This window comes from Spermophilus citellus (assembly GCF_964194105.1).
Source record: "Spermophilus citellus genome assembly, chromosome: 2".
NCBI classification, from domain to species: Eukaryota; Metazoa; Chordata; class Mammalia; order Rodentia; family Sciuridae; genus Spermophilus; species Spermophilus citellus.
This window is the reverse complement of record NC_138183.1, coordinates 197816986-197888776: the sequence shown is the minus strand read 5'-3', so window position 1 is coordinate 197888776 and position 71791 is coordinate 197816986. Positions and strand designations below refer to the sequence as shown.

The 71791-nt window shown below is 39.8% G+C and overlaps 2 protein-coding genes and 1 pseudogene across 6 annotated transcripts; 2 read left to right on the top strand and 1 right to left on the bottom strand.

Moving 5' to 3' along the window:
• Positions 1-2336: 2336 nt before the first annotated feature.
• TRIM5 (tripartite motif containing 5) lies at positions 2337-15376 on the top strand. Its single transcript, XM_081280614.1, has 7 exons — positions 2337-2810; positions 3746-3841; positions 8050-8280; positions 12641-12663; positions 13970-14070; positions 14326-14352; positions 14762-15376. Exons 1-7 carry the CDS (start codon positions 2391-2393, stop codon positions 15367-15369), a joined length of 1506 nt encoding a protein of 501 aa, XP_081136740.1. The 5' UTR covers positions 2337-2390; the 3' UTR covers positions 15370-15376.
• LOC308634603 (ATP-dependent RNA helicase DHX15-like) lies at positions 4113-7190 on the top strand (annotated as a pseudogene). Its single transcript has 5 exons — positions 4113-4189; positions 4386-4901; positions 5128-5407; positions 5577-5777; positions 6120-7190. The product of its transcript is annotated as an ATP-dependent RNA helicase DHX15-like (transcript).
• Positions 15377-20401: 5025 nt separating the features above from the next.
• LOC308642021 (tripartite motif-containing protein 6-like) lies at positions 20402-70295 on the bottom strand. 4 transcript variants are annotated; one of them, XM_081280619.1, is made up of 8 exons: positions 70226-70295; positions 62670-63156; positions 62077-62172; positions 61215-61445; positions 58693-58715; positions 56599-56699; positions 56298-56324; positions 55052-56081 (listed from the first exon to the last, which is right to left on the bottom strand). In XM_081280619.1, the coding sequence occupies exons 2-8, from the start codon at positions 63090-63092 to the stop codon at positions 55516-55518; spliced, it is 1467 nt and encodes a 488-aa protein (XP_081136745.1). In that variant the 5' UTR covers positions 63093-63156; positions 70226-70295; the 3' UTR covers positions 55052-55515. The 4 variants fall into 4 exon arrangements, with proteins under 4 accessions (XP_081136744.1, XP_081136742.1, XP_081136743.1 ...); XM_081280618.1 differs by lacking the exons at positions 55052-56081; positions 56298-56324; positions 56599-56699; ... (3 more) ...; positions 62670-63156; positions 70226-70295 and adding exons at positions 20402-22086; positions 22331-22357; positions 22652-22752; ... (2 more) ...; positions 27662-28150; positions 38454-38562; XM_081280616.1 differs by lacking the exons at positions 55052-56081; positions 56298-56324; positions 56599-56699; ... (3 more) ...; positions 62670-63156; positions 70226-70295 and adding exons at positions 20402-22086; positions 22331-22357; positions 22652-22752; ... (2 more) ...; positions 27662-28150; positions 36776-37002.
• Positions 70296-71791: the final 1496 nt, after the last annotated feature.

The window sequence follows — 71791 nt, the reverse complement described above, 5'->3', positions numbered from 1 at the left end:
GGGTGGAATGGGGCAAACCCTCGAATCTATGCTAAAATTTACATGTTGTAAACTTAATCCCCAATGCTGTTGACAGGTGGGCCCTCTAAGTGATGAGGTCATGATGCTTCTGTCCTCATTAATGGATTAATGCTGTTATTACAGGAGAGAGTTAGCATGGGAGTGAGGTGCTGATGAGTTTGGCTTCCTTCCCACTTGTCTCATATTCTGTCTCTTTCATATATGCGCTTTACTTCTTTTTGCCCCAAGATGATGCCCAAGAAAGCTTCAGCAGACATAGATCTCTAATCTTGGACTTTCTAGCCCTTACAACCTAAGAAATAAATGTTTTTGTTGTTGTTGTTTTTAAAGAATTACATAGTCTCAGGTATTTTTTTGTAGCAGCACAAATATGGACCAAGACATTAGGATTCTGAGGAAGCCCAGGCTCTGGGGGCCATGGTGCAGCAGCAGCAAAGACCTAGGAATGTGGGCCACAGCTGTGGCTTAGGCCTTGCATTTCCCATCTCAGGAACAGTGCAGTGATAACACCTTGTCCTGAGAAGATGGGGCACCACAGCAGTTCAGGCCTCAAAGATGGTATGGCACAGAGATGACTCTACTCCCAGGAGGCTGGGTGCCACAGCAGCTCTGATTCCAGAGTGCAAATTTGGTTCTGAGGAAGAAGGGCACCTCTGCTCTTTGGCCTGAAGAGCAGGATGGACTAGCTCAATGGGAGCTCTGCTTCCCTGAGAGGTAGGCACACTGTCAGATTGGCCCCAGTACACACAGTTGCATGATTCAGGCAAAGCTCTGTTTAGGGTGACACAGGAACTTTTTTAGACTGATATTTTTCTCCTTATTATTAGAAAATAGTCCTTAAGTGTTATATAATTGAGAAGTATCACATTTTCTGTTTCCTGCAGACTTATATGATACCAAAGCCCTACAACTCACTGTACATCAGGCATTCTGGCAATTTGTTCATTTGTTTATTTACTTAGGTACTGGTAATTGGACCATGGTGTGCTTAACTACTAAGCCACATCTGTAGCCCTTTTATTAATTTTTTATTGTGAGAAAGGGTCTCAACAAGTTGCTTAAGTCTGCACCAAGTTGCTGAGACTATCCTCAAACTTGCGATCATCCTGCCTTGACTTCCCAAGGTGCTGGGATTACAGGCACATGCCACCACACCAGCCTATGCTAGCAATTTCAAAAACATTGAAGAGCTTGTGTCATACATGAGTAGGCTCTTCATAAGGGTGATTTATTTTACCTAACATGTTTGTCCCCTTTTTCATCCCATATTCCCCTTCATGCTTTTTAGGTTTGTTAAACCTTTGTTTTCACCTTGGAATTCTTGGAAAATCTTCTATTTGCCCCTTTTATTTAGTCTTGCAGCAACTTGCCCATCTCTCTAGTAGTGTTTCTCATGTCTGCTCCTTCTGGCTATTTAATTTACTATGCCTGTCCAGTTGATTAATCCCTAGTTGTTTATACTGTGCTTGGGCTCATCTTACGTTTTTGATATTTAATCTAGTTGCTAACACAAAGTCAGTGACATTTTGTAGAATGATTGCAAGACCAATAGGTAACTATGCAGTTAGCTCTTTTGTCTTGGATTAACTGTAATGTAGAGAGGGGACATCTAAATGGACCCTAAATGGAATAAGTTCATCTCACCTCAATGTATTGAAGATAAATCACATTGAAAATAGTAAGTCACTTAGTATCTCTATGTGTATTTCACACATCTAGTGAAAGTATTATAACTTATGAGGTTCAGACACACTCCCAGGAGCACACACTCATTTTTATTTATTATGTGCTTTTGATAAGAAAAAAATAGCATTGCATAAGTATCAGAGATGATGGTGTTTGAACTCTTGGTAAGGTAGTCAGAGCAGCTCTTTGTGATAAGATAACAGGTAAGGAGTCATACTAATATCAGGGAGCTTTCTATACTGGGAAAGAGCAAGGGTGAAATGCCTGAGGCATGAGTTGTTTGGTGCTTTTAACACTGAGGATGTGTTTTTGGCCAGGGGAAAAACAGGCAAGGATAGATGGTAGGTTACACAAAATTCTTGCTAGAACAGGCCTCTATTTCTCTGCCTTTCCAGTAATAGTAAAGGGAAATAATAGTCGTTACATATATGAAATTTATCATGTGACGTGACCTACTTGATATTTATTATGAAAAGATCTTACACAATGTTACCAAACTCTGTTCTTTGTTTCTCCTCTTTTTTAAAAATTTTGGTCTGGGTCTATTATCATTTCTACATAGTCAGTATCCATTCTATTTCAACCTTTCTTACTCTGCCCACTTTTGATCTTCCAATCATGTAGGAATCTGAGTAGGAGGAATCTCAGAAGTCAGGACAGGCAGGAGCAGGAAAACAGATGCTATGGCTTCAGCAATCCTGGGGAATGTAAAGGAGGAGGTGACCTGCCCCATCTGCCTGGATCTCCTGACACAGCCTCTGAGCCTTGACTGTGGACACAGCTTCTGCCAGGCCTGCATCACATCAAACTATGAGTCCATGATGAGTCAAAAAGGGGAGAGCAGCTGCCCTGTGTGCAGAATCAGTTACCAGTTTGAGAACCTGCGGCCTAATCGGCATGTGGCCAACATAGTGGAGAGGCTCAGGGGCGTCAAGCTAAACCCAGAGGAGGAACAGAAGGTGTATCACTGTGCACGCCATGGAGAGAAACTCCTACTCTTCTGTAAGAAGGATAAGCAGGTCATTTGCTGGCTTTGTGAGCGTTCTCAGGAGCACCGTGGACACTCCACGTTCCTCTTGGAGGAGGTTGTCGAGGAGTACCAGGTAAGAGATCAGGTGGGGGGAGGACAGAGACGATATCTATTCTTTACACTCTAATTACGTTTTGTCGGGGCTGGGGATGTGGCTCAAGCGGTAGCGCGCTCGCCTGGCATGCGTGCGGCCCGGGTTCGATCCTCAGCACCACATACCAACAAAGATGTTGTGTCCACCGATAACTATAAAATAAATATCAAAATTCTCTCTCTCTCTCTCCCTCACTCTTTCTTTTTTTTTTTTTTAAAGAGAGAGTGAGAGAGGAGAGAGAGAGAGAGAGAGAGAATTTTTAATATTTATTTTTTAGTTCTCAGCGGACACAACATCTTTGTTGGTATGTGGTGCTGAGGATCGAACCCGGGCCGCACGCATGCCAGGCGAGCGCGCTACCGCTTGAGCCACATCCCCAGCCCTCCCTCACTCTTTCTTTAAAAAAAAAAATTACGTTGTGTCATGGAACCGATGCCTGTGATTTGTTTCTATGCTATGCTATGCTTACCTTCTGAGACCTAAAGGATGAATTTTTACCTTCACTTAATTGCTAAGCCTGGAGTAGAAACTCTTGGACAGGGAGCATAAAAATACTGCGGCCTTGTGCTAGATGGGTAGAGATTTCGAGTCCAAGAAAAGCTCTTTCAGCAGAAGAGTGAATGAGAAGGGTTGATATATAAGTTCTTTCCTTGCTGCAAAATCAAGTTCCTCTTCTAGTGCAAAAATATTTAGACTACTGTTGGTGAGAGGTTGGTAACATTATTACCAGAGACTTAGAGAAGACACCTTCCACCACAGGATTTCTTCCAGTTCATAGATTACCATTGTCTGTTCACACAGTTTCTGAAAGCTCTAGTTTCTTCTGAGAGCAACCTGATTTCTTCCAGGTTTATCCTCTCTCTAGGTGCTAAGAAAATTCTTCCCTTGACTCTGGTGTGGTTCTTTTCTCACAGGAGAAGTTTCAGGAAATGTTGCAAAACCTGAAGAGATCCAAGGAAGAAGCTGAGAAGTGGAAAGTTGACATCCAAACTGAGAGAACTTTCTGGAAGGTAGGAGGAAATACTTTCTGAGGGAATTAGCTAGAACTCTGGGCAGGATCTTCTTCTTTATTTCATGGCAGTCTATAAGGTGGAAAGCATTTGAATAATCCTCTTTGCCCTTTTCCCTTTTGGAGTGGAGGCTGGAGAGTGGGTACAACACAAAGGAATACAGCTGTTTGGAGAGAGCTGTTCACAGGGAGGCACTCCAGTGAGGTTGGCTTGCATCCTGTTGCTGTGGTGCTTTTTGAGACTCTGATTCTACTGAAGGAATACTTTGGCAATGGGTCATGGCTCTGTCTTCAATGTTCAGCTTTTGGCAGAGGTTCAAGAGTGGAATGAGGAAGTTGTAGCTGGAGCGTGGGCATCCCCAAGAGTTAAGTGGTTCTTCTCCACTGTGCAATACAGTCGCCACATTTTTTCTTTTTAATTCCTTCCAAACCACTTGCTCAAAGAATAAGATGCCCAAATAGCGCTGGTTAGACCTACAGGAGGATAACTCCTCCAACCAGAAGCCTGCAGGAAACATGAGAAAGAAGGACTGAGAATGTGATAGAGGGCTTAGAGAGCAAGAGAGGGAGAAAAAAAGCCAGAAGGAATTGTGAGCTTCGACCAATTGTTATGCTTATCAGTGCTGTATTACGACCTTTAAAAGTTTCTCATTTATCTCATTCAACACATTCTGCTCATTCAGAGCACACACTGGACATGCAGGACACAAATCACTTCTGCATTATATTAATCCACTCACCAGTTTACCCCATACACCTTGATGATTATGATATTCTAAAGAAATGACTTCAGCTCTTTGTTTGAATAGGTTTACAGATATGCTGGTTATTTGTTATTTGTTCTGGTTGGTGAGACTGGGTCTGGTAAGACAACAGTTGTGTGTGGAGTATGTGCGATCTTCACCAGGACCCAAGAGAGGAGTTGCCTGTACCCAGCCCAGGAGAGTGGCTGCAGTGAGCGTGGCTCAGAGAGTTGCTGATGAAATAGAGGTGACGTTGGGCCAGGAAGTTTGTTATTCCATTTGATTTGAAGACTGCAGTAGTGCAAAAACTATACTTAAGTATATGACTGGGCTGGGGATGTGGCTCAAGTGGTAGCGCGCTCACCTGGCATGCGTGCGGCCCGGGTTCGATCCTCAGCACCACATACAAACAAAGATGTTGTGCCCGCCAAAAACTAAAAAATAAAGATTAAAAAATTCTCTCTCTCTCTCTCTCTCTCTCTCTCTCTCTCTCTCTCTCTCTCTCTGTCTCTCTTTAAAAAAAAAAAAAAGAATTAAAAAAAAAGTATATGACTGATGAGATGTCACTTCATGAAGCCATTAACGATCCCCTCCTGGAGCAATATGGTGTAATAATCGTTAATGAGGCTCATGAAAGAACACTGGCTACATATATTCTCATGGGTGTTTCAATGCAAGTTGTAAGACATCGATTCGATTTAAAGGTTATAGTTACGAATACTACTACATGAGGGAAAATTCAGATTTACTTTGATCACTGTCCACTATTAATTATGCCTAGCCTCATACATCCTGTTGAGATCTTTTATACTCCAGAACCAGAGAGAAACTATCTTTTTTTTTTTAAAGAGAGAGAGAGAGAGAGAGAGAAATTTTTAATATTTATTTTTTAGTTCTCGGCGGACACAACATCTTTGTTTGTATGTGGTGCTGAGGATCGAACCCGGGCCAGGCAAGCGCGCTACCGCTTGAGCCACATCCCCAGCCCAAGAGAGAAACTATCTTGAAGCAGCAATTCAAACAGTGATCCAGATACATATGTAGGAAGAGGAGGAGGGAGATCGTCTACTTTTCTTTACCAATCAAGAAGAAATTGATAAAGCCTATAAAAGAATAAAGCATGAGGTTGATGTTATGTGTTCTGAAGTTGGTGACATTAAAATTATTCCACTGGACTGGGGTCATGGCTCAGTGGTAGAGCACTCATCTAGCAACTGTGAAGCACTGGGTTCGATCCTCAGCACCATGTAAAAATGAAATAAAGATATTGTGTATCCACCTACAACTAAAAAATACTTTAAAAAAGTTATTCCAAAAAATATGAATTGTAATGCATTCTGCTATCATATATAACAAATTAGAATAAAAACCAAAATTTTTAAAAAATCAAGATAAGGTATTTCTAAAACAGTGTACAGAATTGAGAAAGCCATAGACTTGTCTAAATTTTCTTCTCAGTTTATCTAAGTGTTATCCTCAAGAATATATTAAAAAAAAAATCATTCCACCCTTCTCTGCAGTCCACTCCAGCAGTAGCACCCTCCACCTCCCAATAAATAAAATGCAGTAATTAGAAGAATGGTGGTCGTGTCAACTAACATTGCAGGACATCACTGACATCACTGTCACTCTTTTGGTGACAGCTATTAGAGCAGCTTCAGATCAGCTTCAGAGCTGGTTGACTAGACATACCAGACCTAGGAAATGCTTCAGGATTTACACAGAGAAACTTATAAAACAGGAATGCAGGATAATATCCTGAGATTGTGCATTCTAATTTAGCATCAGTGGTGTTACAGTTGAAGAAACCTGGTTTTGATGAATTGGTGCATTTTGATTTTATGGATCCACCAGCTCCTGAAACTCTGATGAGAACCCTAGAAATTTTGCATTATCTGGGTGCTTTAAGTGATGATGGAGCTCTGACTGAATTGGGATCCATGATGGCAGTTTCCTCTAGATCCACAGCTTGCTAAAATAGTTATTGCAAGTTGCAACTACAATTGTTCTATTGAGGTCCTATCTATTACTGCTATGTTGTCAGTCCCACAGTGTTTTGTTTGCCCCATGGAGGCCAAGAAAGCTGCAGACGAGGCCAAGATGAGATTTGCCCACATAGATGGAGATCATCTGACCCTGCTGAATGTCTATCATGGTTTTAAACAAAATCATGGGTCGGTTCAGTGGTGTTATGGCAACTTCATCAACTACCAGTCCCCGATATCCACAGACAATGTACGCCAGAGCTATCTCGAATTATGGACAGACTTTATCAGCAGGGACCATTATAGTAACATAAGAAAAGCTTTGGTTACTGGGTATTTTATGCAGGTGGCACATTTAGAAGGAACAGGCCATTACTTAACTGTGAAAGGTAACCAGGTCATTCAGTTGCATCCTTCTAGAGTTCTTGACCACAAGGCTGAATGGGTATTTTATAATGAGTTAGTTCTAACAACAAAGAATTACATCTGGACATGTACAGATATCAAGCCAGAATGGCTGCTGAAAATTGCCCCTCAATATTATGACATGAGCAGTTTCCCACAGTGTGAAGTAAGGAGGCAGTTGGACTACATTATTGCCAAACTTCAATCCAAGGAATAGTCGCAGTACTGAATTCCATGCTTAGAACTGAAGTTATTCAGAGGAGAGCTTTAAAAGATGAATGAATTCAAAAGTACAAGTTGTGCTCTTCATGTAGGTTCAATAATGGCCTTTAGGCCGGCTGTGGTGATGCACGCCTGTAATCCTAGTGACTCAGGAGGCTGAGACGGGAGGTTGGCAAGTTCAATGTGAACTGCATTAAGGCGAGGCATTAAGCAATTCAATTAGACCCTGTGTCTAAATAAGATATAAAATAGGGCTGGGGTTATGGCTCAGTGTCAAGTGCTTCTGAGTTCATTCCCTAGTACCAAAATAATAATAATAATAATGGCCTTTATTCGAAAGCTTTTTAATTTTTCTTTACAATAAGTATTCCAATTTGATTTCATAGATTTAAACATTTATGCCTCCCCTTTGTGTTGACATGCAAGGTCATTGTAATTGTTGAGATTGATTTTAGAAGTTGTAAAATGTTACCTCTTCTGCTTATGTAAATACCATCTTCTGTCTCAGTACATAGGCAGTGACTTAAAAAAAGTCTATTATACTAAAAAAAAAAAAAAAAGAAAGAAAAGAAAGTGAAATGAGGAGCAGGTATGAGTGTCCTGAATAGCTGAAGCTGAGGCACACCCAGGTATCCCACTACAGCTCAGGTTGAGTCTGGACAATGCTGACTTCAGGTCATTGTTTTGGAATGTCATGAAGGAAGGGAAAGGGAAAGATCAGAATCTCTCCCTTGGTTCCAAGACTACCCTGTGAGAACTCACCAGGTAAAATAGTTCTTTTTATGGTTCCTATACCCAGTCTCTCTCTCTCTTTCTCTCTCTCTCTCTCTCTCTCTCTCTCTCTCATCCCAAAGAACAAAATACAGAGTGAGGTGGAAAATGTCCAGATAGAGTTTGGAAAACTGAGAGACATCCTCCAATCCGAGGAGGAGCAGGAGATCCAAAAGCTGAAGAACGAGGAGGAAGTTATTATGAACAGCCTGACAGAGTCTGAAAGTGAGCTGATCCGGCAGAGCCAGTTGGTGAAAGATTTCATCTCAGATCTGGAACATCGGTTGGAAGGGTCAACAGTTGAGATGCTGCAGGTAAGATTTCAACTTCTCTGGGCCCTGAAGTGCCTCATTCCCAAATCAATTATGAAGCTTATGGAATAAGTAAATGTGTAAATAGCAAGGAAAAAATCCCATTTTTATTATTTTATCGAGTGCATTTCAAATTTTTAAACTTTTTTATTGGTGTCTGGCTGTTTTAGATTTATACTTCCTGAGTCTGTTTTTGGTCATTGATATCCTATAGGAATTTGTTAATTTCATCTGATTTTCAAATATGTAATCCTAATTAATCATAAGAATTCTTTGTAATCCTTTTAATGTCTATGTGTCTATGTATTGACTATTTTAATTTACAGAAAATGTATATATTTATCATATATGTGCCCAATTCTCCCTGCCCTTTAGCTCCTGACTAGCCCCATTTTAACTCTCTACTTATATGCGATCATTTTCTGCCCATTCCTCATACTTAAATGAAATCATGCAGCATTTGTTCTTAGTGCTTGTTTCATTTAGTGTAATCTCCTGCAGGTTCATTTCATGTTGCTGCAAATGACAGATTTCTGTCTTTTTTAAAGCTGAATAGTATTCCATTGTGTGTGTGTGTGTGTGTGTGTGTGTGTGTGAGAGAGAGAGAGAGAGAAATTTTCTTTATCCATTCATCCTTTGATGGGTGCTTAGGTTGATTCCAAAACTTGGCTATTGTGAATAGTGTTTTAGTAAATCTGAGAGATATCTCATGAACATACTTATTCATATACTTTGGATATAGTCCCAGTTGCTGGGTGGCTGGATCATTTTTAAATTTTTGAGGAGCCTCCATATTATCTGTCATCATAGCTGTGCTCATTTACATTCCCCCCAACATTGTGCCAAGGTTTCCTTTTCTCCGTGTCCTTTCCAATGCTTGCCTTTCCTTTGTGATAATAGTCTTCTTACCAAGTGTGAAGTGGGATCTCTCAGTGTAGTTTTAAGTTGTGTTTCCTTGATGATTAGTGATTTTGAGCATTTTTTTCATATACCTACAGTTTGTTTGTCTTCTTTTGAGAAGTGTTTGTTCAAGTCCTTTGCCAGTGTTTAAATTGGACGTTTGTTTTTCTGCTATTCAATTATACGTGTATATGTGTTCTTTATATATTTTGGATATTAACCCCTTAAAAACATATGCTTTGCAGATGTTTTCTTCATTCTGTAGCCTGTCTTTTCATTTGGTTGATTATTTCCTTTTCTGTGCACAAGCTTTTCAGTTTGGTGTAATACCATTTTTCTAATTTTGTTTTTGTTGCCAGGGTTTGGGGTTCAGTCAAAATATCATTGCTCAGACCAATGACATGGAGTACTGCAGTATGTTTTCTTCAAGTAGTTTTATAGTTTCATGTGTTATGTTGAAGTTTTTTATCTACTTTGAAATGATTTTTGTATGTGGTATGATATGTTCTTTTTTTTTTTTTTAAAGAGAGAGTGAGAGAGGAGAGAGAGAGAGTGAGAGAGAGAGAGAATTTTTTAATATTTATTTTTTAGTTCTCGGCAGACACAACATCTTTGTTGGTATGTGGTGCTGAGGATCGAACCCGGGCCGCACGCATGCCAGGCGAGCGCGCTACCGCTTGAGCCACATCCCCAGGCCCAATATGTTCTTAATTATCATTCTTCTGCATATAATTATCCAGTTGTCCCAATGCAGTTTATTCAAGAGACAGTTTTTTCTTCTCCGTACTTAACCCCCAGCACTATGGGTTGACCCAAGGGGAACTCTAGCACTTAGGTACATCCCTAGCCCTTTTTATTTATTTATTTATTTTTTATTTTGAGACAGGATATTGCTGAGTTGTCTAAGCTGGCTTGAACATATGATCAAGTCACTGGTTTAGTGGGCATTGCCACTATGCCTGAACCTTCTGTGTACTCTTGGTACGCAGCGTATTAAAAATCAACTGACCATAAATACACCCACTCCCACCAACCTCCAGACTCCCTATTGTTTTCCATTGACAAGTGAATCTGTTTTGTGTCTTTATTAGCATAGTTTTGTTGGGGCTGGCACACTCGCCGGGCATATATGCGGCCCGGGTTGGATCCTCAGCACCACATACAAAGAAAGATGTTGTGTCTGCCGAAAACTAAAAAATAAATAAAAAATTTTTAAAAAAAGATTACAGATCAGGGCTGAGAATATAGCTTTGTCAGTAGGGTGCTTATTAAAAAAAAAAAAAAAAGCATAGTTTTGTTATAGATTTTAAACTCATTGTGATGCCTCCCGCTTTGCTCCTTTAGCTGAATTTGAAATATTTTAATGTTTCTCTCTTTCAGTTTTTTCAACCCATTAACACAAGATATCTTTCCACTTTTTTTGTCTGTTTCAATTTTTGTATCAACTTTTTTATAGGTTTCAGTATATAGATTTCTCACTTCCTTGTTAACTTTAAGTATTTTATTTTATTATAGCTATTATAAGTGGGGGTTTCTTCATTTCTTTTGGATAGTTGTTAGTATAGAAAATCAACTAACTTTTGTATATTGATTTTACATCCTAGAACTTTACTGAATTAGTTTTTTTATTCTAAGATTTCTGTGTGTGTGTTTGTGAAATCCGTAAGGTTTTCAATAAGATCATGTTGTCTGCAAAGAGGAAAAATTTAACTTCCATGTTGGATATCTGTTTCTTCTTTTACTTGCCTAATTGCTTGGGCTAAGACTTTCTGTACTATGTTGACAAAAGTGGTGAAAATGGGCTTTTTCCTGATCTTGGAAGAAGGGTTTTCACCATCTCACTGTTGATTATGATATTACCTCTGAGTTTGTCATGTATGGACTTTATTTTATTGTATATTCCTTGTGTAATTAATTTCTTGAGAGTTTTTATCATGAAAGGATATAGAACTTCATGATATGCTTTTTTTGTATCTTTTGAAATCATCATATGGTTTTAATATTACATTCTGTTAAAATTTGTATGTTGAAGCATCCTTGCATTATGAGTCAGGGTCTCACTAAGTTGCTTATGACCTCACTGAATTGCTGAGGCTGGCTTTGAACTTGTGATCCACTGTGCCACTGCACTTGGCCTTTCTTTTTCTTTCTTTAGTCAGTTTAGTTACATTTGATCACCTTTATTAATTCATCTATTGTTAGCCTTTTTATGTCATTTATTTTTGACAATCTCTATTGTGATAAGGATATGGAGACCATAGAATTCAGTGCAGTCACTGATATAATTGTGTTTATATTTGCTACTTTGTTATTTGTGTTCTATATTTCTTCTGAAGTTTCTTGGTATTTTTCTTAAGTGCCTTTTTTTGTTATTGTTGTTGAATAAATATATTCCAGGATAGAAATTTAGTCTTCCTGGTTTTCTAGCTGTATTTTTGTTGTCTTAGTGCTTGATCTGGTGATAACAAAATGCACCCTATTCTGTCTCAATCTACTTCACATCAATACTACCTTAATTCCTGCAAAATATAGAAACTTGGCACAAATACTTCATTTCCTTCCTCCTTCTTTGGGATCTTATTGTTATATACACACACAATATACATATATAAATTATCAAAGTAGTACTTAATTATTGTGTTAATATATTTCCAAATTATTAAGAAGTAATTTGGGAAATGAACTATAGAGTTTTTTATAGTTTATTTCTTTCTATGAATTTGACCCACGTGTTGAAGGAATTTTAGTTGCAACTGAACATCTTTAAATATTGTGCCACGCACCTTGGCACATGCCATAACCCCAATATTTTGGGAGGCTGAGGCAGGAGAATCGTAAGTTCCATCAAGGTCAGTCTCACTAACTGAGGGAGTGTCTGGGTTCAATCCCCAGTGGGCCCCCCGCGGCCCCCCCAAAAAAAATCCTAAAAAAGAAAAAAAATCATCAAGCTCATGTGCCAGCAACACACTCTAAATTCTCTTCTGGTATTACATCTATTTCCCTTCATTTTTGAAGAATTTTTTTTTGCCTTATGTGGATTTCTGGCATTTTCCTCTTTCTTTCAGTCTTTTACTCAACTTTGGTTATCCAGAGTCTGCTTATACTTGGCAAATAATAGTATATCAGTTTATGTAAATATTGAATAAGTGAACGAATTGTGCATTATTTAAATTATCTCATGGGGAGCCATGGAATGACTGGCTTGAACTTATCTTTTTGTGTGTGTGTGTGTGTGTGCGTATGTGGTGCTGAGGATTGAACCCAGGGCCTCGTGCATGTGAGGCAAGCACTCTACCAACTGAGCTATATCCCCAGCCCTTGAATTTATCTTTACTATTTTGTTCATCACACTGTGAGCATCTCTGTTCTCAGCAGAGCAGGGGCTGGTGACAATGTGATGAAGCTTGGTCAGTGAGGACAGTCTGTGATTTCTTAACTTGTGTTTTTCCCCCCTTCTTTCTAGGATATGAATGATGTCATGAGAAGGTACGTGTGCGATACCAGGGATGATCCTTTTGTGTAGTAAGAAGAGATTTGTAGTTAGTAGAATTATCTGGCATTCAGTTAGAATACAACATCTCCCAGGTCAGGTAAATTTAGATATAGTATTATCTTAAATTTATAGTCACAAATCACGATTTGAGTATTGTATAGACTAGACAGATTCTATGATGGGGACTTGGGTTGTGGAGGTCAGAGTTTGAAACAGTAGTTGTCCTGGGGATAAGATGTTCTAACATTAGACCCCCTGTGGCACCACCATTTCTTGCCCTCATGTGCCTACTTCTAGCTCTGGCTGCAGTTTTAATGGCTGCTTTATTTACTGTAGGCAAGATTTTTCTTCTTTGTCTGATAAGTACTAAGAATTACTCTTTGGGACAATTCCTGGATGTTTGTATGTTTCTTCTGGGAATAAAGGAGACCAAGGGCTTCTTTGTGATCTCTATTTAGATTTTCACAAACAAACTAGAATCTCTGGATAATTAAAAATCTTGACTGAAGTTGAAGTTGGTCTATCAGGGATAAAGTGTATGAAAGAGTTTCTGTATGTACAAGCATCTTCCAGTTGCATGATAAGGAGGCTGAACCGTCAGGAACTAAGTTGAAGGTGCCAGAAGGCACTGCCTTGGTGTGCAAGGATAGCAACACACCAGAATCAGTTGATCCATGTGCATCGAATACTTTGGGAAAGGTGCATATTTTCAGAAACATAGATTTCAGACTACTATGACTTTTGTGTTCATAGTATTGTCCTTGCCAAATATTTGACATTTTCCCCAGAGAATATGAAACCTCAGATGTCACCTGAGGGCTTCCTTATTAGTAATAAGCTTTGAACATTTCCAGGTATGATTCTTACATTTCTTATTTCTCAAATACCCAGGAGCCAGGACCTGCAGTCTTAGTTTCTGAACATTTTCTTGAGAACACACACTCATAGCACTGATATTCCTCATATTCTTTTTTCTTAGACACCAGAGTTTTGTAAAATCCAATATTTCACCATTGACCATGCATTCTAGGAGGTAGAGAGAGAGGGGCAACTTGATTCACTTTAGAAATTATGCTTCTGAGATGTTAAGACCCTCATAAGATCACAAAGAAAGTAAATAGGGAGGTGACCATGAAATATTTCTTACGAGTTCAGAGTTAGGAATCTTCCCTTCCCTTCTCAGGATCCTTGGTGAAGAAAGTTCAAGTGCATCAATGGGGTGAAATGATGGGAAGAAATCGTTGTTGTCGGGTGGGGACCACAAGGTCTGAAGTGTGGGTCAACTTTTTCCATCCCTAGGTGTAAGGACTTAATACTGAGGAAGCCAGAAACTTTCCCCAAGGAACATAGAAGAGTATTCCGAGCTCCTGATCTGAAGGGGATGCTGCAGGTGTCTCAAGGTGAGAAGAGCTAGGTTAAGTGTGTGATTCTAGTGGTGGCAGGTGACAGATGGGGAAGAAGGTGTGGTTTCTAGGTAAGGGAGAGTGGACTCTGTGTGTTCACCATGTGGTCATATTTAATGGGGAGTGGCCATTCATCCTCACTTGCCAGTTTACTGCCCTATGATATCCCTCCTCCTTTTCCTAATCTGGAAAGGGAATGGATTTCAGTGCTGACACCTTTGTATTTCACACTATGAATTTTTCTCATTTCAGAGCTGACAAATGTTCAACGCTACTGGGGTAAGCAGAAATTACTGTATCATAAGCCACAGTCTTCTCAACGTCTTTCAGAATTGATTTCTCTGATAGTTCTCATGTTTTAAGGTCCATGTTGCTCCTTCCAACAGTCACTCACATACCTTGTTTCTTCAGTGTTCTCTCTCTCTGACTTCTTTTTTTTTTTTTTTTGGTAGTTGTTCATGGGTACAATGCCTTTATTTTATTGGTTTATTTTTATGTGGTACTGAGGATTGATCCCAGTGCATCATGCATGCTATGCAAGCCCTCTACCACTGAGCTACAGTTCCAGCCCTCTCTATGACTTCTGATCAGAATTTATTCCACTTCTTAAATTCTTCTCAGGATTCCTTTAGTAAGATCACAAATAAAGCTAAATCGTAGCTGTCATGTAACTCTAATTTTTCTACAGTTCACCTGACACTGTCTCCAAGCAACAATCCAAATATTGTCATTTCTAAGGACCAGAGACAATTAAGATATGTAACTCACTACTCACGCAAGCCTGTATTTGAACACTCGCGCAAGCGTGGGAATTATCATGAAGGTGTTCTGGGCTACCCACCTATCACATCAGGAAAACATTACTGGATGGTAGATGTGTCCAAGAAGAAGGCCTGGTATCTGGGGTTGTGTGATAGAAGTTATTTTCAATCCTCAAATTTCCAAGGACAGAGTAAAAATTATCAACCTAAATGTGGCTATTGGGTTATAGGGCTTCACACATTTGAATATAATCCTTTTGTGGAGGATGCTAGGCTTCCCATATTTGAATATAAAGCTTTTGAGGAGGATGTTCACTATGATCCTTTGACCTTGGTCCTCTCTGTAACTGTTCCTCCACAACATATTGGGGTTTTCCTAGATTATGAGGCTCGTGAACTTTCTTTTTACAATGTTACAAACCATGGGTTTCTTATCTATAAATTCTCCAATTGTTCCTTTTCTAAGGAAGTTTTTCCTTATTTCAATCCTGTGACATGTCCAGAGCCCATGACACTACACTGGCCAAGCTCTTGAAACTTCTTACTCTCATCCCATCTGTGTAATGCCTCTGGCCCTTTTGTGTATCCCATGCTCCTGAGCTCACCTGCACCATTTTATCCACCTGTCCTTGCTGTCTTCAGCATTTCTGTTAGGAAGTCATTCAGTCATAGATGTGTATGAGGATTTATCCCTCCATCATCTCCCATGCTTCCAAGGCAAAATGACCATTAAATAATCCTCATTAAATAATCCCATTGTTGAGGTAACACCTCTGCCAAATCTTGAAAACTCTCTTCTTTTTTTGCTACTGACAGAAGATGAAGGAGAGTTTCTACCACCTTTCTATATTATTGAGGGCTATGCATAGGAGTACCTCTATAGAATGACCCCTTAACCCATGTCAGTTTACCCATGATGCTTCTTATTCATCAAGGAATCAAGGAGTTAAGAAGACGTGTCCTAAATGGTATATACTAACAGTAGTTGTTTTGTATATGGAGTATCTATGTTCAGATTCTGTCCCTTTACAGATCAGCTGTATAACCTTGAATAACAACAACAAAAATGGATGTGCCTTTTTTTTTTTTTTAATAATGATTTTGGCTTAAAGAATGTACCTGATACTTTGGATCGGTGTGAGAAAATAAATGAAGTACAAAGTATCTTCTGAAGTGTCTCAATGAGTATTTTTCTGTTAAATACCAGAAAGTATCAGTGGTATCAGTATCCCATGAAACAGGTTGTGTGAAAGGGAGCTAGGATTGACTTTTTACTGGAGTCTCATTTTTATGTCCTAGATACTAATACCAAGACCACCTATGTGCCAAGTATATATTATGTATTTTACTTTTTCAAAATTACAGGTGGTTTTTGTTTATTTGTTTTTTTTTTTTTTTCTAATTCTGGTGATGCCACATGTTGGTCTCTATCAAGTAAATGAAACTAAATTGTATGGGATTCAGATTACCATTTAAAAGAAATAGATAAATAATCCTTATGAAACTCACTCCATGTATTATTGTGAAAATTAACCAACAGGATATCTTTGGTAACCTATGTTGTTTTTGATAAGAAGTAATCCATTGGTAGGGAGTAGTTCAGTGATAGTCTTACCTAGCACGTGCAAAGCCCTGGAATTCAAACCTCAGCACCCCCCAAAAAAGTAAGAAAACGTAATACTGTAGCTTGGTGTCCATTCCATTCTTTTTTATCCTTCTCATAATGATTAAATAAATGATTTTTTTAATAACTAGATTAAAAGATCACAAATTTTTAAATTTTAAACAAATTGTAAATAAGTGTTTCTGTATAAAAATGTTAACTTCACACCTGTTTAGTCTTTTTTCTTCATACTTCTGTAGTAATTCTGTTTCATTGAAAGTCCTTATCTCTGTGTTTTAAAATAAATTTTCATGTATATTAATTACAATGATAGAGGAATTAGAAGCATATTTGAGGATTTCTCAATAGTAGTATGATGTTTTTTTGTTTGTTTGTTTGTTGTCCTTATTGTGATAAAGAAAAAATCCTGTTCTTCAGTGAGTCCTTAGGAGAATTGTTTCTGTGGTGAATGTTTATGTAGGGTCCCATGGGAGCCCTATATATTTTGACATTTTTTGTTTCTGTTTCTTCTCCAGTTGAACTCTAGGCTAACAAAAGTTGGAAAAAAAAAAAAAAAGAGGGAGGCTGTTTTGTCAAGTAGTATCTGTTCTCAGCCGTTCTTTGACATAGGAATCCCCAAGTTCTTCATCTTTGGGTGAATTTTGATGAGAGTCCAAGATAGGCAATGCCCAACTGCTGTGTGTGTGTGTGCGCTTATGTACACGGGCACACACGTCCACCTCAGTACTCATCCTTGGAAACTGGAGAAAATCACACCTATGAATTTTCCCTTAAATCTTGCCTTCCTGTCACCCCATTGCTCTGATGACTGAGGTGTTCAGTCACTGGAAACAATTGGTACTATCTTAAGTTCTTGATAAGTGACTCTCCAAGGATGTCCATGTCTTTCCATGTATTGAAATACCCAGTACCCCGGTTCAGAATGATGTTTACAGTTACAAGGAAATAAAACCCAGAAACTGTGTAAACAACAGGAGAGAGAGATGTACTCCAGGGTATCTATCTACTTTTTGACAGAGGCTCCTGGTCTCAGAAATGAAGACCTCTGCAGAAAAGAATAGGAAGCCTCTAAATGAACTCAGCTTCAGTCTTTCTTAGTAAGAGGCTGGAGGGGCATCCTGGCCTCACATAGTCCAGTGAAAAGCAACTGGACTGCTGTCCATCTGTGTATCCGTTCTAGGGTTTTCTCATTACCTCTGAATCTCTGAGTAGCATTCATGCTCTCTTGCATTTCTGATGTCTTAGGACTGTACTGTGCCAAGAATTAGGTCCCATGAGAGGACTAAATGAGCTCTTCAATTAGTAGAATTATCCATGGACAATGTGCAGGCTGTGTACCTTGAGCCGTCAACAAATAGAGATCAGAAGTTTGTCTACCTGGGGTTCTGAGGTCCTCATTGCAATAGACATTACACTCACCTGCACAGGATGCCAGTGACTTTCCAATTTTCCCAAACACAGTTCTGCACAGTCTCTGCATTCTGATTTAAAATATCCCCGTGTTTTCCAATGCCAGGTACATTTTTATTTTCAGTGCCTGCAGTCACTACACCCCTCTGTCATGACTCTACTAAATTGTATGTCCTCCTAGCCCAAGGTCTCAAGTCTTATTGGCAAAAGAAGTGGAACATTCTTTTTCTTCTCAGTATTGCTTTATTTCTGAGACTCTCTAGGTACATTCTTGATATCTCTGACTCTACTATTCTTCTATAATAGAGTCAAGAGATATTTGTTGTTAAGTAACTCTCTCACATATACGCAATAAGATAAGTCAAAAATCTGCAGAGTAGACTGGGAAGGATGGATGTTTCCACTCTAATAAAAGGCAGTCTGGAGACAAAACTGCCTCTTTTTGTGAAGAACCTCTATTTGCATGAGCCTACCACCCTATAGAGAGTAATCTGCTTTACTCAAAGACTACTGTTTGAACTGTCAATTTCATTTAAAAAACAAAAATCCTTCAAAGCAACATTTAGAGCATTTGACCCAATATTGGCACATCTCATGGCCCAGCTAGGATGACAAATAAAATTAAAATAGTCAATATAGATTCACATTATCAAGTTGAAAATTTAGGGTCAACCTCCAGCACATAGGCACAGGCAACTACTTTCTTAATAGGACCCCCAAATTTTTGGATATCACCTATGGAATGAGGAAAAATAGCTGCAAACCATGCATGTAACTCGGCAGGAAGAAAATAAGTTGATATAAAAATGGACTGAAAACTTGAATAGACATTCCTTAAAAGAAGACATTAAAATAGTTCAATATTACTAATCATTAGGGAAACACAAATCAAAATCATAATGAGAAGTCACCCACACCTATTAGACTGGCAATTACCAAAAAAAATGAAAGGTGAAAAGAATTGGTGGGGATGTGAAGGAAAGAGAAAGGTGTCACCAAGTTGCTTACTAGGACTGGCCTCTAACTTATCATCCTCCTGTCTCAGCCTTCTGAGTCACTGGTATTACAAGATGCACCACCACACCCAGCTCATGTAATTTACTGAATATTATACTGAAAGTAAAAAAAAAAAACAGAATTGAGAATTGTTGTATGGCTATACTTCTGCAGAATTATGAAATCAAAAATTATTAAGTTGAACCATCATAATTGGTGGACCATCTGGACTTTGGACTTCTCCTCTATCACTATAAGCTGTAAGGTGAACTGGCAACTTAAAAAAACAGGAATGAGGGGCTGGGATTGTGGCTCAGTGGTAGAGCACTGGCCAAGCTCGGGCGGGACCTGGGTTGGATCCTCAGCACCACATAAAAATAAAAAAGCATTGTGTTGTGTCCATCTACATCAAAAAATAAATATTAAAAAAAATAGGGATGAGGCAGAGTATATAGAGATTTCCAATGAAAGAGAATCACTGTGGAAATAGAAAAGGATGTCAAATCAGATAAGGGAAAATGGTGGAATGAACCTGACCTAAGTTTCCTATGTACATATATACCACAGTGAATCTCACCATCATGTACATCCACAAGACACTAATTTTAAAAAATACTGCGAGTAAATAGCAGAAAGATCAAAGTAGAGAAAAGGGATCAGGGGAGGGAAGAAGAAGCACAATGGAAAGTACTGGGGACTGATTTAAATTACATTCCATGCTTTTATAATTGTGTCAAAATGAATTTAATGTTATGTATAACTAATATGAGCCAATAAGAATGAAATAATCCCCATATGAAGATAAGAGCAGTTTGTATAATGAAAACATTTATGATGCAATGAAGAAATTTAAAATATTGGTGATTCTTAAGTTTTTCTGTTTCTTGAAACAAATCAACAACAGTAATACTTAAAGTACATTAATATTTATTTTCAACATTATTTCATCTCACATAGGAAATGGACATCTAGATCAAGGCATATGTGCTAGGAAACGTAGAAGTTATTGCAAACATATCATTAAATTACTACAATATCACAATGGGGTAAATCTCGGCAAATTTATTTCCAAAGAGAAACTGAGTCCAATTAATTTAGTTAACTTAGTTAAGGGGAAGAAGCAACACCACTATGATAATGAAATTCTGACTGAATTCAAAGCTCAGGGTCTTACCGATCCACAGCATAAACATCTGTCACCTGCAAGAGCACCCTGGCCTGAAGCAGTTCACCCTGACCTGCTCTTGCTTCATTAATGGCTACAGGGATTGAGCATTTCAACTTTTCTTGTACCTAAGGTTTTCCTATAATGCTGTAGGCTCCTTTGACCAGCATCTCCCCAGCTCTCCTTTCTACTCCACAGAAAGAAAACAAAAGAAGAAAAGAAAAGATGCATGGAGTGGCGACTAACAATAGAACACTCAAGTCTTCTACCACAAGGAAAAGCCCTAAATACCAGATGGTTGTCCCACATTACAGTTATATCTAGACATGGCTCCTTGTATTGCACAAACTATAGAAGCTCACAGGTTTGTTTTGCAGTCTTTAAATGTATTTCTTTTAATAAAAATAATACCAGCCTCAATAATAAAAAGTTTTATAAAACAAAACTAGAACTGAATTGGTCTTAACAGCAGACTCTGGGTATTTGCAAAATGAAAATTCAGAAGAAACAATTATTACTAATCTGAAGAGTGCAAACTGGTGGGGAGATTAACATAGACTAAATTTTTTGTAATCACAAATGCATGTATTTAGTTACTGTTATGTATAAGAGACTTAATTAAGCATTTTATATTTATTGACATTTAGTTTCACATAATGATCTTAACTAAGGTACAGTTTGAAATCGCAATTTGTATTTGAGAAAAAAGAACCATAATATTTTTTTACCTTTTTCACAATTTATTACAGAGGAAACAAGATTTGAATTAAATCCTCTGAAGATGACTCTTCACTCTGGGTAAATCTATAGTGGATGTTTTTCTCTCCTCAACTGCCCAATAAACCTTGGGTATCCTGGGCAAACTGACATTTGCTCAAAGACTCTTCAGTTTTTGGTCATCCTGGTCACAGGAGTGATTTGTGTGGATTGTTCTAAATAACACAAATGGGTGGCCAAGAGGCTTTGCTACTCTCTTCAGATCAGTGGCAGGGAAATATGGAGAAATGGGAGGGCACGGATATTTTAAACAATGATCCATCTTTATTTTGATGCCAGAGATTGAATCCAGGAGTATTTAATCACTAAGCCACATCCCCAACTCCCTGTTTTTGTTTTTTAAATTTTGAGACAGGATCTTGCTAAATTGCTGAGGCTGGCTTTGAATTTGTGATCCTCCTATCTCCTGTCTCAGCCAGAGCTCCTGGGATTACAGGTGTGCCACCACGCTCAGCATAACAATTCTCCATCTTTACAAGGGATTCGATGTCTAACTTTGAGAATATGAGGAAGAATAAATGGGTACAAAAGCATCTCTCCTAACTTAAACCAGATACACCATAGTGTATCTCATCTCAAGGATGAGTAGAAATTCTCAAGTAGAGAAGGGAGACCACAGGGATGAAAGACCACAGGAGGAAAGGTGCAGATGTGTTCAGAAGCAGGAGAGGAGCCTCTAGACAAGGAATCCAAAAGTAGGAGATGAGGGAATAAGAAAATTCAGCAGTTTGGTAGGCACAGTGTCATGGGGGCTGGACATTTATAAAGATTGAAATATGCATAAGCAGGCTGAGAAAAATAACATTTAGAGAATTTGTAGATGAGTGACCCATGGTTTGTGACGTTGAGAAATGAGACTATGCCTGCTTCATAGTCGAGAAAAACCCCAACACGACGGGGAGGAATAGCCATAAAGAGGGCCAACACCTTAGGATCAGAGCTGGAAGAATCCTCAAAGACGATATACTCAAAGTTATTCTGTAAACCTATAACCCAGTAGCCGTACTTAGGTCTGTATGTGGAGGACACGTTTGTATGATCCGCGTCTTTCCTCTCAGCATACTTTGCAGAACGTTTTCTACAGTGTACTCCCAGGATCCAGCTGGTCTTTTTGGATACGTCAACTTCCCAGTAATGTTTCCCTGAAGAGAAATGTTGGGAGCTTAAGATGCCACAATCGTAATGCTTAAGTGGCCAAATACACACGCTTGTCACTTGTCTCTCATCTTCCGAAAGTGCAAGATTCAAATTTAAGTTGTCTGGATTCAATGTTAAGTCCACTGCAAGGGAAAACGAAAAGAAAAGATCAGTGACAGACATGGAACAGGTTTATCTGGTCTCACTGTGAAGAGGGCACGTGGGAATGCACTTGGAGCAAAGTTGGGTGGATGGATTGGGGGAGGGGTGGAATGCTAGAGAAATGTCTACATGAGACCACATGAGGCTCAGATGATAAGATCTCATTAAACACAAGCTTCTGAGGTGATCCAAATACAGTGATCAGAAGACCCTGCAACTTCTTACCCCAGTAGCATTGGGCATCTGTTAGCTCTGAAATGAGAAAAGATGCAATGATTTGATTAGAAGCAAAGAAAACTAGAAGCACCAATATCTATCTCTTATCCAAAGTAGAGGCAAGGGAGGGCATATGGTGGAGCTGTGAACTGCAAATGAGAAGATGAGCCAGACGCCTGGCCATTCTCCTTCACTCCTGATCATATCCTCTGTCACAGAAGACCCTTTCTCTGACCTCCCTCCTCTCTTCCATCCTCATTCTTAGACTAGACCTGCTACCCTTGATGCCACAAAAATTCCTTATCCATACTCTTCCCCTGCTCTACTGACCTCTGAAGCTCTGCAGCATCCCCCTCAGATCTGGAGCACGGAATACAGTCTTTAGCTTCTTGGAGACAGTTTTTGGTTTCTTCAGAGTCCAGATCTCACTCCTAGGAATGACAGAATATCTTTACCCCCACATTTTTCATCTTGTGTCCCGCCAACACCACTGCCTTCTTATCCTTCCACATCATGGATACCTCTTCCCTAAAGAACCCAAGGGAAAAAGCTTTGAAAGTGGAGCCAGAAAAAATACACTGTGTGAAATATGCTCCCACGTACCCACTGTGTGACCTTGGGAGGATCTGCACCTCTTGAAAGCAATAGTTCCCTCTTCTAAAAATGGAATACTTGATACTTCATGGAAATAATTCAAAATTAGATGAAATAATGCATAGAAAAAGTCTTTGCTACTTCTGAAAAAGTTACATGATATGGAAAAGTCCTCTCACTTCAGTGGGTCTCTCTGGGAGGGCCAGGTACGTGGATGCCTGAGCAATCAACAGTGAAGCTGCAGGTCCTGGTTGTAACATGGGTACTCTGTGTGTACCAGTCCAGAGCCTGAATCCCAGAGTCCACATTAGAGATTTCAGATTCTATGGGGAAGTTACAAACACTTGGCAAAGAAGCTATGATTACCGAAGTGAATATGGTCAGAATTTCTTGTGTTTGTGTAGAATTTGATGCCACCAGGTAGGTTGGCAACCACAGACACAAGGACTAAGTTTTTTTCATATGAGTTTCTAAAGCAAATAAACAAAAAGAGATTAATTATTGGCAACATGGGTCAAAGCCACTAACTCCAAGGCTTGGTTCTGTCTTAAGAAATATAGTGAGAACTGTATAGAATGACCTGATTCCTTCTATTCCCATGTAGGAAAAGAAAATATAAGAAACTGTCCCTTCCAAGTGTGTTGGTGCATGCCTATAATCCCAGAGTATTGGGAGGCTGAGGCAAGGGGATCTCAAGTTTGAGGACAGCCTTGGCAATACAATGAGACCCTGTCTCAAAAGGGCTGGGGTAGAGCTCAGTGGTAAAGCACCGTTGAGTACCTGAGTACCTTTAGTACCTAAGTACCACCCTAGTACCAGAAGAAAAAGGAAGAAGAGGAGGAGTGGGGGAGGAGGAGGAGAAAAAAAGATATTCCCTATGGTCTATTTTAGGACTTGACAGAGCCCTTTTTGCGGTAAGATAGCACTTGAGAAATAAGGGACCCAGAACTGTGTGCAGGGACCAAGTGAAATGAGGGAAGACTCAGGAGTCCTAGTGTGGAACTCCTTACCCCTAATAAACTTTCTGACCCTAACTCTGAACTCCAACCACCAAATTCGCCAACAGAATCTGTTCAGTTCTCAGTAGATATGGAACACTCAGAGCCTCACCTATAGCCAACAAATGAAGATAATGCAGCATCCAAATTTCCCTGACATGGGACATTTTTTCATTCTGACTGAAATGTTTCTAATGGCTACAAACCTTCCTTTATAGTATAAAAGCACTATTCGTTGTCACCCATATGTACCATTTCATGATTCCACTTGTATCCTAGGAAGAAGAGAAAATATAGAAATCAGATCATTATTATCCAAAGCACATGTATGAAGACACGAATTGGTGTGAATATACTATGTATGCAACCAGAGATATGAAAAGTTGTGCTCTATATATGTAATAAGAATTGTAATGCATTCTGCTGTTATATATAAATAAAAAAGAGAAAGAAAAAAAGTATTAGGATTAAACTGGGGGTAGTGGTTCATGCCTATAAACCGAATGATTTAGGAGGCTGAGGCAGGAGGATCTCAAGTTCAAGGACAGCCTCAGTAATTTGGCAAGGCCCTTAGCAACTTGGCCAGGCACTGTCTCAAACAGAAAATCAAAAGGGTTGGGGATAAAGCATCCCTGAGTCCAATCCCCAGAACCCAAAGAAAAAGCTTTAGGCTTACAGCAGGATTAATGAAAGAAAGAATAGATAAATATGAAAGAAAATCAGACAAATCAAAACAGTTCTTTAAAAATATCAACAAAATGAACATGCCTTCAGCTAGACATATGAAGAAAAACAGAGAGGAGATGAATTTACCAATTAAGAATGAAAGATGGGACATCACTATTGACCTTACACAAATTAAAAAGTGTAAGGGGTTTGGGGTGTAGCTCAGTGGTAGAGAGCTTGCCTAGCATGTGTGAGGCCCTGGGTTTAATCCACAGCGCCAGGGACAAAAAAAGAATCGTAGATTATAAACAGTTCTACACCAATAAATTAGATAACCTAGATGAAATGAACAAATCTTAGAAATACAGAAACTACCAATACTAATTGAAGAAGACAGAAAATATAGATACAAAACATGTAAAGAAAAGACTTTCTACCAAAAAATCACCAGATGATTTCATTGGTGAATTCTGCTGGAGACTTAAAAAAAAAAAAAAAAAAAGTCAATATTTTGTAACTCCATTCTGTAAAACAACCATGCCAAGTAGAAGGGTCATGACTGGGGCAAGATGTTCTTTTCCTTTTGCTATAGAAACCTTTAAGAACATGGAACTACCTAATGGGGCATTGTTTCTGTAACTAGGATAACGGGGCTCTGTTTCTGTAACTGGGGTGACTGGGCTAACTGTGATTGGTTAGGCTTCCCGCCGCTTGACTGCACTCTCCCACTTCTATAACCTGGCTTGCTTGCATTGGCTAGACCCCCGAACATCCCTTTTGCAGTTTTCAGACTTATAAGGAGCGCCCTTGCAACTGTTCAGGGCTGATCAGGGGAACAGCTTTATGTTCTGGTCAGTCGCCAGTGTACTTCAATAAAGACTTGATTTGATTATATGTGAGTGGTCTGGAAGTCAGTTTATGAAACCCCAGGACGAAGCTTTAACTAAAACAATTTCACGAATTCTTCCAAAAAACAGAAGAGGAGGAAACACTTCCCAACATAGTATCTGAGGCCAGCCCTACCCTGATACTAAAATCACACAAAGATATCACAAGTTAAAACAAAACAAAAAACAATCCCCCAGCCAACATTCCTTATGAAGATAGACATAAAATTTTTCAAAAAACTACTGAAAAAAAATCAAATCTAGGAAAAAAGTCATGACTACTCTAAGCATGATGGGATTTAATTCAGAAATGCAAGTATGGTCAGCCAAGAAAATGAATCAATGTAATACTTCACATTAATAGAATAAAGAATAAAAACTGCATGATGATCCCCAAGGAGGCCAAAAAAAAGTACTTGATAAAATTTCACATGCTTTCAAGATAAAAGCAAAAGAGGAAAGGTTAACAAATTAAGAGCAAAAAGGAGCTGCTTTTTCCTGATCAAGGGCATCTACAAAACCCTAGCGCTAGCACCATACTAAATCGTCAAAACCTGAATGCCTTTTCCCCAAGATCAGGAAAAAGGTGAGAATGAATGCCTTCATCACTCCTATTCAACATAGACTCTTATTAGCTATAAAAATAAAGTAACAGGCTTGTTTCCAGAACCTCAGATGAGGTGATTCCTCTACCTGCAGTAGCTCCAGTGTTGACCATTGACTCCGACGCTCTAGATCTGAGAGGAGCTCTTTCACCAACTGCTTCTGATAGACCAGCTCATCCTCTGCTTCTGCCAAGCTATCCAGTGTCGTCTTCTCCTCCCGATCCAATCTTTGTAGCTCTCGCTCTTCCTCGCTGTCCAGGATTCTTCTAAGATGATTAAATTCCATTTGTATCCTTTTTCTCTCAGTCTCTACCTGACACTGCAAAGACAGGCAGAGAGAGAGAGAGAGAGAGAGATGCAATGAGTCTGTTGAGGGTCTACGGTGTAATATATTAGGAGCCAGGAGGCAAACATTTTTCAGGAACTTCGAGCCAGGAGTATAGAAGCAGGAGAGCAATTCTGGGGGAATTGGTTTTTATTTCTCCCTACTATTTTCCTTTCAGTACCTACTAAAGCAATGACCTCAGACAATATTTTCTAGGCCCACACTCATTGGGGCTTGACTTGTAAACTGTTACCCCGGATACTCATGACTACCCATTATCATGCTCCTCATTTTTGAACCTTGAAGAAATCTTTGGTCTTTTGCCCAGTGCCCTCCTACAAAGTGTAGGAGCTTCAGTGGAAAAGAAAAAGGGAATACAGTATTCTCTAGGCTTCTGCACCATGCAGTCCATCACAGTGCTCAATTTCAAATATTTTGTGTACCGTGACATATCCACTCTCCAGCCCTCCCCCACAACAAGAAACTAATCAAATGGCTGCTGGATTTATTCTGAGTCGGGGGACAAAGATGAAAGGGCTCCTTGGATTAGAACCAAAGGTCCTGCCCAAGTTTCCTGTGTAAGAATCTCTCAGGGAGAGTTTTCTCCTGCCTTCCAAGAAGTGATGTCTTCTTGGATATCAGCTTCCAACTTCTCAGCTTCTTCTTGTTCCTTCCCCAGCCTCTTGAGAACTGCTTGAAGCTTGTCCTGTGGGAAAGGAATCACCAGAATCAAGCGTGGAGGTTTCTCCACCCTTGGACAGAGGATGAACCTGGATAAAACCAGGTTGACCTCAGAAGACAATAGAGTTTACAAAAGCTGTGAGATTGATGATTAAAATCTATGACATGGGAGGAAATTGGAAGTGAATGTATTCATTATTCCTGGGGGACGAAAATGATGATCTCACCAACAGCAGCCTGCTTCTCTTTTCTTAGGGTGAGTACAGACTCTACAGCACATTCAACCACATTCAACCCACAATGTTCCCCCCACGATCATCCTGCTGAGAGGAGCAGTTACAGCTAAATTTGAGAAAGAATTCTCTACTTACAATGAAAGGAAGACTCACCACCACCACCACCACCACTACCAAATCTACTCTGGCTAAGACCCTAGGATCATCCTTTATGTAAATGAAGGGAATATACAGACTCCAGGTATTAGAAACTGAATGTAGGGTCAACATCAGTAAAGAAAAATGGAAAAGTGAGATTTCTTACTCAGGACCACCTTCTGCCCTTTCTCTCTCCATCAAGGGACCTACCTGACATTCCTTGGTCACTTCATCCATGAGTAACGTTCGGTGCCCACGGTGCTCTTGAGAACGCTCACAAAGCCAGCAAATTACCTTCCTATCCTCCACACAGAAGAGTAGGAGTTTCTCTCCATGGCGTGCACATAAGTCTGCATTTTGCACAGTGCTAGGGCTCAACTTGACTTCCCTGAGTCCTTCTGCTACGTCAGCTGGAGGCTGATTAGCTTTGGTATTTCCAAATAAGTTCCTGATACTACATATGAAACACCTGTTTTCCCCTCCTGGGCTGGTCACAGACTTCTTGTTCCTAGAGATGCATGTTTGGCAATAGCTGTGACCACAGCCTAGAGTCAGTAGCTCTGTTAAATGCTTTAGGCAGATGGGACATTTTGCCTTTTCTTGTGTGTTCACCAGGGTTTTTGAAGCCATCGCATTTCTTCCCTGGCTTCCTCCGGTCATAACTCCCGATGCTTTTCTTGTGTAAATCCTTCTGGATGACTAGGCAAATTAAAAAAGGATGGTGTTAGAATGGCAAGAATAAGGATTCTAACTGTGCACACCTTAAAGACTGATCAAGACCACACTCTTGAGGAACCAAAAAAAGGAGAGGGAGAAATCAGAAATGAAATTCAATGGCCCAGTTGAGCCACTGATTCCCCAGGGTTTTTGTCCTTGCTCTTTGCTGATCTTCCTATTGATATTTGCATGACTTTTATACTTCCTTCAACTCTCTCCTTACATGGTTCCTCATTAGACAGGACTGCTCTAACTCATCTATTGAACAACAAATGCATCACTGAATGAATGCACATTAGCCATCACAAAATCTTATATGTTTGAATGCTTGGCACCCAGTGCAGCAATATTCAGAGTTGGCACTTTAAGGAAATGATTGGATCATGAAAGCTTTGACCTCATTACTGGATTAATCCATTGATAGCTGAATGAACCACTGTAAGGTGGTGGAAACTATATGCAGGTAGGGCTTGGTTGGGGAAGTATGTCCTTGGGACTTAACTTGTCCCTAGATTTTCCCTCATAATCTTTGTCATCTTTCTGGATACCATGAGCTGAGTAGTTTTCCTCTGCAATGCCTTTCCACCTGCCTCACCTGGGGCCCAAAGCAATGGAGCTGGCCAACTGTGGACTGAAACCTCTGAAATCATAAGTGAAAACAAGCCTTTTCTCCTTTATCTTGTTATTCCTGGTATTTTGGTCACAGCAACCAAACATGACTAATATAATACCCAGTTCTAAGTTAGAGTAGAAGTGGAGGAATCCAGACCAGTTGTCGTGTTGAGTCTTGTGTTTGTAGGCGATGGGATTTTTATCTTGGTCTAAAAATATGTCAGGGATGTTGACAAGAACCTGAAGATGTATATTTGTAGGTTTGAGGAGATGGTATAAATAAATCATATTCATCTCTGATACCTAAGAAAATAAATTCCAATGGGATAACTGTTGGTCAGAAGAGAGATGTCTCAATATTATAAAGGGAGACCACAGCATGGAGAGATATTTTAATCCATATTTATATATTTGATGTGAGTTATTTATATATTCATTCACCAAAACAAATTATCACTGAAGATAAATTGTCTTTAATGATTAAAATCTAGAAAATGGATTAAAATCAAAAGTCCAAAATTGAACATAAACAGGTAACACTGGCCATAATAAACTTAGTGGTCAACTAAACAAGACAGAAGCTAGTTAAATAATCTTTTTTTTAACACTTATTTTTTAGTTATAACTGGACACAATATCTTTATTTTATTTATTTATTTTTATGTGGTGCTGAGGATCGAAACTAGGGCCTTGCACATGCTAGGTGAGCACTCTATTTAAGGGGCTGGGATGGTGGCTCAGTGGTAATCTTTAACAAAGGTGTAAAAGTATAAAATTACAGGTAGGATAAGCACTACTATACAGAGGTATATGCTTTGAGGAAATCCAATAATGTGCCAAAGGGAATATCCAAGATATTCCAAGAATATCCAAGATATATAAAAGGTGAATTGAAAGCTGAATGATGAGAAGGGAATATGGAATGAGGAAGAGGAGAAATATTTTTAGGTAAATGGAATCACATTGGTAAATGCCCTGTGGAAAGAAGACAGCATCTCAAATTTCAAGTTGCAATTGTGGCTGGTGGGCAGAAAGTATATAAATAACTCACATCTAACAAGGTAATAAGCTAGGCCTTTAGCAATCCTGCAGGACCCGGCTATCTGACACTTCCCGAGTGAAGTGAAAGTGATGGTCTATTTCCAAAAGCAACACCCTCTTTCCATCATTGGATGGGAGGAAGGAGGACAAGTCAATGGAGGAAACAGAAGCAGAAAAAAAACCAAACTGAAGAAATATGATGAGGTAAAAGAAAGAAGATTGGGAATTAAATTGGACATGTGAGGGAAGAAAAGGATTATCCCTAGGCATAAGGTCTTTACTTCCAATACAAAGGACACTGGGATTACCTGCTCCTAGTATTTTCTTTTTTAAATTATGTTTTTTCGGCAAGCGCAGACCTTGTTTTCACAAAAGAGTTGTGATATATATATATGGACCCCTTAGGTCCTTAGAAACTGTGTTCTGACTCTAACAAGGTACTCAGTATGTTGGAATGAGGTTTATGTAAGCTACATTAGTTTACATATACTTGTAAACTTTCCAACACATATAGTTGTTCTCTTTAAAAATGAGCTTTCGTGGGACATGGTGGCGCATACCTGTAATCCCAGCTGCTCAGGAAGTTCAGGCAGGAGGATCAAGAATTCAAAGCTAGCCTTCCGCAACTTAGCAAGACACTTAGCAACTCAGTGAGACCTTGTCTCTAAACAAAATGTAAAAAAGGGCTGGGGATGTGGCTCAGTGGTTGAGCACCCCTGGGTTCAATCCTCAGTACCAAAAAAGAAAAAAAAAAAAAAAAAAGATCTTTCAACAGAGGGATGGAATCCTTTTTCATCATTGTGAGGATCCTCTCTGTGCTGGATGCTGTATGTCCCTGCCTGTATCCCCTTGTTAAGCAAATGAACTTGGATGTATGTGATGCTAACATGTGTGAGTTTCCTCTTCCACAACTTTCCACCAAGATGTTCTGCCTCATCTGGGACCCAGAGCAATGAAGTTGGCAGTCTGTGGTGGAATAAGACTTCTGAAACCATGAATGCTAAATAAACTTTTCCTACTCTAAAATTGTTCTTGTCAGGTTTTTTGGTTAAAGCAATGAAAAAACTGACTAAAACAGTCCCCTACAAAGGTATGTTCAGCTGTGTGAATGTGACTTTATTTGGAAATAAGATTTTTGTAGATGTAATCAAGTTGAGGTCTTACAAGATAGGATGGGTCCTAAATCCAATGGCTTGCATCCTTGTAGAGTAGAGAAGGGGACACACAGTCACATAACGAAGCAGAGGCAGGATTTGGAGTGATAAAGCTGCAAGCCAAAGAATGCTTAGATTGCTAGAAACTACTGGAGGTTAGAGTAGGTATAAAACAGATTCTCATTTATAGCCTCCTGAAGGAACCAAGTCTACTATGAACTTGATTTTGAACTACTGGCTTCCTGAACTTTTGAGAGAATGAATTCCTGTTGTTTAAGGTAATCTAAAATCTGGTAATTTTTACAATAGCCCTAGGAAACTAATACAGTTAAAAAGGTTTGAGCTGGGTGCCATCTATAATCCCAGTGACTCAAGTAGCTGAGGTAGGAGGGTCGCCAATTTGAGTCCAGCCTGGGCAACTTGGTCTGTCTGAAGATGTAGTTCAGTGATGGAACACCCTTGAGTTTAAAACCCAGTACTACCAAAAAAAGAAAGAAAAGAAAAGAAAAAAAATGTTTCATAGTGTAAGACCTGCAATATGTGATAACCAATAAATACTATCTCCCAGCTCTTCAAAAGAATCATGGAGCATGATGAAGGATGTACAGAGATATTTCAGGCATAGGGACCAACTTGCTCCCTCAACCTCATCCATAAAATGAACCTAATAAGAAAGATTAAAATTGGGCTGGTGGGTTTAATCTAGACAATAGTCCAATACTAAAAGTCATCTAAAGGACAAATGCTGTTAGGTGCTGGCTACAATAACTACCTATAGGTCATACCAGGCTCTCATGACTAGCAAGATTTACATGATATATATATACTCACTTGTTATGACTAAAGCTATGAACTGATCATATAGGTGGGATTCTCTGTTATCTTTGCTTCCTCTTAGTATCTTACGGAAACTTAGAAACCCCAAGGACCTACAGAGGAGGAAGTAGTGGAAAATGCCTCTGCCATGGAGCTGTGACCACATCTCCACAGCTGGGCTACAAGTTGCTGACAAAGCAGCTGCCACCTTAACAGCCAAAGAATGAGGAAGGTACAGAGAAGTCAGATTCCCGCATGTGGGCAATGACCTTACTGCTGCCCAGGAGGAACCCAAGCCCAGCAGTATGCAGGGAAGTAGAGAAGAAAATAAGAGCGGCATCTTTCTGATAGAATTCCCAGGTCACCTGGCTACTGTGAAGTAGGAACTCCTGAAACAGAGATCTCTGAAATAAAAAGGTTTATTGAGCCATTACAGATGCTGGTCAACAAGAATCAGTCCCAGGACAAGTTCCCTCGGCCACCTGAACAACAAGGCTAGGTGGCAGTTGGAAAAATGTCTGCCAGATCTAAGTCAGAGAATTTTATAATGAAAACTGAAGGAAGGAAGGAAGGCAGAGAGGGGTTATTTACACTGAATCTACATGGGTTATTAAAAAGAAGGGCGGGCTTACACCACCTTTGGGATAGGTGGGCAGTATGGAACCTTGAAGGGTTGAGAGGATTTAAGGTTTTAATTGTCATGAATGTAAAATGGTGCTTTGGTGTTTGTGGCCTGTAGCTTGTAACTAATTAACCTCCTTGCCACCTTCTGTCTCTTCCCACCTCCACTCCACTTTGTAATTAAATTTAGGGCACCTCAGAAGTCTTTCCTTATCACTACACGGGTGTCAAGTGATTGCACCCAACACTTGAGTCTTCCCCTACCATCTGCACTAGTGTAAATGCAAACTATGTCTCTCTGCAGGTTAAGTAGTAAAATTAGAGTGTGTTTAAAAAGTGAACTTTAGGGAAGACTGTCCTTTGAAGTTTTTAGACAGTCAATGAATTCCCAAGTCACTTTTTACTATGGTACCATTTTCAATTAGCAACCCCTAGTATTGTCCTTTCCTCTTGTCTAGTCCAGTAGAATAAGTTGAGAGGAAGAAAACACTTCAACCACGTCCACTGCCACCACACTGTTACAAGCCACCTGTTTATTCTGCCTGGGTTCCAGAAAATTGTCTACTGCTGGTGTTCCTAATACTTTCATTGTCTTTCTTACTGGGCTCTCTTCACTGTTATTCTTAGGATACTGACTGCAGGAAGCCTCTTAAAAGCAGATGACAATCAAGTCACTCCTCTGCTCAAACCTAGCTTTGATGATGGTCCAGTTAGGGCTAGATTATACCTCTCCTTTCCCAGCAGCATCCCTCTGAGCCCACCTGCTATTCTCACTGCAAACTCTTGCCCAACCAACCCTGTCCTACTTTCAATGTCTGAGAAAATCCTAGCCTGTATTAAAAGAGTTTAAATTCCTCACATTCTTCAGATTCTATTCAAAGTTCTTACAAGGAGGGATAGATGAAAAATTACTTAAATTTGAAAGGCCTTTTTCAGGTCTCTTTTGAGCCCATAAAACAGCACAATTCACAGTAGCCAAGCTGTGGAACAAATTTATGTGCCCTTCAACAGATGAATGAATGTATCTATACATATAGACACATACATAGCACATGTTTATGTATATCATGCTAAGGGAAACAAGCCAGTCTTCAAAAAATCAAAAGTCAAATGCTTTATCTGATATTGTAACAGTGGTCCCTTCACCTTCTGAATGCAGCCCTCATTGCTCTAAGGCTGTTTTTGTTGTTGTTGTTTTTGTTTTGATGTTTTTTTCTCTCTGCTTTTCTCTCCCCCTCCCTAACAAGATTAGGGAGAAAGTGTTCATTGCCCTTGAACACACCCACTATAGGAAGGAGATGACTGCTGAGGATCTGAGAAGTGAATATCTTCCAAATTAACAAGGGAATCCTAACAGGCCACCAGGGTACCCTGGGACCCTCTACCAGAGCACACCTGGAACATAACCCTTGAAGGATTCCTTTAAAACCCCACAGCCCCTCCTGAGCAATAGAACCACAGCCTTTGGGATAGAAGTTCCCTGTGTTCCTCCTTTGCTAGCAAAGCAATAAAACTTCTTTTTCCTTTTTCTCAAAACCATGTCCTCATTATTAAATTGGCATTGATAGGCTTTGGGGACAGGGACTGAGCTTTCAGTTACAATATGTGGAAGCTAATCCAACCTAGTGGGAGATAAGATCAATGGAGTAGACAAAGTGGACTGAAGAAGAGGGAGGAGGTATGGGATAAGGAAAGAACAGTGGAGTGAATCTAATCTAATTTTCCTATGTTCATATATGAGTATCCCACAGTGAATCTCACTATCATGTACATTTTGAAGACACTAATTAAAAAAAAAAAAAAAACTAAGTAAATAGCAGAAAGATCAGTAGAGTACAGGGAAGGGAACAGGCAAAGGGAGAAATAGAGGGAAAGGAGAAGTACTGAGGACTGAATCACAACAAATTATAATCCATGCTTTTATAAATTTGTCAAAATGAATCCTAATGTTATGTAAAACTAAAAAGAACAAATAAAGAAAAAAAAAACAACCCTGTAATATCGGTAATTTTGTATCTTCTATCTTCTTATGTGTGTATACACACACACACACATATGTATGTATATATGAATAATATATTTTGTATATTCTTATATATCTTCTTGTATATTCTATTAATTACTTATTGTTTGTTTTCATTCCCTAACTAGGATGTAAGCTCCTATATGTATTTCATATTTATTAAAAGTTGAATGGATGGGGCTGGGGATGTGGCTCAAGCGGTAGCGCGCTCGCCTGGCATGCATGCGGCCCGGGTTCGATCCTCAGCACCACATACAAACAAAGATATTGTGTCCACCGAAAACTAAAAAATAAATATTAAAATTCTCTCTCTCTGTCTCTTTAAAAAAAAAAAAGTTGAATGCATGGTCACTGAAGCTTTTCACATCAGCAACCTGCTTTAGTTCCTTCAAATTGAGCTTTTTATAACTAAGTCAGTCCATTTTGGCCTGTATCTTGCTAGATCAGCATCTGGGCAGAAGCAAACCCTCCCCAGGAGTTAGGCAGACTCATAGCAAGGCAGGTACAGTCAACTCTGAGAAGTGGGAGTGTGGGACAGCATGGTGGGTTTCAGAATGCACCTAACACCCATCAAGGCCAATTGTTCACAAGTGAGCCTCAAATGGGAAATACTCAGGGTCAACAGACAGCAAGTTGATTAGCAAGACCATTGCAACTTTAGGTTCTTCCTGAAAATAACCTACTCTTGATAATTAGCTCCGAGCAAAGAAAACAGTAATAAATAGAGGTAACAATCAATGCAAAGGTGTGGGGTAGGATTTAAAAAAAAAAAAAAAAAAAAAAAGGACATAAAGGAAATGAAAATTTAATTCAGAAGTTGCACATACCTTTCCAGGCTGTCACTCTCTAAACCACCTTTTGTCTCACAAGCTTGTCACTCCCAAATTCCTAGGAAATCTCTACATCTTAAAGTTAAGCCTACGTCCATTTACTTGTGATGACTATCTTGAGCACTGTTAATTACTCCCTCCACCAATAAATGGATTAGGTAAAGAGAGAGGGTATTTTGAGAAACCTGTAATTTTTTAGGGGGACTTTCCTGCACTATGATATTGATCAGATAATAAAGACTAGGTCAGTATGAGGATCCTAAGACTGACCAGACTGCTATAATCTCCTTGAGATCACCATACTGATATCATTCCTACATACCTTCCCTTTTCCACTTCTCACAAAGTGTCCCTTAAAAAGAGCTGGAGTCCCAAAACCATCTCTCACTGTAAAAGTGACCCACATTTTCCCTTGAATACCTAACCCTTCCTAGTCTCAATAAATATTTGTGCCTCTACTGACACCTGCTGAAATTCTTTTCTATCACTTATACCAAAGACCCCGCTGGTCCTGAGCACAGTTTCCTTCTCTCTCTGAGAACTCCTTGGGACTCTCTTCTGGTTATATCTCTTTTCCCAGGATAGGTGTGCACAAGAGAAAGAATGATGAACAATTTCCAAGGCAGGGGAGGATATAGGATCACATGCACTTCTGAAGTAAGAGTAAGCAAGTCAGGTGAAGAGGCACACACCTGCAGACCCAGCTACTGAGGCAGGAGGGTCCCAAGTTGAAGGCCAGCCTGGGCAACCTTGCAAGACCCTGACTCGAGGAAAAATAGAAAGGGCTAGGAATGCAGCTCAGGGGCGGAGCACTTGTCTAGCATGCTGGAAGCCCTGGGTTCTTTCCCCAGCACTGAAACAAAACATCAAAGTAATCAATTGTATTCTGAGAAAAACAAGCGAATGGAGCTCCAGGACACAAAATAAAAAGGGGACAAAGAAGCAGACAGCAGTTAGGTCATCTAACCAGCTGTCCTGGGGTAGGCCAAGGGCTAGGGACAGGACAGGAAGCCAAAGCCTCTCCGTGGTTGCCAGGAGGCAGGTGAAAAGCAACATTCCATCTGCCATGGGCTGTGTTCTATCTGCTGCTAACAAGTTCACCTCAGGAACTTGGGCTTTCACAAATACAGGGTCCCTGAAATACAGGGACCCCCTCTCCTCTGAGGAGGTAGAGTGGAACACAAATGAAGAAGCCTTCTGTTTCTCTCTGAAAAACAGGCCAAGAAGATTCCATTTTCCCTCATGAGGTAGAAAAATCAAACCTACAGAACAGGAAGGCTGTTTAACAGGGATGGATTTGGCCTGAGAAACAAGCACTCCTCTAGGAAATAAGCAAGACCTCGGCCTCCTCATCACTCTCTTTCAAGGCAGTTAAGACTGTCTGCACTCCTGACTTCCCTTCAGAGCAGACCAGTCTCTAAGCAGGAATTAAACTCCCCCGACGGACTTCACTTAGTACTTTCCTCCCAGGGTCTCCCACCCTCTGCCCCACCAAGCCTCCCCCACACACCTTCAGGCCCCAGCAGGGAAATCTCAACTCCTGGTTAAAGTGGTGGAGAAAAGTCAGGGCAGGATTCACTCACCGCAAGCTGCTCAGCTGCAAGTAGTCCCTCCCTCCCAAAAGCTGGCTGAGAAATGAAAGTGAAATTCTTGGGGCATACAGGAAGAGGAACAGGGAAGAAGTTTCTGGGCCAAAGAACCTGTAGATCTTCTGGCCACTGGGGAGAGGGTGATGGATTAACAGTGTTTCTCCACGGGACAAAGAGAAATGTTCACTGCAGGGAAATTCTCAAACTCCAAAGAGATTTTTGGTTGTCATAACAGAGGCTGCTACTGGTGAAGCCAGAATTAGACAGGCAGTCAGCCTAGGTAGGTCAGGCCAGATCAAGGAGGCCAATTTTGAGTGAGTCCTGGAAGTTGGAGACAGTCCCTGAGGAATTGAAATGTTAATTCCTTCAGAGCCCTTCTTTCACCCTTATCAAAAACCTACCCCCCACCTTAATCTGTTGCTAAGGTAACCTGTCCCAGCAATTGCCCCTCCCTACAGGAAGCTATAAGGTTGTTAATTAATGAGTCCAGGAGTTGCTCCATCCAGGCCTTCCCCCTTCAACCCACCTGTTTCCCACCTTTTGGCCATCCCACCAAGCATTCCTGGGCCTAGTCTGGTAAGCTGAAAAGAGATGAAGGGAAGAGGGCAGGAGAACAAAGGATACCTAGGACATATAAAAAGGGCAGAACACCTTGTTTCTGGGGATACCAAGATACCAGCTATGGCCCCCTCCTCCCTCCCAGGAGAAATCTATGTTACCCCTTTTTAAATAAAACCCAGCTTTGTATGCTTGCCTTGGCGTGGGCGTGCTTCTCTAAGGTTCAAAGTTCAACGTGTGAGGAAGCAGAACTCATCAAGGGCAGTATCCCTTACCCTGAGGGTAAGGCAAATCTCCTGGTTGTAAGGTAGTGCTTTCTATCTGAGAGACTACTGGAAGAATTGATTCTAAAAATGCCTCCCTTTAGCAGCTTAAAGAGAACAACACATTTTAAACATCAGAGCGGTAAAACAGACTAGTGAAAGTTACCTATGCACCTTAGGGAACCTGGGCAGCTTTTACTAATTATCCCATGCCTTTCTCTCAGTCCTACAACCTGAATTGCTAACAATTCTGACCCTCGAAGGAAGGGGAGCATCCAGGAAGGAATGGATGCAAGGTTGGGAGTGTTGTGTAGCCCACACAGAGGCAAATATGATTGGGGCTTTCCCTCAGTGCCATTCATCTACCGATCACCCTAGATACCCCTTAGGGCTGTCAGGAGGGGACTCAAGAGAAAGGAACCTTAGGAATACAACTGAGTGTAGCCCAGACCGGAATTCCGCAGTTGTTCCAAACTCCTTCCTCCACCTCCACGCATCCGAGGCAGATTGGGATTAGGGACACTGTGTACCCACGCCAATTGCTCTCTGGGCCTAGACAGAAAAATTGGAAGCGGCTTTGGTAAAACCCAACATGCCTGCTCTGTATTGAACAGGTGATTGAGAGCTGCCTAGGCCAGGAAACCTCTCACCCAAGTCTTGAAGTCTTGAAGCCGCTGCACTAATTGCGTTTAAGTAGCCATCGAGTGCCCACCTTACCCTCCAGAAAGAAAGAAAGATGCACCTCAGACAGACATGGGGTGCGTGGAGAGGCGCTTACCTCGGTGTAGAATCTTGGTTGGGAACCTCCAATATGTTACCTCTGTTGATCGGTGACGAGTCCTTGCTTCCCCAATGTTGAAGAATAACACCAGAGAAGCACGTCAAGGCAAGGTCAGAGTGGAAAATAGAAGTTTATTAAAGGACAGCAGAAAAGACTTCTCCCGGAGGAAGAAGGGGACCCAAGAGGTGGAATCCATTGAAGGTCGAATGTGTTCCCCTTTTTATAGTTCTTTCAGTGATGGAATGTAGGTGGGAAGGCCCAAAGGGTGGGGCATAGGTGGGCCTAAGAAGTAATCTGGGCAGGAAGGACTTTTGAGTCAGCATCTTCAAGTTTGCTGGAAGCTGTTTCATTAACACTTCTTTGGGATAGGCTCTGGGCCTTGGGGACATTAACATTCCATGAGTTGTCCTGCGTTTCTCGGACTTCATTAACATCCCAAGAGTTGTTCAGCTTTTCCCAGAATTCATTCTCAACATGGCCTTCACTTTGGATCTTACTCGATATTAGACCCGATTTACCTAACTACACTGACTACCTAATTTTAAATCTGGCTTCAACATGTGCCTGGATAACCTTGACTATGAAAGAAAATTAAGTTTTCTACGTGATTCTTATGTGAATCAGGCTGAGAGTTACTGGCCTCTCATACTGACACTGATCTTTTGGGCCCTAGACCAAGAGGAGTGCTTTGAAAATGAGGTAAGCTTGAAACTTCTGATGGGGAGGAATCCTGAACTGGAAAAATCACCCCTCTTGTATACAGGATTATGCAAGCACATTGTGATTTCATGAAGAGAATTTAAGTTGATGGATTCATTTTCTATGTTTTATTTGAGAAAATCCTTGCTTCCTTCCTCCTGTAGATCTTGATGCAGAATGAACAGTGCTACCTTTGGAAACTGCTTGACGAGGCATAGTTGTCCTTTTGGGCTCTTTCATAATCTCACTCATGCTTTAGGACCCAAAGAAAGTCCCAGGGAGAAGGACGATAACAAATTTGTTGGGAATTTAGCAACTGTCCCATAAAAAATAAATAAATAAAAAATCTGCATCCAAAAAAGTTGGACATATGTTTTGGCTCACATTAATGGAGTCAAATATTATTCTCCCATTCCAGTTTCTACTCCTTAGTTCAATATTGGAACTCATATCATTTAGATAGTTAATCATTAGGCAGATTTGTTAAATCATTAGTTGAGATGTGTTTACTAACTAAGCCCATGAGTTCTATTAAAGCAGGCCAGACACCCCCACCCAGAAACACTTACCGTAATTAAGCAGAAACCCCCACCATATTTGTGGCAAGTAAGTTAGTTCCTCTTCTTATCAGAGAGCTTTTGGGACAGAACATCAGCTATCAGCAAAAATCTACAGAAGGTATTGTGGTTTGTAGCTTCCTCTTTGTTTATACATGTCAGGTTTGCAGAAAAAAAAAAATGTGTGAGTATAAAATGTCTAGAGTATAGAACGAAAAGTGCTTGTCATATGAACCTCCCCCTCGCCCGCTCCCCACCCCTGCCAAAACTGGGGTATAAAGTTCAAAGGATTTTTATCCTCATTGTTCAGGGGAGAATTTTTAGGCAACAGCCCGTCTGGACCCTACAATTAATAAGCCTGCTTCCTGAAAATTCCTCAGGTGTCCAGTGTCTTTTGTCCCACTTCACTGTGACATCCAATTTTTCATTCCTAGTTTGTTCATGCTGGGTGTGGTGGGTGGCACATTCCTGAAATCCTAGAAACTTGGAGCCTGTGGTAGGAGGATTGTAAGTTTGAGGGCAGCCTGAGCAATTCAGTGAGGTCCTAAGCAAGTTAGAATGACCCATTTTCAAAACAAAAAGTAAAAAACGCTGGGAATGTAGCACAGTGATAAAGTGCTCCTGGATTAAATCCCCAGTACCAAAACCAAAAATTATTCTGTTCAGTATTTTTTTCCTCTATTTTTCTTTAAATTCATTTTTTCTATGAATTCAACAGACATATAACCATGTCCTATCTTTAGCTTCTGTTATCTTCTTAATTATTATCCACTCACAAATATTAAAGGAAAAAAATTATCACTTTTGGGGTATCAACAGTTCCTCTGCTGCTTCACTCTCAACTGAATCATGATTCTGGGAGAAACAAATGATCCAGAAATAAAAATAAGCAAGTTTGGTCCATTCAAGAATCTGCAAGTATTCCATAGGTTATATTTGGAGCTATGGTTAAATAGAGAAGAGATTGAAAGAGGGGAAAAGAGATGTATCCCCAAGGCACAGAGAAACATCTGGGATTTATCTACTGACACTAGTGCAGAAGAAAAGCCTGGGCTTTCCCAGGTCCCTCTAGCTTGTTTTGCTCAATCCCCAAATTCTCCCAGAGCAGGATGGTACAGGGCTCTTTTCTCAGCTGGCTTCTGTTTGCAAAAATGCTTCAGAAGTCTGGAATTTACATATGTGGAAAATAATTTTATACATCTTTTAATTATTTTTCCTCTAGAAACATTTCTGATTTTTTTTGGTTGGACATTTTAATTTTCATATAACTATTTTCCAGGAAGTTTCTGAAGCTTATTAGCACAGAACTGTACAGTACTTTTTTTTAACAGTTTAATTATATGTAATGAACCATTTTTTTTCATTTGCAATGTTATTGATTTGCTACTCTCTATCTTCTTTAAAAATATTTAAAATGTTTGCTTACTTAAACTAATAATTATTTTAGTATATATTCTATCAAAAAAAAAAAAATGAAGTCTCCCCTGTATGGGGGGGCGGCGGGAGTCACACACAGCAATTTAGAGACAGAAGGAGCTGGGATTATTTTTTTAAACTTCAAATTGTGCAGTTGTTTCTACCTGTAATACCAGCTAGTGATAATTTGAATGACTCAGGGGAAACAGCTGGGGGTGGGGTGGGGTGGGGTGGGGTGGGGGGTGGAATGCGATGGTCTTAGCAGCTAAATGAGGGGCACTAAGCAAGATGGTCACCATGAGAAACAAACTCCCACACTTGAAGAGAAAGCTGTCTTTCCTTTAAAAGAGACACTGTTTCAAAATAAAATTTATCTTCAAAGTAGTTACTTGTTTCTTGTTTGTTTCAGTTAAAACTCTTTGGAAAAACTTACAAAGAACCAAGGCAAGATCACAGGTTACGGAACCACTCTGACTCTGTTAGGTGACCTAGAGTAAACTTGGCCCAGTGCAACATGGGTATGCCCAGAAGCATTTTTCAATATCCCCAAGAATGATTTCCAACACTTAGGATCTAGGAACACAAGTGTATGGTGTCAGTGGCAAAGCAAGCCTAAGGAGAAAAACCATTCCCCTCTTCCCACCACAGGGAGAATAGATTCACTGGAATAGGGAGGATGAAGACCTCAAAGAGAGGTACTGTGGAAGGGAAGGGATGAGGGGACCTATCTTTTTTTTTTTTTTCCCTTGATTTTTTTTTTTATTGGTTGTTCACAACATTACAAAGCTCTTGACATATCATATTTCATACATTAGATTGAAGTGGGTTATGAACCCCCAATTTTACCCCAAATGCAGATTGCAGAATCACGTCGGTTACACATCCACAATTTTACATAATGCCCTATTGGTAATTGTTGTATTCTGCTACCTTTCCTATCCCCTACTATCCCCCCTCCCCTCCCCTCCCATCTTCTCTCTCTACCCCATCTACTGTAATTCATTCCTCTCCTTGTTTATTTTCCCATTCCCCTCACAACCTCTTATATGTAATTTTGTATAGCAATGAGGGTCTTCCTTCATTTCCATGCAATTTCCCTTTTCTCTCCCTTTCCCTCCCATCTCATGTCTCTGTTTAATGTTAATCTTTTCTTCCTGCTCTTCCTCCCTGCTCTGTTCATAGTTGCTCTCATTATATCAAAGAAGACATTTGGTATTTGTTTTTTAGGGATTGGCTAGCTTCACTAAGCATAATCTGTTCTAGTGCCATCCATTTCCCTGCAAATTCTATGATTTTGTCATTTTTTATTGCTGCATAGTACTCCATTGTGTATAGATGCCACATTTTTTTAATCCATTCATCTATTGAAGGGCATCTGGGTTGGTTCCACAGTCTAGCTATTGTGAATTGTGCTGCTATGAACATCGATGTGGCAGTATCCCTGTAGTGTGCTCTTTTAAGGTCTTCAGGGAATAGTCTGAGGAGGGCAATAGCAGGGTCAAATGGTGGTTCCATTCCCAGCTTTCCCAGGAATCTCCAAACTGCTTTCCAAATTGGCCGCACCAATTGGCAGTCCCACCAGCAATGTACAAGTGTACCCTTTTCTCCACATCCTCGCCAGCACTTGTTGTTGTTTGACTTCATAGTGGCTGCCAATCTTACTGGAGTGAGATGGTATCTTAGGGTGGTTTTGATTTGCATTTCTCTGACTGCTAGAGATGGTGAGCATTTTTTCATGTACTTGTTGATTGATTGTATATCCTCCTCTGAGAAGTGTCTGTTCAGGTCCTTGGCCCATTTGTTGATTGGGTTATTATCTTATTGTCTAATTTTTTGAGTTCTTTGTATACTCTGGATATTAGGGCTCTATCTGAAGTGTGAGGAGTAAAAATTTGTTCCCAGGATGTAGGCTCCCTATTTACCTCTCTTATTGTTTCTCTTGCTGAGAAAAAAACTTTTTAGTTTAAGAAAGTCCCATTTGTTGATTCTTGTTATTAACTCTTGTGCTATGGGTGTCCTATTAAGGAATTTTGAGCCCGACCCCACAATATGTAGATCGGAGCCAACTTTTTCTTCTATCAGACGCAGTGTCTCTGATTTGATATCAAGCTCCTTGATCCATTTTGAGTTAACTTTTGTGCATGGCGAGAGAAAGGGATTCAGTTTCATTTTGTTGCATATGGATTTCCAGTTTTCCCAACACCATTTGTTGAAGATGCTATCCTTCCTCCATTGCATGCTTTTAGCGAGGGGACCTATCTTAAAAATAAATATGGGGCTGGAGTTAGGATCAAGAATTACCCAGCATTATTCTCACAAAAATGGAAAATCTCTAGAATTTCATATAAATGATGCCTGTATACCAACTCAAAATCCAAGGGCTGAGAAACTTCTGTTCGCCTCCTGGTGATGGCTCTGGGTACTGCTGCCTTCACATTGCCCATAACCATCCTTCAAGTTAAAGACTGCTCATGCTTGGAGATTCTCCTGAACCTACCCAAACTTAACCCCATGTTATGCTCAAATTTGGGACCCCCAAAAGACCACCAGAGACCCAGATCGATGTAAGCAGCAAAGAGGTGTTTATTGCGAGCTAGCTCAGTCCTCCGCACGAGCCCAGGGTTTGCAGCAGTTTTATGCACTCTTTGGGGAAGGCAGGGACTTCACATACATCATAGCATCTCTTGGCAAATCATCACACACCATGGGAAAATCATAAAACAACTCTAAAACATGATTAGCACATTCACTGGCAGGAACAAGTTGGGTAAAGGTGATTGCTTAGTATAAGAGGGAGATTCCTTTGAACTGATTGGTTTAAGCCATGAGGGGATATGCTGAACTACATGGTTTCCCAACATGTTACCAACCACCATAAACTACTGGGAGAGTCATCTGGCATCCCAGGTATTTCCCTGTCTCATGCAGATTGGTGGCTGCTAGGGGGTTGCTATGGGTCCCCACCTAGCTTGACTGAGTCAGGGACACCTGGCTCAGCAGATCTCTCCTGTTATTTGTAGATAAACAACTCAGCAGGGTGGGTATGTGCCTAGGAGTGCTCTGTGGGTCTTTCCAAGGACAAGGGTCATGCCCCCTTCCTAGGACAGGCTTTGCTCTGAGGTAGAGGCTGGTTTTTCACCCACACAGTCCTAAAACCCTGCAATACAGGATGGCATGATTGCCACAGAGATCTTCAGAGTTGATGATTGAGGGAAAGTCCAGGAACTGATTCCTGGATGGTGAAGGCCCACACTGGGTACCTGCTGGACTTTTTGTAAAGGACAATGGAAAAGCTCCTTAAACTCAACAAGCCAAAACAACCCTTTACCTGATTTTATTAGCAGGACCGTAGTGGCCAGTCATAGAAGAGAAGGGAGTCAGAGAGAGAGAGAGAGGGGGAGAGAGGGGGGAAGAGAGAGAGAGGAGAGGGGGAAGAGAGAGAGAGGAGGGGGGAAGAGAGAGAGAGGAGGGGGAAGAGAGAGAGAGAGAGGAGGGGGGAAGAGAGAGAGAAAGGAGGGGGAAGAAAGGAGGGGGGAGAGAGAAGAGAGAGTAAGAGGGGGGGAGGGGGAGAGTAAGAGAGGAGAGAGAGAGGGTGAGAGGAGGAGAGAGAGGGTAAGAGCCCAGGGTTTTGCAGCAGTTTTATACACAAAAATATCCCTGTTGATATTTATGGGCTTAACACAGGATGAGGAGGAGTAAGGTGAGTGAGCTGTTACTTCTTCATTGGCTGAGAGTTCGAGCCACTTCAGGGATTGGAGGTGCGCCATTCAAAGTTCGCACCATTCACCATTCAGTGCGTCATGGACCTGAGCTCCCAGAAGAGAAGCACTCCGGGTGCCATCTTTACCAACACTTTTTTTTTTTTTTTTGAGCATTGTAATTATACATAGTATCTGGGTTCCTTTTGACAAAATTATATATACAAGGAATTTGATTTCAATCTCCATTCCCCCACCCTTTTCCTTCCTTCTGCCTTTTCTCCCTCCTCTATTCTACTGATCTTCTTTTCATTCCTTATTGAAAGAAAAGTGACCACAACACTCAGAGCAACCAAGAGATCTTTATTGCAGCAGTGCAACAGAGGAGAAAAGAGAGAAAGAGAAGAGAGAGAAAGAGAGAGCACAAGAGAGAGACAGAGAAAGCAAGAGAGAGAGCAAGAGAGAGAGGGGCCCTGCAGGAGGGAGTTTTTATAGCCCAAATTTAATGAGGTCTCTGGGTCTGCAAGCTGCCTTGTTGGCACACAAGGGGGTTAAGTGTTCGGCCTGGGGGGGGGGGGGTTGAGTGCTCAGCCTTGAGCAGGGGCTTTGGGGCTTGAAGCAAATAGGTGATAAAGAACCAGACAGAGGGTTTGAGTGGCCAGGTCACCCTGCAGCTAACTTTGTTTGGCATGCCCTGCAGACAACTTACTCAGCCTGTCCTGCACCTCAAACTTATGTATTTATTTATTTTGGTACTACAAATTGAACTCAGGGGAACTTTACCACTGAGCCACATCCCCAGCCTTTTTTAATTTTATTTTTTATTTTGAGACTGGGCCCACTAAGTTGCTTTGGGCCTCTCTAAATTGCTAAGGCTGGTCTCAAACTTGCAATCCTCCTGCCTTAGCCTCCCAAGTTTCTGGGATTACAGGTTTGTGCCACCATACCCAGCTATTTTTTTTTATTCTTCATTAGTACTTTCTACATGTACATAAAGGTGAAATTCCCGATGGTACATTTATATGTGTATTGGATATGATTCTGTTAGATTCAATCCATATTTCTTTTCCTTCCTTTATCTCTCTCATTCTTTTATTTCTTTTACTCCACTGATTTTCCCTATGTCTTTATGATATCTCATCCCCTCCCCCACTTCCGTCTTTCCTTATTTTGCGTTAGCTTACACGTGGAAATGGAGAAATTCAGGCTAAGTGAAATAATCCATTGGACTTTTTATGTTAAGCCCAGATCCTTTTCTTCTCTGGTCTTTTTGCTTAAAACAGAAAAACAGGAAGCAATTTCCGGGCTTCATCATCCTGACAGTAGAAGGCACCATTTCTGAGGTTCATGTGTTCTGTTTAAATTACAGGCTGTAGCATACCTGCAATTCCAGTTACTGAGAAGATTGAGGTAGATTCAAGATCAGCCAGAGTAATTTAGTGAGACCCTGTCTGAAAATAAAATAAAAGGGCTGGGAATGTAGCTCCTGTGTTCCAGGCATTGGGTTCAGTCCCTACTACCACAGTAACAAACAAACAGCAAGGATAAGAAAGGAATCGGAAGTCTTTAGCACCCCTACAGCTATAACCAACATTAAATGCAGGTCCATTCCTAGTCACATAACATATAATCTCACACAAAAAGGCCTTTTCTTAAATTCCTCTTATTTGATGCATTATATCAGGTTTACAACAACAACAAAAATAGGAGGCTTGCCAAAAGCAAGAAAAAACACTGAAGAGACAAACTAAGCATCAATAGGATTCGGGATCTCACATGGATTTTGGAATAATCAGACAGGGAACGTAAAATAATTAAGTAGTACTTCAAGGAATATAATGTAAAAAGCCCATGAAGAAAACAGACAGGTAATGCAATCAGAGAGATGGAAACTGAGATAGGAAAGTGCTGAAGTGTAACAGAAGTGAAAAATACCTTTGATGTCTATCACTATTCTAAAACACAGGATTGCATATTTTGGGATTGTGGCCCAAACCCCATCAAAAGGCTAGACATCAAGCCAGGCATGGTGGTGCATGACTATAATCCCAGAGACCGGGGAGGCTAAGGTTGGAGGGTCATGAGTTGCAAGTTTGAGGTCTGTCTGGGCAACACAGTGAGACCCTGTCTCAAAAAAATAAAAAAGAAAATAAGAGAGAGAAAGGACGGACTGGAGGGTGGGTGGGAGGAAGGAAAGGAAAGAAAGACTGGACCTGATCAAAGAAAAATCAGTGAACTTGAAGAGATGTCCATTAGAATTCTCTACACTGAAATGTAAAGAGAAAAATGAAATGGAGAATATAAGAAGAGACAATTTCATAAGATATAATATGCATAATGGAATACTTTGAAGAGAAGAGACAAAAACTCCCTTGTTGTTTTCTTTGGTGGTGCTGGGGATTGGACCCAAGGATTTATAAGTGCTAAGCACCTGTTCCACCACTGGTTTACAACCCCCACCTGGTAGTAATTTTTAAAGTATCAGGATTTGCATTCTGAAAAGAAAGATCAGAAGAAATATCTAAAGTAATAACGGCAAATAATTTTCAAAAAACATTGTCAGGCACTAAATCAAACATCAGAAAGGACACAAATCAGAGTAAGTTTTTTATTTTAATTTTTACTTATTTATTTAGATTGGTACTGGAGATTTAACCCAAGGGTGCTTTATCACTGAGCTACACTCCTAACCCTTTACATACATATATATATATATGTATATATATATATATATATATATATATATTTTTTTTTTTTTTTTTTAATCTTGAGACAGAGTCTCATTAAGTTGCTTGGAGCCTCACATATTTGCTGAGGCTGGCCTCAAACTTGTACCTCCTACCTCAGCCTCCTGAAAATACAACTCACTGGAATTATAGGTATGCACCACTGCATCAGGGAGAATAAGTTGTTTTAAAACAAATAAAAACTACATCTGGAAAAAGACTATCCAATCTTTTTTTTGTGTGTGTTTTAGTGCTGTTATTGAATCCAGGGACTTGCACATACTAATCATGTGCAACTCAAATCAGTTTTAAACTAGTATGTCAATGAGATTTTTTTTAAATATTGGGAATAGGATCACAATAAAATTTTGTTTTACAATAGAATTGTTTATAAAGTGATGATTTTCTTTTCTTTTTTTTCTTCCTTTCTTGTTTCTTTTACTTTTTTTTTTTTTTTTTTGAGAGAGAGAATTTTTAATATTTATTTTTTAGTTCTCGGCGGACACAACATCTTTGTTGGTATGTGGTGCTGAGGATTGAACCCGGGTCGCACGCATGCCAGGCGAGCGCGCTACCGCTTGAGCCACATCCCCAGCCCTACTTTTTTCTTTTTCTTTTTTTTTTAAGTACTGAGGATTAAACCAAAGATATATCTCAGCTCTTTTAAATTAAATTTTGAGATAGCATTTCCCTAAATTGTTGAGGCTGGCCTCAAACTTGCAATCTTTTTCTTCGGCCTCTCACATTGCTGAGATTACAGGCATGACAAAACACACTCCAAATTTTGTTGTTGTTGTTTTGTTTGGTAGTGCTGGGGATTGGACCTAAGGAATTATAAGTGCTAAGCACCTGCTCCATCACTGGTTTACAACCCCCACCTGGTAATAATTTTTAAAGTATCAGGATTTATATTCTGAAAATTATTCCTTTCAAGTCACAGAGAATATAAACCAGAAAAGACAGATAATATTTGGGTTAGTAAAGTCATAAACTACAACTGCAAGTTTTTCAAACATTTTGTTGTTATTTAATTTCTACCATACTTCTAGAAGAATACGGTTTCATGACATGGAATAAAAAAAGAAAAAAAAAACTTCTTGAGGCTTGACAGACACTAATGAAAAATACAACTCAATCTCCTTGTCTTCTTGTAATCTATCAAGATTCTCCCTTATAACAGAATGTTGAAAAAAAGAAAGAAAACCCACTCCGAATCTGCATAACTTGTATCACAAGTGCCAAATACTTAGTAATGTCTTCATTTTCAAAGTTTGTCTTCTCTTCAAGTGTGTACACTCTGTGAGTTTCTTAGCATATCTCCCCAAACTAGCACCATGCTTGGTATATCTGTGTGATAAATATTTGTGAGTAAATAAGCTAATGGATAAATAAATCAACATGGATTATGTACTTATTAGAGGGTAGAATTGTCACATGGATTTTCTATGTTCTCTAAATACAGGCACACTGATGGAGCAACTTCAAATTAATTAGATGTAAACACAATTTTGTCAGTTATATGCCCTCTGGCACAGGTAACAAGTGCATATGGAATGTGAAGGACAGCAGTGTTGCCTTCCACTAGATTTCCCTGCTGCCACTAGAATTTTCTCTTCCTACTGACGTTCTTCCTGGGATTTCAGTTATTGTATGTTGCTTAACAGAAACTGGCCAGTGGCATAGGCAAAAACTCCCTTGTGTGCGTGATAATCAGTTTGAGCATTAATAATAATAATAGTTAAATTAATAATAGTTAAATTAAGAATCTAATAAAATATTCCTAAATACTTCTGTAGGTGCTACTACGTCATATTTTTAGCCGTTTAATTTCAAATCTTCCTGTTGTAGAATTTTCAGTTAGGTGGTAATACTATATGTGTTTGAAGTATCAACAATGTTCTTAGTTTTAATTATAGGAGAGTCTATAATAATTCTTGTAAACATTTTCAGCTCCTAATTCAGCAACACAAAGTCCTGAGAAGCATATTAAATTATATAAATAAATAGATTATATTAAATAATTAGTTGTAGAGAACCTAGCATCTACTTTTACTAGGATAAAAGCAACTTAGATTCTCACTATTAAAATACTTCTTGTGATAAAACATAATGGGGAATTTTTAAATCATAAAAGAAAAAATGCTGAAGGTGACATGCTCTTTCATAAAATAGAAGAGAAGGGAATTCTGCATAATTCATTCTACAAGACCAGCATTATTCTGATATCAAAACCAGAAAAAAGACATAAAAAAGAAACAAACAAAAACTACAGACTGTTCCCCTTGAACACAGATGCAAAAATAATGGGCAAAACTTTAGCAATCAAATTCAACAACACATGGAAACGATAATGCATCATGACAAAGTGGGGTTTGTTCTAGGGATAGAAAGTAGGGTTAACATTTGAAAATAAAGTAATATAATGTAGCACACTAACAGACTATAAAATATCTACACCTTACACGCACCCCCCCCAACACACACACACATATGCCAGGCACATTGGCACATACCTATAGTCCCAGCTATTTGGGAGGGAGGTTGATTCAGGATAATCACTTGAGCCCGTAAGTTCAAGGCTGGCCTAGGCAATATAAGAAGACCCCATCTCAAAAAATAAATGAGTAAATAAATGATTTATTTATGTATATTGCTTGACATGGTGGTGCATGCTGTAATCCCAGTGGTTCAGGACACTGAAGCAGGAGGATCGCAAGTTCAAAGCTAGCCTCAACAATTTAGTGAGGCCCTAAGAAACTTAGAGAGACCCTGTGTCAAAATAAAAAAATTTAAAAGACAGGGTTGGGGATGTGACTCCTCAGTGGTTAAACAATCCTTAGCACCAAAGAAACAAATATATATAGTATAAATATATAAATATATTAAATGTAAATTTTATATATAATATTATATGTATTATATAGGTAATTAGGTGACATTTATTCACCAAGAAAATTATATATATGAGTAAATGTCACATAATTACCTATATAATCAATTCTATGAAAGTGTTAAAAACTACTAAAGCTAACAAATGAGTTTTAGCAAGATTTTAGTATGTAAAATCAGCATACAAACATAATTATATTTCTAGAAAGTTATAATAAATTAGAAATTGAACAAATACAATAGCATCAAAATATGAAATGGGATAAAGATGATAAAAATGTATATATTGAAAACTATAAAATGTTGCTGAAGAAAGAAAAAAACATAAGTAGAAAAAATACATGGTTAATAGATCAGGTTACTCAAGATTTGTAAGATGTCAATTCTCAAATTAATCAATAGTTCAATGCAATCTTAAACAAAATTATAGCAGACTATAATTCAGAAATTGACAAACTGATCCTAAATTACATATTAATACAAAGTAACATCAAAATGAAACAACTCTCTGATTTCAAGATTTATTATGCAGCTACAGTACTCAGCACATGTGGTACCAGTGCAAAGGTAGCCAAGTGGATGAATGGAACTGAGTCTAAAGAGACCTATACACATAGGATCAGTGGCAATATGACAAAGATGCAAAGCTAATTTGATGGAGAAAGAACAGTCTTTTGAAAAATAGTAATGCAACAGTGCATCTATACATACAAGGGGGTGGATTTCATTCTACACCTTGTACTATTTTTAAAAAATTATCTTAATACAAGCCATAGTCTGAATGTAAAATCTAAAATTAAAAAATTTCTAGAGGAAAATCAAGAGAAATTCTTTGAGACCTTGGATTAGGAAAGATTTCTTAGATAAAACACTAAAAGTCTAATCCATAGAGAAAAAAATCTTCCAGGTGAACATCATCAAAATCAAAAATTTTTGCTCTTTGAATGACACTATTAAGAGAATTAAAGGGCAACCATAAACTGGAAGAAGATATTTGTAAATTTCATTATCTAATGAGCGACTTGTCACAACAGTGTATAAAGCTTTCAAAACTAAAAAAATAAACAACCACATTTTAAAAATGAGCAAAGAGTTTGAAGAAACAATTCACCAAAGAAGGAATGCAAATGGCTAAAGGCACATAAAAAATGTTTGATATCCCAAGTTATTAAAGAAGTGAAAATTACACTTCTATTAGAATATTGGGCTGGGGTTGTACCTCAGTGGTAGAGTGCTTGCCCAGCATGTGTGAAGCACTGGGTTTGATTCTCAGCATCATGTATAAATAAATAAGTAAAGGTCCATTGACTACTAAAAAAATATATTTAAAAAAAAAGGAAGAATATTCAAAATCAAACACAAATCACACCAAGTGGTTGCAAGTATGTAGAGCAACTGAAGTCGATATGCTGTTGAGACAGACGTAAAATGGCACCATTGCTTTACAAAATCGCTCCACAATATTTTTTTAATTAACTATATACTTATTACCAAACATTAGCTTTACTATATAACCAAGAAATAAGAATCACGTTTATTGAAAGACTTTTATTACAAATGTTTATCACAGTTTTATTTGTAGCAGTCGAAAATTAGAAGTAACCTACACTTACAAAACAGATAAATAGATGAATTGTTGTCTATCCACTACTTGGCAATAATTTGACTTCATACAAACAACAGCTTGGTGAATAGGGGTAACCAGATAAAATTGTGTGATTCACTTCATACAAAACTCTAGGAAATGCAAATTATAATGATAAAAAGAAAAGTGTTTGCTGGAAGATAGGAGTATGGTGGGGTGAGAGATGGAGGGATTACCAAAGAGTAGGAGAAAGTTTTTAAAGGTGATGGATATCTTTCTTGTCTTGGTGGTCATGATTTCACCAGTTAAAGCTTATCAAATTATATACTTAAAATATGTGAAAAGTACCTAAATTGTATCAAAACAAAGATGTTAAGAAAGCTCCTCTTATACACACACACACACACACACACTCACAATCTATCCTTTTAAGTTGAATCAAATTTAAATACCAGTTATAGCCAAGACTCACTTATTAGGAAACATTAGGAAAACTGTCACTTGCCTAGAATTCTGGCCTAATATGGCATTATGTAAAAATGTGGATGTGTAACCGACGTGATTCTGCAATCTGCATTTGGGGTAAAAATTGGGAGTTCATAACCCATTTGAATCTAATGTACGAAATATGATATGTCAAGAGCTTTGTAATGTTGTGAACAACCAATAAAAAAAAATAAAATAAAATAAAAAAGAAGCCTTTAAATCTGTATATTTGCTTGATCAAAAGACTAGCAAAGAAAACAAATAAAAATTAATTTAGTCATCTTTCAAACAAACAAACAAAAAAAGAACTACACTATAGGCTGTGGGATGGAATGAACAAAGCTCCACAAAGAACTGGGATCCTGAGTCCTCAGTAATAAGAAAGTTTAGGGTTCCCTTGAGACAGACTACTGTGTCTCCAACAAAAATTTTCCTTCTTTTGAGATTTGATAATATATGATTACAAAAAAAAAAAAAAAAAAAAAAAAAAAAGAAAAGAAAAGAAAGAAAGAAAGAAAAAGAAAGAAAACCCTTCTTTCTGTTAGGCATGGCCACATGACTATTTTTAGCAACAAAAAATGAGTAGAAATTATGACTCCCATATATGAACTAGGCATTTAAAAAGCAAGTTGCCTCCTTGAATTTTATTAACCCTTCCACCATATTAATGCTAACAATATGGTCCTTGGGTATGACTGAGCCACAGGATGAAAGAAATCCTACATGGTTCATAAATTCCACATGGAACAATGACACTCACCACTAGTTAACACTCATGTTAGAATTCTTACATGAGCAAGAAATAAATTTCTTCAGTATTTCATCCATTATACATAAATAAAATTTTATTTTTAGAGTACATTATCCTACTCTAACACACCAAAAATTGCAAAGGTCAGGAAAACCTCTTCCCCCCAATACAGGGAAGGATCATTGTTGCCAACTTACCCTAATGATTTTCTATTTGGGCAAAACTTCCCCAGAATCTCAGGTACTACTTCTATTTTTATAATTATTTAAGGTCATTGACTGATCTAATTTGGTTCTCCACGTGAATTTAAGCTTTACTATGTAGGTAGAGCAGAGCAGGTCAATCCTTTTATCTTGGAGCTATTGCATGGGAAAATAAGTGGGAGCAACAATTACTGAGGGAGATTACTCCCTAAACTTCCACCAGCCCCTTGGGCGCTGGTCTTCCCACTCTTTATCTCCTTCCTATTTCTTCCAATTGACCTGCAGATCAGGATGAGGAGTATCTATCTGGTCTCTGACCTTCCACAGATTTATCTCCCAAATGAAACTATACACTAGAACCAACTAGTACAAGCGGATTCTTCTTATCCCAGACATCAGAGTTGGTCCTGAGGGTGAATTAGTATTTTCTCAATCCATGAAGGAGCTCCAAGTGCCCAACAGACCTAAGGCTAAGGGCAGGGGCCAAATACAGTAGTTAATATTCTCTTGCCTTACTATCATCTTTCAAAAGTTGACTTTTGGGATATATTGAGAATTTCTTTCCTCTGCCGTTACCCTTCATAATAATTCCTTTGTGTGTGTGTGTGTGTGTGTGTTGGGGTGAGGGGTCGTTGTCAAAATGTGTCTCTTTAATGAACATTTGTACCCTGGTCCATAGGCTGTTACACCAGGGCTCCCTTTGGGATAGAAATTTTGATCACAGAGTCCTGTCCAGAGCTGTCCAGTAGGAATATGATGTGAGCCAAATATGTAATTTTACATTTTCTAGTTATCAACATTAAAAAAGGAAAATGAAACAGATGAATAATAAATTTTATTTAACATAATGTATCCAAAATATAATCACTGCAATATACAATATAAAGGTTTATAGTGAGATATTTTACATTATTTTTAGTCAAAAATCTAGTATGCATTTTACACTTACAGCATATTTCAGTCCAGATTGTTCACATGCAAGGTGCTCAACTCCACTAGTGGCTCCTGGCTATGGTGACAGACAGCTTCCACCACCACATTAACCTCATAATATGTTTATAGTTGACTCAGAAAACATATAGCACAAAAACAAAAAAGAAAGCACATGGCACCCCTCCACCAAAATCACAGTGGCTCATACATGCTATTTGTGCTGGGCATACAGAAAAGGGGATATGGAGTAATGGGGAAAAAAATCACCCTCTTCTTCAAAGTGTGTTAATTATATTTTCTCTTCCCATTTTTCTCCCATTCCAAGAGAAGGTCTGTATTAGGCTGATAATTTTCTTCTCATCCTCCCCCAACTTTTTTTTTAATTTTAATTTGCTTGGGAGGCATATTTCTTTTTCATTTTTTATTTGCTTATCCTTAATTTTTTAGGTCAAGTCTAAAGTTTATGATAGAAGTTAGAGGGAAGGATGAATTTACAATTTCTTTCTTCATTTTGAATTTAAAGCCACTGAAATCACAACGGTTTGTATTTAGCACATTTAATTACAGTAATTTTTTTTTGCTCATTATTGCATTTTTTAAAAGAAATCATAAGAATATAAAAATTACAGGTCAATTTCTTTCATAACAGATAAAAATAAGACCTAAGGAAAATGTTAACAATAATGACACATGGTTTATTTGCCTCTTATGATTAATAATAATTTATTTCAGAAATTTATGGTAGATTTAACAACTGAAACAAACTGATGTACTTGTCCCTGGTAGCAGAGTAACAATGATAATTATCTCAATAGTTACAGGAAATCTGTTGAATTCAGGTTTTCATTTAGTACAAAAACTTGAAGCCAATTAATGGAAGAGAATTTCTTAAGTTGACCCTGTATGTCCATCAAGTACGACGTCTGCTTAATGATAAAATAATGAAAGGTCCCCTGACTTCCTTTAACATTTGTCAAACATGTTCAACATCACCACTGGGTGTATGTTCAGCAGGAAAGGAGTGAGAACACAGAAAACTGATCAGAAAGGAGACTCATGCAGATGAGCTGCGGGGTGAAGGTTACTACTCAGCTGTAGGTGGGGGCAGCCGAATGCTCAGGAGCTTGGGCGACGCAGGGTCATCGGGACTACACAGTCGCAAGGATTAAAATATGGACAAACGGCAGTAGGAAAGTAATATTTGGTGAAGGTGTAGATGGGCAAGCCATGGTTCGTGACATTATAAAAGGAGACAGTGCCAGCCTCATAGTCTAAGAAAACTCCAACGCGGCGAGGGGGCACTGTCATAGAGAGGAGCAGGGAAGTGGAAGCATCCTCATAGGCTCTATATTCATGTTTATGCTGTAACCCAATCACCCAGTATCCAGTCTGTGGTTGGTATCTCGAATAGGCATTCTGCTTGTTAGCAAACTGGCTGCCAGAGAATGCAGGTCCCATGGGATTGCTACACACTCCCAGGATCCAGGCAGTCTTCCTGGTCACGTCTACTTCCCAGTAGTATTTTCCTGAGGAGAACTGCTGAGAGCCCAGGACACTAAAGTCATGATGTTCTTCCAGACAGGAAGTCTCAGACAGCTTAGTACCCACGAATCTCACCTGTCTCCGGTTTTTCGACAGGACAAGATTTAAATTAGCCGTTTGGGGATTCATAGTCACGTCCACTGTAGGAAAAGGTACAAATATCAGCAGATGAGAATGGGCATAGGGGTCCTGTGACACAAAGAAGGGAAAGAGGAGATGGTTGGGAGGAATTGGAAGTAGGTGATAGGGGACAGGAATGTCTCAGACCTGAGAGAATGTGTGAATTTGTTTAGGGTGTGGAACATGTGAAAGGGCAGCAGACAGGTCAACTCAAAGAGGCCATGGTTTCCACTCACCCCAGTAGCTCTGGACATCTGTCAGCTCTGTAAGATAAAAGAGTGAAATATGTTGAATAGAACCAAGGTTCTTGGGTCTGACATCTCTCCCTTTACCAGACTGAGCAGAATGCGAGGGAATGCTGTGAACTGGTCATTTCCTCTTCCCTTAAGCATGAGTGACATCTTCAGTACAACACGTCCCTCACTTTGTGTCATCCCTCCTCACCACTATTCCCAAAAGCAACTACACCCTCTATCCTCATTATTTCTTACCTCTACAGTAATTCCACATCCAAACTCTTTCTTTACATCTCCTCACCTCGAAACACTCGCAGCATCTTTTTCAGATCTGGGGCTCGGAACATACTTCTCAGCTTGGTAGGGAGAGCTGGGGGGTCCCTCAGGGTCCAGAATTCACTCCTAGGGAGGACAGACATTATGAGCTCCATAATGTGACCCTGGGTTCCTCCACAATTCTGTCTCCCTCACCTCTCAGACCTATTGATGAATTTAACTTCTTTTTTTTTTTCCCTCTGGCTTTTTTTTTTTAACTTTATTTTATTTACTTATATGTGGTGCTGAGGATCAAACCCAGGGCCTTGCACGTGCGAGATGAGTGCTCTACCACTGAGCCATAACCCCAGCCCAGAATTTAACTTCTTTTTTTTTTTTTTTTTTAAAGAGAGAGTGAGAGAGGGGAGAGAGAGAGAGAGAGAATTTTTAATATTTATTTTTTAGTTCTCGGCGGACACAACATCTTTGTTTGTATGTGGTGCTGAGGATCGAACCCAGGCCGCACGCATGCCAGGCGAGCGCGCTACCGCTTGAGCCACATCCCCAGCCCAGAATTTAACTTCTTAACGCCTCATGTTTCTTTGTTTTTCTGTTGTTATTTTTATAAAATGCAATGATTTTTCTTTTTCCTATTTCCTAGAGATAGTGGGGAATTGAGGAGAATATTGGCTAGGTAACCCTCTGCTATCTCTAAAATAAAGATACAAAATATTTAAAATATCAGTACTGTATCAGAGGGTCCACCAGGAGGGGCTACGGATGTCAGAGTAGACAGGTAAAACCCAGGAATCTGCTCCTGGGGCTTTGGAAGTGCCCAATGCAGAGCTTCCTTCAGTCTGTGGGCTCAGGCCCTAGCACTGCTAGATGCCCAGTAGGAAGGCTTTTAAAACAGGATCTCATGGGGCTGGGGATGTGGCTCAAGCGGTAGCGCGCTCGCCTTGCATGCGTGCGGCCCGGGTTCGATCCTCAGCACCACATACCAACAAAGATGTTGTGTCCGCCGAGAACTAAAAAAAATAAATATTAAAATCTCTCTCTCTCTCTCTCCTCTCCCACTCTCTCTTTTAAAAAAAAAATAAAAATAAAACAGGATCTCAGGATTCATTGTCTTTAGGGATATTACACCTGGAGAAACAAGATGTCCTCACCTTCAAACTGAGTGAAAACAGACTCTGTGCTTCCTTGTCTATAAGGAGCCTGAAGGTGCTGGGTGTGCGGACAAATTTAGCTATCTGTCATCTTGTTGGATAAGATCCTATACTATGTGACGGAGAAGAAAACAGCTCTGGGACCAAAACTGTTTTTTTTTTTTCTTATGTCTCAGGTCTATATTTTTACTGAAACTGAGACAAAAGGAAATCTGAGAACTAGGTGCTAAGGCCTGGACTATACCAAAGCCAGTGGAGAAAGGCAAATTTAAGGCTCATGCCCCAAGAGCAAACGCTCAAACCCATGCAAACAACACAGATGGAAATTTCCCTCAATAAAATGCAGAGGCAAAGAACATCCCAGTGCATGCTGAGGTAGCTTTAACCAGGGATGAAAGCAGAGACAGAGGTTTGTGGAAAAGGAGTCATGTGACACAGAGTATGCAGGGGTCACTGACACTATAACCCTTTATTGTCAGCAACAGTACTTCTCAATGGCAGACAATTTTATTTCCTCCCATCATTCAAATTCTCCTATCATGGAATCTGCTCCCTTTATTTTGCGATCCCCAAATTTTCATGTGACAAGTGATTCAAGACATCACAGTACTAAATCTTCCCTCTCTGAGACTTTTCCCCCCCTCTTTCCCATTTACTACAATACAAATCTGAGTAGGATCTTTTGTTAATCAGGAGAATCAAAAGTTGGGCATGGCAATGCATGCCTGTAATCTCAAAAAATTGGGAGGCTGAAGCAGGAGGATTGTAAATTCAAGGCCAGCCTCAGCCACTTATCGAGACCCTCAGCAACTTAATGAGATCCTGTTTCAAAATGAAAAAGGTTGATTGTGTAGCTCAGTTGTAGAGTGTCCCTGGGTTCAATCCCTAGTATCATAGGAGGAGGAAAGAAAATAGGGACGAGAAAGAAAATAAAAATCACAAGGGAAACAGCTCATGTTCTCTACACATACCTCTGCATGACATCACTCACATCCTAGAAAAGAAAAAGACAGTTTAAGCCAAGGCATAACAGGTCATGTCCTCAGCCCATTTCTACCACGTCATGATACAAAAGGAATATAGTCACAAACGAGACAAAAACTTAGGGCAGATTGACCCTTAGTACTCATGTGAAGACATCAAAGACAAGTCATTATTCCTTTATTTTTACATTATGTGTGTGTGTGATGTTATGTTTATACCACCTATTATTTGCCATGCGCTGTGCCTTGGGAATGATGAAGTCATGATTCCTAACCTTGAGAGACATTCTACTCTGGCTACTGCAAATGCAAACTCAGAGTCTTTTAAAAGGTTATCTTGCAAACCTTATCTTCTCTGACCTTCTACCTGACCTTTGCTGACTTCAACCATGCCTTGATTGTAACATATATGTATTGATGATTATCAAAATCTGTACTTCTGCTGAGGCTTCAATCATCATGCAGATTATATATATATATATATATATATATATATATATATATATATATATATATATAAATATATATTTTTTTTCCAGCAAATGAGCTACTAGTACTGCAATGACTATCTTGACTCCCAGCCTCCTGAATGATACTACCAGCCACTTAGTCCCCAAAAATAGACAAAATACTGTCATAAAAGCCACCATATATCCATCTGACATCTCCTCTTTGACCATACCAGTTCATTTCACCCCCTTGCCTTCTTTTAGCCACCTGTCAGTCACTTTCATTATTGCCACTTCCTGGCTCATTTCAGCAGAATTGACCACTTGCCTCCTATTTGACTTTCTAATTTCTGCTGTGTATACCTGAATGACCCCAAAGACAGGGTGGAATGATAAGAAGAATGAAATGAAGCAGTGAGTGAGGAAAAGCTCCAATAAGGTGGAAAATTACTATTCCACGATTCCAATGCTAGCACCCAGGAATAAGTAAAGAAATAATTAGTTCACCAGCAAAGGCAGAGTGAAAGGAAAGCAAGAAGGTGAACAAAAAATAAGGGACAGCCTAAAGGTTCCAAGATAGGTCTACCTGGCCCCCACTCTTTAGTCCTACTATGCAGTAACCAACTGTTTTAAGTTTCAACTCAGTTCAAGTTTCAGTCTCAGTTCAAATTCCTCCATCAAATCTTTCCAGACTGGATACCTTTTTTTTTTTTTTTTTTTTAGAATTTTTAATATTTATTTTTTCAGTTATTGGCGGACACAACATCTTTGTTTGTATGTGGTGCTGAGGATCGAACCCGGGCCACACGCATGCCAGGCGAGCGTGCTACCGCTTGAGCCACATCCCCAGCCCCAGACTGGATACCTTGTACTCTTCCAAACCACCCACACTTAGACCAGAGACCAGCCAGCCCCAAAACCTGTTCAAATATCTGTTACTGCAACCTGCTCAATGATTCTTTCCTAGAGAAGAGAGTAAAAGCAAAGAAGGGCTGGTAATTATATATCCTCTAAGAACCTGAGCTTGGCATGCATCTTCCTGTGACTAAACTGAGCAAATTCCCAGTATAGCAACAGAGACAGGAGGTGCCTGAAAAACAGTGGTTTTCAAGTGGGGGCAGGGTTTGATATGTTCTCCCTGGCAATCTGGGGATTGAGAAACAATTGAGTATCACTGGATATAGGAGGTCTTTCCATACAATATCAAACAAACTTTTAGACTGCCCTTCATAAGTAATAAATAAAAATATAGCATTTGTACTCTAAATTACCTTATGCTTTGTATGGAGAATCCTTGGAGAACTGGGAGTGGAACCACCTTTTGACCCAGCTATCCCACTCCTTGGTCTATACCCAAAGGACTTAAAAACAGCATACTACAGGGACACAGCCACATCAGTGTTTATAGCAGAACAATTCATAATAGCTGAACTGTGGAACCAAACTAGATGTCCGTCAGTAGATGAATGAATAAAGTAAATTTGGTATATATACACAATGGAATATTACTCAGCATTGAAAGAGAATAAAATCATGGCATTTGAAGGTAAATGGATGGAGTTAGAGAAGACAATGCTAAGTGAAGTTACCCAATCCCCAAAACAAATGCCAAATGTTTTCTCTGATATAAGGTAACTAATTTATAATGGGATTAGGGTGGGGGGGAATGGGAAGAATAGATGAACTTAGATAGAGCAGAGGGGTGGGAGAGGAAGGGAGGGGCATGGGGGTAGAAAAGACGGTAGAATGAAATGGACATCATTACCCTAAGTACATGTATAAACACACGAATGGTGTGACTCTACTCAATTTTTCTACTCTACAACCAGAGATACGAAAAATTGTGCTCTCTATGTGTAATATGAATTATAATGCATTCTGCTGTCATAAAATAAAATAATTACCTTATGCTTTGCCATTCAAAAGGGAAGAGGCACTATTGGGCCAAAGGATTTAGTTTTCCTCACCCCTACCAAGCTGTTGGTTCTGTTTCCCAGAAAAAAAGAAAAGTTGGTTTCTCTTTTTCTTGACTCTCACATTTGAGGCTCCATTAAGTCTTACCTGCAGCAGATCCATTACTGAGCCCTGGCATCGATGCTCCAGATTTGAGATAAGCTCTTCCAGTGACTGGCTCTGGTAGATCACCTCCTCCTCCGCTTTCTCTATAATGTTCAGCCCCTTCCTTTCTTCCTCCTCCAGCTTCTTCAGTTCCCGCTGTTCCTCTTTGTCCAGGATGCTTCGCAGCTGACTAAACTCTGTCTGGATCCTCTGTCTCTCGGGCTCCATCTGAGTCTTCAGTATCAAGGAAGAAAAAGGGGTTGCTGTTGGGTGAGCTGAGGGTCTCTTCCACAGGGGATGGGGGAGGCAGGTTCAGCACTGCTTTCCTGGGCCAGCCTCACTGAGACAGGAAATGCCTGCAGGTACAGATCTGTGGTAGCTATTTCTTTTTTTTCTCCATTCATTTGTTTTCAGACCAATAGCCCCAGGATGCCTTATCTAAGCCTTTTAGATATAGACTAATTCCATAAAGGTTTAGATTTCAGGGCAGCCTCTCTAGCCTCTCCTGGTTCTGTACCAGCCTCTGCTTCCAGGGATAATAAGGTCGTTAATTATTGGCCTATGACTAAATTGGCATTCCCAGGAACCCAAACTAAAATAAGAACCAGAATTATGAATTTGGGACTACTTCTAGCCCTGGTTCCTCTGCTAGGTGACTGCTTCAAAGACCTGGGTTCACTTTTGATACGTTTGTTATATAACTCCATCTGAGTCCCCCTGCACATGGGAAATGCTCTGGTCTGGAAGGGATGCAGCCAGGGATGAGGTGAAGGGAAACGCTACTAGGTATAATTTCAGGAACAGACAAAACCAGGACTCCTTTGCCCTCTGCTCCTATAATACCCTTGGGAGGAATCTTTCTTGCCTTCCAGGATGCCCTCTTCTCTTTGATAAAAGCTCTTAGCTTCTCAGCTTCCTGCTGTTCTTTCCTCAACTTCTTCAGAGACTCCTGGAACATCTCCTGGAAGAAACACATCAGGGTAACAGGGTCAAACTCGAAATTGTTTCAGTACCTAGACATGCAATAAACTAGGCAGAGATTATGCTGACCTTAGAAGGAGGCTGTCCTACCCTGGGATGAAAAATTGAGACAGCCAGATCATCTTATATACACAGGGTTGGAGATCAACAAGAATAGGCCAGTTATCTTTCTCCAGGGCAAAGAATCTGACCACAAAACAACTTTACTCCTTTACTTTCATTGCCAATGTACTTTCCACCTTCAATCCACTGGCTTCCTTTTTACCCCCAGGAGCTCATTCTAATCAATCTTGTGCAAGAAGGAAAAGACAAAGTCTACACTCCTGACCAGGAAGGCATTTTCTAGGCTCATCCTTTGGGTAAACCGAGGGTGAGGGCGTGGTGGACTACAAAGAAGTTAAATCAAAGTATCATGTCAAGTTAAAACTTGCCGAGGACCCTGCTCCTCCCTGTCCTCCTTCTATCCCGGGCTCCCACCTGGTACTCCTGGGCGACCTCCTCCATGAGAAATGTATGGTGGCCACGGTGTTCCTGAGAACGCTCGCAAAGCCAGCAAATTAGCTTCCCATCCTCTTTACAGAAGAGCTGGAGTTTTTCTCCATGGTGTGCACAAAGAATTACCTGCAGCTGCTTCCCTGGGCACAACACTACCTCTCTGAGCCGCTGCGCTATGTTGGCCAGGTGCCGATTAGGCCGGAGGTTCCTAGGCTGGTAGCTGGTCTGGCACACAGGACAATTGCGCTCCTTGTCCTGGCTCATCTCTGATTCCTCTCTATTCTCTGTGATGCAGGCCTGGCAGAAGCTGTGGCCACAGTCTGTGCTCACGGGTTCGGTCAGGAGCTCCAGGCAAAGGGGGCAGGTCACCTCATCGCGGATGTCCCCCAGAACTGTTGAAGTCATTGTAGCTACTTTGCTGGCTCCTGCCTGTCCAGCCCTGCTTCAAAAGTTGTCCTGCTATGGAATCCTAGGTAAAAGAACAAACAAACAGAAGAGGCTCAAGCTAAGAAAGGAGATGTTTATTATCCTGTGCTGGATAGAGGTCTGACACTTGGGGCAAACTTCTCATTCTAATTTCCAACACTTTCTTTTTTACCCCAACTCATATGAGACACCAGTTTCCACCCTTATCAGAGTGATGATTATTATTTTTTCTTACTCCTATTGGATGGAAGGACAAAAGGAAACCCTGAAGAGAAGAGGCCTTGTGTGAGCCATCATCTGTCTGACCTTCCAAAACATCAAAATACATTCTCAATGTGAAAAGCATGAAAAATGGATTTTTTGCATTTGTTTTTCCCCCTGCAAAAGTGACCTTTCACCCTGGTATCTGTGTGACTCACTCACTTCTCGAATTTTCCTTATCTGAAGGGTCTACTCTGTCTAGCCTATGTACATTGCAGGTACCATGGAATCACTCTCTGCATATTCACCAGCCTTTTCTTTTTCTCACCGCCTGATATGTATCTTCCTTGTCTGAATATTCCCACTGGAATGTTAAGCTCTCTAAGATCAGACTTTTTTGTTCACAGCTATAGCCTGGGCAGCTAGCACATTGTGCCTGACACACAGGTCCTCAACATTGGATGAATAAAAATCTAGAACCTCCTCCTCCCTCCATGTATCGATCACATCTTTCTCTCAAGCTTTTTGTTTTGATCTCTTTGCTTCACTCTCAGGTATCTGATCTCTAAGATCATAAACCCATTGGCTGTGAAGACACTGCCACGTTCCACTCCATACAGAGCTCTTTCATCCTTCTGCTCACCTTCCCAGTCAAGCCCAAAGAAACGGGAATGACTACAATAAGGGGAAGAAATATTTTTATAACTAACACTTCTACCAGTTGTGATTTCTTGCTTTCTTTGTCCTTCATAGGACAACTCTGCATAAGTAAATAAATACAATCTTGGTCCTTCAACAAGGAAATAGAGATGTTAAGTGACTTCAGAAAATCATGCATTTTCTAGGTTACAGAGTTGCCAGAAGCCTATTCTTTTCAGGGTCCTTGTTCAAAGCTGTGTCCTCAATCTTATACTTTTAACCAAAAATAGTTGGTGCTAAATGCAGTAAGAGTCAGGCATGGACCCAGTGCTTTTTGAGTGTGGAAATGGGAACGATCCTATTTATTGAGGGGATTCCACTGAGGCCAGTCATAGCTGTTGACAGGATCTGCAGGGGCCTTTGTGTAAAGAAGGGGTCATTAGGGCAGGTGAGGCCTTATATCCTTCTTGAAAAACACCACCTTTACATTCAATTTATTTTTCTTGGAAGTTTTCAGTTGTTCAATTCAATTACCATCATTTGAAATCACACTGAGAATATTGTTTTGACTTTTAAAAAACTGTTTCCAGCACTGAATCATTTTCACTTGGATTTTTTTTTTCTTCCCCATTTGCTCTGCTTGCCTAACTGGTTTTGGGAACAAGAGGAATTCCATAATTTGTCTGTGGCTGGTCCTCAGCAAAAGTCATGTATACTGATGCAACATGATCAGTGTGGGCCCAAGACCACAAGGCCCTGTAAATTGTACCAATTTCCTCCCATCTTGACAGTCAAGTAGGTTAAAAAAAAGTGTGTGTGTGTGTGTGTATATATATATATATATATATAAAAGCTCTTTGAGATCAGACTTTTTTGTTCACAGCTATAGCCTGGGCAACTAGCAAAATGTGCCTGAAACACAGGTCCTCAACTTGGATGAATAAAATAGTTTGGAAATAAGAACACTTCCATCGGAACAAAAGGCCTTAGAAAACGCCCCAGACTACGGGTGGGGGGGGATGCTATAGGACATAAGCATAGCTGAGGAAGGTGACTGTGAGGCACTGTGGCAGATCCAGTGAGTTGAAATGGGACTTGAGTACTGCCACCTAGTGGTCTGTGATGCTCTCACAGGTCCTGGACCTGGTCATCCCTCTACCCTGCTTAGTAAGAACAATGCTAATGTGAAATATTAACATTGATAGCCTATTAGGTACCACACACAAATGTAATTGTTCTGCATGTACTCAACACCACCATGAGTGTCCCTTAGGCCCCCTTTCATAGTTGTATTAACTGAAGTTAAGAAGTCAGCTTAAGCGGTGGAAAAGGTGGAACACAGACATTCAGAGCTCTTTTTTTTTTTTAAAGAGAGAGTGAGAGAGGGGGGAGAGGGAGAGGGAGAGGGAGAGAGAATTTTTTTTTTAATATTTATTTTTTAGTTCTCAGCGGACATAACATCTTTGTTGGTATGTGGTGCTGAGGATCGAACCCGCGCCGCACGCATGCCAGGCGAGCGCGCTACTGCTTGAGCCACATCCCCAGCCCACACTCAGAGCTCTTACTACTCCTTTATAATCTTTCTCTCCATGAAACATGTAGAACATAATTGTTGACAAATTAATGAACCCTGAACACCTAATTAGTATTGCTGATACGTATTATTGTGATAGTATTTAACCACCACTTGAGACACTGTTTGACCACAGTAATCACACCTGAGAGATCAAGTTGGATTTTCAATATCTCCTGTGACAGCCACACCATTTCACTTAGCACAGGCACTGTGAGGCTGTACTGTCTTTGTTAGATTAGCAGTGTGAAGACAGAGGCCCAATCTCTCTTGACCATTCCATGTAACCCAAAACCTAGCACTGCACCTGGAATAAAAGAGTAATTAATATTATTTGAATTTCAAATTATATTTGGATTTGAGCTTATATTTGGAGTTGATGATGGCACTGGAATGTGGAAATAAATGTGCTAATGTATGTAATAGCTAATGTTAAAAAAAACATTGTGATAGTATTATTCTTACTATTATTATTATTATTATTATTATATAGTATTATTCTTACTAAGGTCCACCCTATCTCCCCCAACACACACACACACACACACACACACACACACACACACAAAATTATATCTCAGGCAAAACTGTACTTGGAATACGCAATCCTCTTGAAGAGTTTCAACCTTATAAAGGCATAAAATTAGTAACTGTCACAAAATGAAAAGTCTATGAGGCCTTTAACTGGTATATGGACAAATTGTTGTATATGCATACAATAGCATATTACTAATAAAAGAAAAATTACAATAAATTTAAATTTGCAAATCTTAATTGGTTTTATTTGCAATTCTAGAATCAGGCAGCAGTCTGGACCAAAAATGGTTTAGAATACTCTTTCCTACTAGGTAGGCCAGTTATATTTATAACCAGAGAAAAAGAAGTGCCATGAAGGTGCCTGGTGATGTGGTGCACACCTGTAATCCCAGTGGCTCCGAAGGCAGGAGGATAGAGAGTTCAAAGCCAGCCTCAGTAACTGTGAGGCCTCAGCAATTCAGTGAGACCCTGTCTATAAAATAGGGCTGGGGATGTAGCTTAGTGGTTGAGTGCCTCTAAATCCAATCTCCAGCACCACCACCCCCTCAAAAAAAAAAAAAAAAAAAAGAAGTGCTAGGAAGAAAACTGAAGTGAGGTTTAGACAGTCTGATTGGTTCTGCCAACTGCCTGTCTTATTTGAACATGGTTTCATCAGTTGGCTGCTTGTGATTAGCTGAGACTGCTATTTGGTGGAAGGATAGGTTGCAATCTGTTTACACAAGAAGTTAGGTTACAGTTCACTATGAAAGATGAAATCTTTATGTAAAAATTCAAATGCAGGAAAGCCGGCTTAGGTCAAGTTTAACATTACCAGTTAAATGAAAGTACTGATCCATACAACAGGATAAATCTCAAAAAGCATTACATAAATTCAAAGCTGCCTGACACTAAAGATACTGTATGATACCAATCATATAAAATCCTAGAAAAGGCAAAGTGATAGCATTTGAAAGAATATCAGCAGAAGCCAGGCTCAGAAGGGATGAATTGGAAAGGGACACAGGGAAACATGGAGGGTAAAGAAAAGGCCCTTCACATATCATGATTGTGGGGGTATTACACAAGTCTCTACATATCTACATATCAAAACAGAACTGCATACTTATAATTTGCAACTTATTAGATATAAATTACAATTCAATAGAACTGACAAAAACAAAATAACCAGGAAGAAATGCAATGAGAAAAGGTGAAGGCTTGACTTACTATCTTCTAAGCAAGAAGTAGAACTCTGTTGTCAAATACGCTAGCCAAATGTAGCTATTGAATATTTGATGTATAGATAGTAAGACAAAAGTATTGAAGTGTAAAATACACATTGGATTTTGATGATTTAGTAAGAAAAAAATCTAAAGTACCTCGTTAATAATTTTACTGATTATATATCTTAATAGTTTCCATGTATTGGGTTCAATTAAAAAACATTAAAATTAATTTTACCTGTTCTTAACTTTTTAATGAGGCTACTAAAAATATTTAAATTACATACGTGGCTTCACTTTTATTTCATTAGACCCTCAACCCTCATCTAATGCACTACTTTAGATATTCAAGACAGATTCCTGAATAGAAAAGATGATATACAAGTTGATATGTTTTGTCAAAGGGAATAACACTGAAGCTAGGTAAAGAAAAGAAATTGTGAAGGGGAGGAGTCAGCACAGGTTTGAGTGACCATGCTCATGTACCAGCAAGTCCTGGCTCTTAAAGAGAAGAGAGGCCATGCCTCAGAAGCAGTGTGGACAGGTTGAGAGGGTATAGTCTGACTATATGAAGTATGCAGACCAGGAGAGCTTGAGGTCCCACAGTCCTAGGGGCTGAATCAGCAGATGAAAGAAGCCAAATTCAGAACAAGGAGAGACTAGTCAAATCAGAAGCAAATGCTTGGAAAAGGAAGTCATGTGGTCCATAAACCAACAGCACTGGCATCCACTGGAGCTCTTCATGCAAAATCTGTCTCACCCAGATCACCCATGAAATGTACTTTAAAAAGGTCTCCAAGATGATTGGTATGTATGTTAAAAGTTCAGAAGCTCTGCCTTAGTGAAAAGGCCCTCTTTCCCAAGTAGATATAATTTAGGGTGCAAAACAGCTAGAAATGGGGAGGGAAGGCCAACGAATGGAGTGATATTAAGATCTAAAGCATCTATTACAGTGGAAGATGACATAATATCAGAAAGGATTTCAGGAAAAAAGTCAGTGACTGAGTAGGGGTTATGGTGCTGATTCAGGCTAGGGCAGGGCTGTCCCCTAGCTGGGAGCCCTAGTGCCAGTGGGATAAAACAGTTGCAGTTACACTCAGAAGTGAGTTGGGCTACTTGTGCTTTGAGAATCACATTTTTAATCTTTATGTTTCACTTTAAGATCTGGAATTGACCTAAGAGCACTTTATATGTATTTGTATTAGAACATAATCAATTTTAAATATTTTTAAGCTTATCTTCAAATAAATTACTCACCTACATTTCAAAAAGTTATAATAATTTAATATATTGTCCTGCACAGGTTTTCTTCTAACTTGAGTCAGTGTTAGATAATCCATTAACTTATTTTTTAAATAAGTTAATGGATTATCTTATTATAATATAAAATTCTTGTATTTCTTTCTGCATTGTGAATCTCACTTGTAATTTCTTATTTAAAGAGAACTTATAAATTGTGGTATATATGTGTATTAAGAATTGTAATGCAAAAAAAAAGTACATGTATAAAGGCATAATATGGTGTGAACATACTTTATATACAGAGATATGAAAAATTGGGCTCCATATGTGTGATAAGAATTGTAATGCATTCCACTGCTGTCGTGTATTTAAAAAAAATAAAATAAATAAAAGATTAAAAAAAAAGAGAGAACTTATATTTTAACATGTTTAGGTGCAATAGTAGGGGTCATATTCTTCATAATGCATGTTCACATATTTTACTCCCTTACATATCATTCAAAAATTGTTTTAATTGCTGCATTTTTTTTTTTTTTTTTTAAAGCTGGGTATGGCCGGACATGGAGGCGCAGGCCTGAAATCCCAGCAGCTGAGGAGACTGAGACAGGAGGCTCTCAAGTTCAAAGTCAGCCTCAGCAACAGGCAAGGCGCTATGCAACTCAGTGAGAGCCTGTCTCTAATAAAATACAAAATTGGGCTGAGGATGTGGCTCAGTGGTTTAGTGCTCCTGAGTTCAATCTCCGGACCACCCCCCCCCCCAAAAAAAAAAAGCTGGGTATGGAGTTTGTCAATAATAATTTAATTTACCATGTCAGTCAGTCTCCTGTGTGTTTAAACCTCCCTCAGTTAATCCTTCCCCAAACTCTAGGATGCACACATTACTCTGTCCATGTTATAGTTAAAAGAAATTAAAACTCAGAGAGGTCAAGTAACATGCCCAGGGCACACAGCCAGTGTGCACCTATGCTCTTAACCACCCATTTCTGTCTCAACTAATTGATTCATTGCTTAAATGAAATATCCTCAACCTCAGTGAACTCATTCCCAATAAGGAAGATTAGAAATATAGTTTCCTTAATTATTAAGAATTTATTAATTTATTATTATTAATAACTATCTTTATTTCTATATTATCTCTATTTCTGAAAGTGAAGTGATCTTATCTCTTTCACCTCTTCCAGAAATCACAAGTGACTGTCACAGAGCAGTAGCCATCCTCAGAGAAGCTTCAGATGTGAGCAACATCAGACAAAGTTCTCAGAGCCAATCAGGCAGTCTTAAATTAATTCTGGGGAACAGTGGGTCTCTCGCTGTGTTTTATCCCAACTTAACCAGCTTGGCTCTGCTTCTTTCCGAAAGACAGAACTCCCTCCTCAGCCAGCCTCAGCCAGCCTCAGCCAGCCTCAGGCCTTTGCAGACACGCAGGGAAGGCAGTGTGGCTCATCGGTCCCCTCCCTCTGGGAGAAGGAGGACCTCCCGCGGTGGAGGATGAACGGTGTCACTTCCTGGAGCAGTAAGTCTGGAGCTGGGGGAGGGGATGCTGACCTCTGAATCCATGCTCCTTTTCCCAAACTTGAGCCAAAACTCAAAACTGCCGCGAACTGCCGCGAACTCCTGCGCCTTTCCTCCGCCCGTGAACCCCAACCCCACCTGCAAGGTGCAACCAACTCGGTTCTAGAGGGGACAGCGCTCTCCTGAAAATGGATTTGCTCACTGACCTGGAATCTGTGGCCTAGATCAGAGCCCAGGATTCGCAGCCCTGCAGCCGCAGCCGCCTCCACCGAAGCCGAAAGACTCAGGGGGAAAGGGGCGGGGCCAAACGGAGGTGCCGCCAATGGGACCAGATCTGTCCAGCACCGCGTGAGACCCTGCGGACCCGACCGGTCTCGCAGGGTGTGGCCACCGCCGCCGGTCACGTGGCAGGCCACCCCGAGATGTCTTTTGAAGGCAGGAATGGAAATCTGTTCGTCTTCCCTGATGAACTGCAATTCCTCAGGCTTTTGAGAACACCAGACTGCCACAGCTGGCACTTGTAAATTATTGTGGGTTTACTTTAGCTTTCCAACATGATTTCACCGTTCAATAAAATTGGCAATAGGCCTGGACTCTCTTTTAATAAATAAAATGTCTAAATAAATTTTTAAAAATCTAGTTATATGAGTAAAAGACCACCACTTGGCACTCCAGCATGTTTTGCCAGGAGATCATTAAAATTTATCAATTAAAAAATATATATATATATATATGCCGGGCACGGTCGCACAGACTCCCAGCAACTGGAGAGGCTGAGGCAGGAGGATTTGAGGTCAGCCTCAGCAACTTATCGAGGTCCTAACCAACTTAGTGAGACTCTGTCTCAAAAAAATAAAAAGGGCTGGGGATATAGTTTAGTGGTAAAGTACCCCTGGGTTCAATCTCCAGTACCTCCACCCCCACCACAAAATTAAAAAAATAAATAAATAAATGACATATATGCATATATACCTTGTGTGTGCATCTGTAATTTTAACTTAAATAACTGAGAGGCCATGACCATGAATCTTTAAGTCCTCATACCTATGGACATGCAAAGCTTATAGAGCTTAGGAATTTTAATTGTAGGTTTTAATGGCTCAGAACTCTGACAAGAAAAAAAAAAAAAAGCTAAACTTCCTGACCAATGAGACTAGCCAGATGAGTGTCACTGGCTGTAGAAATTGTTTGCTTGCCGGTGGGGTGGGCAGGAGGGAAGAGATGTGCAGATAAAAGTCCGGACAGAGGTCGGACAACATGGGCAGAACTTGATTAGGTATTAAAAGATTGTCTTGAACAGTCCTCTAGCAAATGGAAGCCTCTTGGAAAATCAAAACTAGAAATATAGGCGTTGGTCTCTATTCTAATGAGTACCTCGGGTTCTCAGGAATAAGATCACGAAGTGTACTTCAAACCACCTCTCATCACAAGGGTTCTAGGGATGACTGACTCCTCATTCCCTGCAGAGATGTGAAGGTTGAAGTCTGCTCCTGTCCTGAGATTCACCCACATCTGCCCAAACTGCCTAGAGTGGATTTAAACCTGGCCATAGCAAGTAGTGAAGAGACCAGGCAGTAACAAAAATGCCTAAATCCTGGAAGAGGAAACATCTGAGTTTGGCTGAGAGAGAGAGAGAGAGAGAGAGAGAGAGAGAGAGAGAGAGAGAGAGAGAGAAACAAGAAACAAGAAAACAAACAACAGGGCTGGCGATGTGGCTCAAGCGGTAGCGCGCTCCCCTGGGATGCGTCCGGCCCGGGTTTGATCCTCATTCA

Bases quoted from the DNA above. Each gene is read 5' to 3' on its own strand.
- TRIM5 (XM_081280614.1), top strand. From the start codon at position 2,391: ATGGCTTCAGCAATCCTGGGGAATGTAAAGGAGGAGGTGACCTGCCCC. The intron at 3,842-8,049 runs GTAGGAGGAAAT...CTCATCCCAAAG, and splicing joins CTGAGAGAACTTTCTGGAAG to AACAAAATACAGAGTGAGGT. The intron at 14,071-14,325 runs GTGAGAAGAGCT...TTCTCATTTCAG, and splicing joins GATGCTGCAGGTGTCTCAAG to AGCTGACAAATGTTCAACGC.
- LOC308642021 (XM_081280618.1), bottom strand. From the start codon at position 28,111: ATGACCGGAGGAAGCCAGGGAAGAAATGCGATGGCTTCAAAAACCCTG. The intron at 27,103-27,661 runs GTAGGTCCCTTG...CCTTTCCCACAG, and splicing joins AAGTGACCAAGGAATGTCAG to GACAAGCTTCAAGCAGTTCT. The intron at 22,753-26,136 runs GTTCTGGAAACA...TGTCATTCCTAG, and splicing joins GAGGAATCACCTCATCTGAG to GAGTGAGATCTGGACTCTGA.